Genomic DNA, 71,584 nt, shown 5'->3' with positions numbered 1-71,584 from the left:
CTTGTTAACCTGCAAAGCAAAGTGAGAGCTAGCATGGCTCTGAGGAGATTGGGTGGATAACAGGCTAGAGACATCAGGGCTCTGACACCCAATTAAGCACCAGCAAGTCTCTGTCTTTCTCTCACTGGAGGTAGGAGAGTAACAAGGTGACTCTCAGTCCTGGGAACTCCAAGAAAGTACCACAGAGCCAAAGGATTGTGAGACAGGTTAATGAGATGATTCACTGGGACACAGCCCAAATGTAACTGTACTTATTTTACACATGTATAAACTGTTCATGTCCGTGTCCATGTCCAACCTCACCAGCTATCTGCTGCAGAAGTGGAGACTTGTTTCTGGATCCTTTCAACCCTAGCAATCAATGTATATTTTCTAGGCTATTTTTGTAAGGTAAAGGACTAGACACCTACTCAGTTTAAAAATGAAAGTTGAGATTCACTTTTGCATTTCTAGTTCCTGCAAAGAAGGCAGTCTCGTGGCCCTGGGCCCATAGGCTGGCTTTGATGAAACAATGCCTATTGTGGTCTTATATGAAGCTTCAAACTAAATTATCTTGAAATATATATTATATAAAAAATAAAATAAAATGTGTATAGGCTGCAAAATTTACCCACATGAGTACCAATATGTAGATAAGTGATCCTTTTGAATTTGGTGGGGCTGCTCACATGAGTAAGGATTTATGGGACTGACCTCTATTTTTCTTACACTCAGCTGTAGAATTTTAGAGAGATGTTTGTTAATTAAGATGAATTATTCTGATATTTTCCATAAGCAAAATTTTGCAAAGCAGTTATAACATTATCTTGCATGGTATTTGTCTTGCCTTATAAAAGGTGTTCCATCAATGTCAGAAAATCTCCCTCTGTGAGTCCCAATGAAACCTCACAAACATTTAAATCCCATTAGTGACTCCCCTACTGGAGAGGAAGTAGATTTAATTGGGAGTCAATACACATTTTAAACCTCACTACAAAAAAAAATCATCTCAGGATCTGAGTATGATTAACAGAAAAATCTTTCTACAGCACTACAAGGAATAATTAAGCTGTAAATTTAGTCTTTGTTTGCCAAATGAGAAACAATATTTTTACTGTAGGCTTCCCCCCCCCCCCCCCAGCTTTATCTGTCTGGATAAATATAATTAGGTAATGGATGATGGTTTGTTAGCATTTTATTATATGTGTTTGCAAGGGCATTAAGAGTAATCATAAAATGCACAACAAATATTGTAGGTGTTCAGATTTTCAGCAGTCGAGAACGTGACTTTTTCAAATCAGATGGAACTGGGACATGTATTCTTACAAATTAACTCTTCCTCTATTCAGAACAGGAACTGAGATACTTCTCGCTCAGCTGATTTACATACACTAATTGCTAGTTCCCATTAAGCACTGGGTGGTCACCTACCCAGTAAAATTCATAAATTAATATTTTTACAGAGCTATTATTCACAGATAGCAGGAAACAATCATAATAACTTTACACTTGATTTCTAGCAATGGAACTGAATTATCCTTTCATTTATCAGGCTGTTCAATGCTTTGCTATTCAAACAACTTGATCCAGTTAAGCTGTGTAAAATCTGGAAGTGAGAGTATATGTATACATACATCTATGTATTAGAGTAAAAGTTTCATGTAGACAGTGATGGGAATATTTAACTTCATGTGAGCTATTCAAAAAATAAAGTTTTCTTAGCTAAAGTGACTCACTTATCTGGTTGGGAAATAATTATGTTTATATTTTGCTGCTGAATCTTTAAAGCAGATTGAATTATCCATATATAGAACATACAAGAATAATTCATATTTATGGCTAATGCAGTTCAAAGGAAGATCTGAAACCTGTAATATTTGTAAAATTCCTGCAGCTGAACTTCTCTAAGTAGTCATTTAAGAGCCTAGTTCACTAACATATGGCTTATTTGTATCTGAATCAATGCACAGCTGACAAACCAGGCCCAGATATCAGAGGCACATGCCATGCCAGCCTGTGACAATTGAAAGCCATTTATTTCACAAAAAGAAAAGATGATTGGAAATTGAAGTCATAGCACAATTGACATGATGTGCATACATATTATACCATAAGGTTAGATGTATATTCACATCACTACTTTGGCCCAAACTCAGCAAGGTCTTTAAGAACTAATCTTTAAGCAAGTGAATATTCCTATTGGCTCTAATGGAATTGCTCATGTGCTTAAGTTCTGTGGTGAACAGGGACTTTTATGCAGGACTATTCTATGCCCCCTCTCTCCTGTCATACTAGACTTTATAATGTGCTTGTGCACAGCAGAAGTGAAGACAAAACCTTTTACACTAATGGTTCTCTCTCTCTCTCTCTCAAAAGACACTTATGGCTCATGAAAAGCGCCATCTTGACAGCCCTGGTGACTGAACAGGTTGAGTGGCTGGGCAAACTTCCCGACAGTGCCCTACTAAAGTATTTCAACTGTTCTCTGGAGGGATTATTTCTAGGAGTGAGAGGACAGTTAATTAATTCTATCTTTGGCCTCTGTTAAGATTAACAAGTTTGTGAGGTGATGCAGTGGCATTTTTTGTTATATGGAGAATTCATGTGGGTCAAACCGAAAGGAAGCCTTCATGAGAACCATTTCTACTTAATCTCATCTATCTGGATCCCAGCAAGTTTCATACAGCTCTATAAAAATATCATCATCATATTACAGTTAATGGACCCTCAATGTTTTTTAACAGAAAGTCACCATGAAGGCATTTTTTTAAATGACTGCTGAATTTGGGTGCCTGATTTTTGAGACACTTTGGATGGATTTTCAGATCTGTTGAACAGTAGTGTCTTTCCTTGACTATGACTAGAGCTGATTGGAAACATTTGGAATACACTGTCGATTTTGACCAAATTTTGTTTAAAATGAAACATTTCAATAGTGTAAAAATGCTTCATTTCAACATTTTCAGAGTGGGTTATTTTGATTCTTCAGTTCAAGATGTCTCTGAAATTAAATTGATTTTTATATACATTTTAAGTTTTGGGTTTTTTTTTAAAAAAAAGGTCAAATCAGAAAAAAAAATGTTTCAATTTTATCAAAAGAAAATACTTTCCCTGACTCTGAACTAATTTTTCTGAGTTTTGTTTTGCAGGAAATTTCTAAATGTTGTGTTCATTACATTTCAGAATAGGAAACCATTTTGAAATCTCATAATTTCCTGGCAAATGGATTCTGAGTATTGGAGTATCTTCAATGGCTTTGAATGTTGCAGGTAGAAAGTTGTCTATGGCAAAAAATTGTAATTTTCAGAGGAAGCTAGTGAACAAAAGCAGCAAACAGGAGTTTCACGAGGGAGTTCTACAGGTGAAGGAGTAGTGACTGTGTGACCACTGGGCTGAGTTTGCTGTCTGGGTTTGTTTGTGGTGGTGGTGGCTGTGTGCTTGCTTGCTTCCCATGTGCCTGCTTGATTGAAGTTTATAGTGTGGTCTGTCTGTGGGGCTGTGTGCTGAGCCTAGTGGCCTACTAGGCAAAGCTGAGTGCTTCCCAATGGGGTTCTCTCCTGCCATCCTTTTGATCCCTAATCCCTTTAGGGTCCCCTGACAAGGGAGCAGGATTAATTTAGGGAGAACCAGGGCTTTAAAAAGACAGTCCTAAGGGACCAAAGGACCTAGTGAACAGGAGAGTTTTGTAAGGGAGCAAGAGAGCCAGATGCACCTAACAAACATTCTCTAAACTAAGGCCACTAACACCCCCCCCCACACACACACACACACACCCCTACTCTCAAACAACACACAAATAATAATTAAACAAAAAACTCTGCAAGAGTAAAAATCATGCAGACGTCCAGCAGCAGAGTGGGGACTAGCCAGTGTATTGCACTGAATGCACCTGGTAGACAGATAGCCTCTGTGTGCATTTGGTGCAAGGACCTCATGGCCCTCAGAGACTGAGTATGGGTTCTTGAGACCAGAGTGGCTGAACTGGAGAAGATAAGGAATACAGCGAGATACACAGAAGAGACTTTCTGGGACACAGTAGAGAAGTCCCATCTCCTGTCTTGACAGCCTCTGTGCTGTCCAGGAAGGTGAAAGTCTTGGGCAAGGAGATCATCAAGCCGGAGTGGAGGGAAACAGTCCCATAGTTGGAACCCTCCTTCCAGCTGGTTTTGTGGCATGTAAGATTAAAAAGGTGGTGGTGGAGTTTTGAAACTAAGGGCTGAGGAAAAGCCTACAGATGCAGAGGAACACACAGTTCAGACAAACACGTTCCCTAGGGGATGATTTATTAAAGGGGATACTCTATAGCCTGGTAAAGAAGAGAGGATAGAAATTAATAAAGTGCAGGTTGGAACTGAACAGAAATAGTCAATTACATCACATGAAGGCAGACAACTAAATACTGACAAACTTTATAAGTGCTTGTATACAAATACAACAAGTCTAAATACTGAAGGCCAAAAGTATAACTGGGTTCAAAAATGAATTAGATAAATTTATGGAGGATTGGGCCACCAATAGCTAGTAGCCAAGATGGTCAGGGTTGCAACCCCATGCCCTAGGTGTCCCTAAACCTTTGACTGCCAGAAGCCAGAACCTTTGACAGGATGGCAGTGGATGGATCACTCAAAATTGCCCTGTTCTGTTCATTCCCTCTGAAGCACCTGGCATTGGCCCCTGTCGGTAGACAGGATACTGGGCTAGATGGACCATTGGTCTGACCTAATATTGCTGTTCTTGTGTAGAAAGCTGGTTTGTGTGGGGAAAAAATTGTAATTTTCTGGGGAAGGTGCATCATAGGGAAGTTTATCTGGCTGCCTTTCTCTCTGTATCTCTTTCTCTGAATTTGGAGATAGTGGCAAAAGAGAAACTCCCACAGCATTTGGAGATGGTTTTGAGGATTGGGGTTATCATACTCAGTCTGGAAAATGACATCTTAGAGCACAAGCGTAGGAAATAAGGTTATGTGGGAACAAAGGACAGCCTGAGATCAGCTACAGTGCTGTGCTTGTGGTTAGGGCTTACCTAGTATGCAGCAAGATTCATGGAAATTGCAGGCAGGGCTGCTATGCTCCCATGTCTATAAATTCATGTGTGATGGGTTGCCCCCATCCCTCCGGGGTGCCACCTGATGTACTGGGGTACCACTGAGCCTGCCGGTTCCACCAGTGTGGGTTCCCTTACACTGCCCTGCTGAGCCAGGCCCTCGACCCTCCTCCAGCACACACATAGGTAGGGCCACACCCAGTTGCAGAAAGACACAGACACTGAGATCAGCTCTTTGTGGGAAGACTCAGCGTGGGAATTGCCCAGCACTCAAGTGCACGCCCCCTCTGGAGTGTAAACCCAAAATTGTATTGTCTTGCACTCAGGGGCGGCTCTAGAAATCACGCTGCCCCAAGCAGCGTGGTGCCGTGCGCCGCCCTTCCCCGGTCCTGCGGCGGGTCCCCTCTTCCCGCGGCTCCGGTTGAGCTCCCGCAGGCATGCCTGCGGCAGGTCGACCGGAGCCCGGGACTAGCCCGGGACGAGTGGACCTGCCGCAAGTATGACTGCGGAGGGGGCGCTCGTCCCGCGGCTCGGCTGGACCTCCCGCAGGGAGGTCCAGCCGAGCCGCGGGACGAGCGCCCCCTCCGCAGTCATACCTGCGGCAGGTCCACTCGTCCCGGGCTCCGGTCGACCTGCCGCAGCCTCCCGCCCTCCGAAACGGCAGGGGACGCCCCCTACATTTTGCCGCCCTAGGCACCAGCTTGGTTTGCTGGTGCCTAGAGCCGCCCCTGCTTGCACTGCACAGAAACCTGTACAGCATAAGCTCCTGACATTCGCTCCCTCCCTCAATGTGGAGGAAGATGTGCACAGCTTTTTGCCCTCCAGTTATGAATTGCACACACTGGTTTATAGAAAATAAAAACAAGATTAAAGGATAGATTTTAAATGATTATAAGGGATAGCAAAAAGATCAAAATAGATTACTGAATAAATAAAACAAAATATGCAAACTAAGCATAATACACTGAAGAAACTACCAAAAGTAGTAATTTCTCACCCTAAATGTTGTTTTAAGCAGGTTGCAGAATTCCTGGTAGACAAACTGCTCTTGCAACTTAAAACTTGGGATATTTTTTTCAGAGGCCAGACACCTTCTAGCCTGAGTCCAGTCCTTTCTTCTCCAGGAGATGTTTTTAGCAGTCATCTTGGGCAGGGATTCAGTGAAGAACCAACCAAGATTAACTCACTTCCCTGCCTTAAATAGGATTTACATATGGGGGGAAACCCTTTCTTTCTCAGTTTGGTCCTCACCCCCTATTAGTGGAAAAATACTAGTAGGCCAAGATGGGGTCCAGTACCAGGTGACATGATCACATGACACCGCACTGTTAAAGCAGCATCCCAGGAAGCTTCTCAGGATGGTGGCAGATTAGCATCTTCAAAGTCCTATTGTGCTCCCTAATGGCCCATTGACTAACCAGCCAGACTGATTGCATTTTGTCTGGAGCGCGTTCCCCAGGTGCAAACACTTTTGTAATTGTTACATAGTCAATATTTCTAACTTCAGATACAGAAATGATACATGCATACAGTCAGTAAATCATAACCTTTCCAATGATCTCACATCTCCTATCTTGCATAGAACACATCTTAGTTATGCCATATTCATATCATAACAAGATCTCTATGAAGAATATGGGGCATAGGGTCACAGCATGTTTTCCAATAAACCCTCTGTTTTCAGTTAGCTACAGCCCATCATAAAGACACAATGAAATTGGGTACGAGTTGAAGTTGTTAACCTGTGCATAAAGAGTTCGAAAGCCCTTGCAAACATAGTGAAGATGGAGTAATGCAAACATACAAATTTTTGACAGTTTAATTGCTAGAGAGAGTTAAGCTATAAAGGGTTAGGTCAGCAAACAACACAAAGGGTGAATTTCCTGGCATCTGATTTGCTCAAGCAAAATCAGATCTTTTCAATCTACCATCTTTTTTAAATGTTCATGCTTTAGTGTAAAGGCCATAAATTAGTCATACAAGCTAAAATATTATTCCCTTTGTTAGAAAAAGTTAAAGTCAAGTTAACAATATTACCAATTTGTTGAAACTTGAATGCGCATTCTATGACCAATATTTTTTAATAAGAACTGTAAATAACAGACCATTTTGAAATATAAGAAATGATCCCTTCCAAATTCTAATGATTTCTCATTTTAGTTATAGCAGTGATTCTCAACCTGTTTACCATTGTAGGCCACATATGCAGGTCTCTGTGTTATGTGAGCCGCATCCACACAATATATATATACTACCTGTATGGCCCTGAGGATGTCACATGGGTGGCAGCTGTGTGCTGATTAGGCCATGGGTTGAGAACCACTGAGTTAGGGCAATAGAGAGTTTAAAAAATTCATTCTTACAGTGTATAGATCATTTTAAAGAATTAGAATAAAATTCTGGAGTGAGTCCATTCGTTTAATTTATAGAAGTATGATAGTCCAGCTTTCCTCATCTTATACGGAAGGTTGATTTCCCCCCTCCCCACTCATCTTTTCCTTGGTTTTTGGTTTCCAACCAAAAAAGTTTTCTTTTCACTCATTTAGTCTCCTGGTCCTTCTCTTCAAGTCAGAGTATTGCTGCCCCAACTAATCAGAAATCATTAATCAGGCTCCCCAAAGTCATGAACCTGGCTTAAAATAATGAGATAATTTTAAAATAATAAATGTTGTGTTAAAATTTTTGCCTTCTGGATTTTTTTTACAATGAAAGTAAAAATTCTTACATAATCACATGACTCCAGAAGCTGTAACTTAAAAAAATAATCAAAATATTGCAAGATTCATGACAAAGTCGCAAGAGTTGGAAGCACCATAGTCAAACATTTGCTTTCTTTATATATGGTTACATTAACTGTGGCACTAATATAAAACTTTTTTTTCCAATACACAAAGAGGAACCATCTCTTTTCACACAGAATGAGCTTTAGTTGTTTTTAGAGAACAAAACAAGAAGGAACAAAAGTAAAGTCTTTGCAAAAGAATAAAGTGCTTCTCTGTGTATCTGATTACCCCTGAACGCAAAATGACAGCAGCCTCAGCAGTAGGGATTTAAAAGTCCAGGACACAGAAAGCAGGAAAGTGCCAAGTGGCTAACGTGTTACTTTATTCATGATGAATAGAGCTAAAAAATCTTATGAAAATGAACATGGCATTATAACTTGAAACGTCAAACCTCTGGGAAGAACAAAACAGGTGCTGTTTTCTTTTAAATGTTTTACAACAGCCTGGATCCAATCAAACAGTCTGCCTGTCTGCTCAGATTCCAATAGTACTGACTCCTCTCCATAGTACCTGAGCTCCTTCTATGGAAGTTGCACTCATGTAGGAACTGCAGGATCAGACCCCGTGTTTGTAGAAAATATAACAGAATGGAAAGTTCTTATCCTGAATGTGAGACAGGGTTTTTTTTTGAGTCAGATGCCTAATATGTCTATGAAGGAGGAGATATGTCATATTAATGTCCTCCAGCTCCCTACCCTGGGCTGATGATAAGCTAAGACACTCAGTAGTGCCCTTTTTTAGTGCTATCCTTTGTAAAAAGAGTTTTAGCTTTTTAATTGTCGAAAAGCAGAGATTAGTTTAAATGAACAAAATGTTTATGGAATAAACACTAGCAAAAGCTAGACTGCTCTGCATAGCATAATGGAGTTTTAATGCATTCCTCCTGTCAGCATGGTATATTTGTGTGATAATTTTATTTGACAGTGTAATTAAATTGGAAAACAATTCCCATTTCCTATGTATTTTATCTATTCATCATCATTTATTTCTTTACTTTCTTGCTCTGCAATAAATATTATTGTAAGGAGAGTTAAATAAGTTAAACCAATGCAATTACTTTTACAGATTGAAATTAACTTCATATATCAATTTATACTAGTTTGTATAGAGCACCTACTATTTGCCCTGTACAAATAAATGCATTTGTGGCAGTATATTTATGGTGTCACTATGGTTTCCATGTTTGCATTCCTTTTGAGTAATGATCTGTGTGTTAAAACTTGACATTTTAACAGTATTTTCAAACAATTTCATTCATTATCAAATAACCATTTATTACAGTGTGGCAATTTCAAACCATTTACTGGACCCTTTAGACATTGCTAAACAATGATTTATCAACCAGTGTGCAAATTTTAATGCTTATCACAGCAAATATAGAAAGTAACATTAAACAGTGACTTGACAACAGCTCTGACTAAATTAACTTTTTTTTTTAATCTTGATGAGTCATATTCAGTAATAGCTAGTTTGCCAGTTTATAAATGCACTGGAAATTGAGGGCAGTAGACTACATTGCTTCCTTCTGGAAGGTGTTTTTTTTTTTTTTTTTAAGTTAATTATAAAGTCTGTGTGGCACACTCCGCACATCTTGGTAAGTATTATTTCATTTTCTGATAGTGTTACACTGGATGGCCCAGTGCTAATGTAGTTTGTTCTTTCCTTATACTGATCCTTAATGCTTTTCAGGCTAGATTTAGTCCCAGATTAGAACATCTGCTTTTGCCAGCAGTAGACAGTAGACAGTCTACCCTGCGTGAGCTGTGGTGGTACAAAAGATCTGCAACCTCTGTGCTGCTAAGAGCCCCACAGGCAATAAGCACAGCATGGGTGGGTTCAAGCACATCGGTGGCTCTCTGGCTGCAAGATTCGGTGCACAAATTTCCATACCTCACCTTTCCTAAACTCCTGGGCAACTTTAGATCCTTGAGGCTCAGGGAGAGACGGGTACATATCCAGAATTGATAGGTGAGTTTGTGGAGGGCTTTAGGGGAATACTAGCTAGAGGGCTCTCGGGGAATACTAGATAGAGGGCTCTCTATAAACAGGAGGAGGGGAAACACTGTTATGTAACTCATCCTTCCAGCCTGACAGTTCACCCTTCAGTACGACCCGTTGTAGTCTCCCCTTTAACCAGTTCCTTATCCACCTTTCAATGTTCATATTGATCCCCATCTTTTCCAATTTAACTAATAATTCCCCATGTGGAACCGTGTCAAATGCCTTACTGAAATCGAGGTAAATTAGATCTACTGCATTTCCTTTCTCTAAATAATCTGTTACCTTCTCAAAGAAGGAGATCAGGTTGGTTTGGTACGATCTACCTTTTGTAAAACCATGTTGTAATTTGTCCCAATTACCATTGACCTCAATGTCCTTAACTACTTTTTCCTTCAAAATTTTTTCCAAGACCTTACATACTACAGATGTCAAACTAACAGGCCTATAGTTACTCGGATCACTTTTTTTCCCTTTCTTAAAAATAGGAACTATGTTAGCAATTCTCCAGTCGTACGGTACAACCCCTGAGTTTACCGATTCATTAAAAATTCTTGCTAATGGGCTTGCAATTTCATGTGCCAGTTCCTTTAATATTCTTGGATGAAGATTATCTGGGCCCTCCGATTTTGTCCCATTAAGCTGTTCGAGTTTGGCTTCTACCTCAGATGTGGTAATATCTACCTCCATATCCTCATTCCCATTTGTCATCCGTCCATTATCCCTAAACTCCTCATTAGACTTATTAAAGACTGAGGCAAAGTATTTATTTAGATATTGGGCCATGCCTAGGTTATCATTAACCTCCATTCCATCCTCAGTGTTTAGCGGTCCTACTTCTTCTTTCTTTGTTTTCTTCTTATTTATATGGCTATAGAACCTTTTACTATTGGTTTTAATTCCCTTTGCAAGGTCCAACTCTACATGGCTTTTAGCCTTTCTCACCTCATCCCTACATGTTCTGACCTCAATAAGGTAGCTTTCCTTGCTAATCCCGCCCATCTTCCACTCCTTGTAGGCTTTCTGCTTTTTCTTAATCACCTCTCTGAGATGCTTGCTCATCCAAGTTGGTCTACAACTCCTGCCTATGGTTTTTTTCCCCTTTCTTGGGATGCAGGCTTCTGATAGTTTCTGCAGCTTCGACTTAAAGTAATTCCAGGCCTCCTCCGCCTTTAGAGCCACAAGTTCTTCAGTCCAATCCACTTCCCTAACTAATTTCCTTAATTCTTTAAAGTTAGCCCTTTTGAAGTCAAAAACCCTAGTCCCAGATGTATTTTTGTTTATCCTTCCATCTAGTTTGAACTGAATTAGCTCATGATCACTCAAACCAAGGTTGTCCCCTACAACCATTTCTTCTATGAGGTCCTCACTACTCACCAAAACCAAATCTAAAATGGCATCCCCTCTTGTTGGTTCTTCAACTACTTGGTGAAGAAATCCATCAGCTATCACATCCAGAAAAATCTGAGCCCTATTATTGTTACTAGCACTTGTCCTCCAGTCTATATCTGGGAAGTTAGTCTCCCATGATCACACAATTCCCATTAGTGTTTACTTCATTAAAAACATTAAAGAGGTCTCTATCCATACCCAAATCAGATCCCGGTGGTCTGTAGCACACCCCAAGCACTATCTCAGGGGAGGCTCTAGTAGCTTTCTTTCCCAGTGTGATTTTTGCCCAGACAGACTCTGTCTTATCCATTCCATCACTTCTTATTTCTTTACAGTTAACCTCATCATTGATATACAATGCTACTCCACCACCTTTGCCTTTATTTCTGTCTTTCCTAAACAGCACATAGCCTTCAATACCTGTACTCCAGTCATGACTACTATTCCACCATGTTTCTGTTATTCCTATAATATCTGGTTTCACTTCCTGCACCAGTAGCTCTAGTTCCTCCATTTTGTTACCTAGGCTCCTCGCATTAGTGTACAGACATCTTAATTTTTGCCATTTGGCTTCACTGACATTCTTTACCCGGTTAGGCACAGACATTCTACCACCAGCATCACCTATTAGACTGGTATCTACACTACCCTTCCTCCTTATGTCCATTCTTCTGCCCACGCTGTATCCTTTCTTACTTTGTTTTCTTCCCTCTCAAGGTTAAATTCCGGCGTGGAGATTACCTGGACATCTCCCAACCATCTCCCCCAAATTCCTAGTTTAAAGCTCTCTTAATCAGTTGTGCCAGCCTCCATCCTAGAAGTCTATTTCCCTCCTTACTCAGGTGAAGTCCATCCTGAGAGAACAGTCCTCTGTCCATAAATGCTTCCCAGTGGCCGTACATCCCAAAGCCCTCCTTATAGCACCACTGCCTGAGCCATCTGTTGATCGCCATAATCTTGTCACACCTTTGTTGCCCTTCTCTAGGAACCGGCAGAATCCCACTGAAGATCACCTGAGCTCGATTTCCTTAAGCGTCTTCCCCAGTCTGGCATAGCTCCCTTGATACGTTCCAGCGAGAATCTAGCCGTATCATTCGTTCCCACATGAAGGACAATCAATGGATTCTTTCCCGCTCCCATTAGGATCCTTTTCAGCCTCAGGTCCACATCCCGTATCTTAGCACCCGGCAGACAGCACACCCTTCTGTTCTCCGGATCAGCTCTAGTTACAGGCCTGTCTATTCTTCTCAGTAAGGAGTCCCCAATCACATAGACCTGCCTTTTCCTGGTGACAGTGTGATTCTCCGGTCTATCCCCTGCACCCACTGGCTGCAAGTCCTCTCGATTCCTATTCACCCTTGCAATCCTCCGCAACCCTTCCCGTATCCTCCTGGGGCTCATATTTGGTGTTGTCTCCATTGACTCTTCCCCTCTTCCTGTAAGACTAGCAGCTCTTCTCTTTTTCCTTGCCCTCTCACCTGCTGTGCCCCTTCTTCATTTTCCAACTCTGCAAACCTGTTCCTGAGTTCTATTTCTCCTTCACTGGCCCGTCTTTTCCTCTGCCTGGTTCTCTTAGTCACATGCTTCCACCGTCCACTTTCCTCACCCAGCAGTCTCTCCTCAGAATTCTTTGGTCCTGCTGCCATCTGCAAGTCTGAGCTTATCCCTTCAGCCTCCTCACGTCTTTGCTCCATCATCTGCTCGAACTCCCTTCTAAACTCGACCAGAGTTTCCACCTGCATCTCCAGTCCTCGGATCTTTTCTTCCATCAGCTCTATCAGGCGGCACTTCACGCAGACAAAACTCTTTTCAGGTACCCCCTCCAGGATCATGTACATGCCGCAGCTTCCACATCCAGTCATCCTCATTGTGTCTTTCACTGCTGCCTCTGTATCGGTCATAGCCTTCCCACCTAAAACCTGTTAGTCCAAGAAACACAAAACAAACCAAACCCCCAACAAGCACCAGAACACTGGCAGACCACCACCTACACCCTTCACTAGCCTGTCAGTTCCTCTGCCTAGGTCTCTTAGTCTCCCCTGCAACCTCCCCCTATAAACTCCCTCTGAAACTCCCCTGTTTACAGCTGTTTGCTGGCTGCTGTGCTGCTGCCTGACTGGCTGGCTGCTTTTATAGGACCCCTAAGCAGACAAGCCCCGCCCCCTAAACAGGGCTCATTTTGTTATAAAATGAATTAACTACATGTTAATTAAACATGCCTTAGCTCCTGGTGTGGACAAGTCATGTTTAAAAACATGTTAGCTAGTTGTGGTTAACCATAGGATCCGCTTGTGGAAAAATGGTGTTTAACATCATCCTAGGTTAACAATGCTTTTCTCCAGTATGGAGAGGGCCAAAGAAAGCTTTGTTTTAAATCCTTCAATAGCCCCAATAATACAGGATGTTGTTTTAACCTGGTGAGATGGGTAGAAGTGGGGGGAAGGCTAGCAGGAAGGTGAGTTCTCTGTTCGCTTAAGAAGATATTATACAAAACATTAAACCCAATGAGGGTATCTGTCAAAATGTAACTACCTCTGTATCTCTGCCATTATCTACCTCCCATAATGGATTCATTTGACACTAATTGCAAAAATGATTTAATTTAGCCAATCTACACAGACTACTGTTTGAAAATTAAAATTAATGGATAGAATAAAAACTAAGTATTCCTACGAGATAAAGACTTAGAGATTAAAGACCTTGAGCTGCTGGAGAGGGCCACAGAAGTCTCTTTCCCCAAGAAACTTACTAAGAGTGAGGCTTAGGGAGCACAGTTTATAGATTTTGGTGCAAGAGGAAAAGGTGCTGCTCAGGCTGCAACCCAGCTCTCCAGCAGTTGGGTACTGGGCTTTGTCCCAATCGAAAAGGGCAGCATAGGAGAAAGCCCAGAGACACCAGGTGTGCAATGTAATGGGGAGCCGGTTAAGTGGCTTAGAGGATGTGTGAGAGACATGGTCAGATTAGTAAAGAGGATTTTGATACTGGGCCAGTGTCTCTGCTTTGTCATGTCTCCACAGGACTTGCGAAGCAGAGGTGAGATTTACACCAAGGAACTAGTGCAAGTTCCCTCATACTCTGTCTGGTCCCTTCTTCTGCCAGAGGTTGAAATGGTCTAAGGGCTGCTTTCATCTGCACCAGCTGGTAAGAATCCCCAAGGGACCATCTATCAGCTGAGCCCATTCTAGCCACTTTTCCTCTATGCTCCCTGTACTGAATGGTTCAGTGGGGACAGCTATAGTATCTGTAAGCCCACCAGAGACCCAGAATAGCACAAAGAAAGTGAAATGGGTCAGAGAATCTACCCCTATATCTATACATATAGAAGTATAAGGCCTGACCTACACTAGGAAATTAGGTCAATATAAGTCCATTGCTCAGGGGTGTGAAAAATCCACATCTCTGAATGACCCAAGTAAACTGACCTAACCTCTGGTGTAGACAGCAGTAGGCCAATGTGAAAATTCTCCTTTTGACCTAGCTACCACCTCTCAAGGAGGTGAGAAGCCCCCTTGTTGGAGTAGGTAGTGTCTTCACTGAAGCAGTGCAGTTGCACAGCTGCAGCATTTTAAGGGTAGACAAGCCCTGAAAGACACAATGTTCCTGTAGTTGCAGACTTGAAAATGTCTTTCCAGTGGTCTTATTTTACCCACCCCCCCCCCAAAAAAAAAGAGAAAAAAAAAGAGCATGCCAAAACTACCTGCTTTGTGAAAACTGAACACTTCATCCTTTGATGCAGGAGATAGGAAGGGCAGTACTCACACAGAGTTGTGGATTTTTTTTCCTTATCATATTTGCATTAAATAGATGCCAGTTCCACAACATCAACCCATAGACATCAGAGACTTGCTTTGCTAAATACTACAGTGGGAATCCTAATTGCTCCACCACTGCACTTTTGCCAGCTTCCCTTGTGCTCTTTTGTGCACCAAGCTAATGTAATTAGCCATGTGTTAGGCTTGCAAAGGAGGATGGAGTTGATACTAACACATGGCTAATTATGATATTACAGTTGGTCATTTGGTAGGCTGACTCAGGGGACTTGTAATATGACATAGAATCTTTCATCTTAAGTTCAGCAGATCTCAGCCCCCAAATTCCAAAGTAGGAATCAGTAATTCCTCATTAACTGTGGCACAAAATGAATCGGATTCCACTCAGCCAAGTAGGTGAGATTTGTCCACAATTCTGTCATCATGGAGGGTAAATGTCACTGCTAAGAATGAACAGAGTTGATGCTTCCCTGTGGCATTGCTTTTGTCTTCCCCACCCCCCTCCAAACCCAACAAGCAATCATGTATCAGCAGATACAGATTTAGACTTTCAAGGCTATTATTTGAATGGGGCGCATCAGTGCTATTGTAATACAAATAATAATACTGTCAGAATGGCTGGAAAAATTAATGGGTCTTTAAAATTAAAGTCTAAATTGTAATGGATCTCCAAGAGGACCCTAATTCCATGATCCTACCTGTCTTGCAAAGAATCATTTCTTCTAGATGTCATTCTTTTGCCAAAGGGCAATCACCTTCTCTGGATGCTCTGCCTTAATCACGAGAAGTTGTGTCCCATAAATTTGCATTTATCTCATGGAAGCACAATGTGTTGCCAGCCACCTGAGAGGCCACATCAAAATAATTTCCTAATGGGTGTTTATATGGGCTTTGGCATCTGTGCTGCTTTCACACTGGCTGTTCCCCAAAACAGGGCTGACTCCCCTCTTAAAAAAATGTGTTTTGGGAGGGGATGAACAGAGAAGGAATCAGGATAGTTTTAAGTCCTCCTGACAAAAGGCCTTCCAGACTGATGCACATCTGCAACTCAGCTACAGAAATGAAAACATATGCAAGAAATGTGATCACTCCTATTCTTCTGGGATGTGCATGCTGTGGGTTTGGGGGCGGGGTGTGTGTGTAATGAGTGGCTGCTGCCCCCTCAACTCTCTGGGATGTGGGGGAATGACAGACTCTCCAAGGAATGATTCCTTTGACTGCTTCATTGAGGAAAGGAAACTTGTCACAATGCCAAGAACAAAACTGCTGCTGGGCTTAGTTTTGAATTTTATAAAGTGAATAAGTGAAAAACGTATACACACTCACTTCAGACTTGCGCTATGAATAATTAAAAGAATATATAATTGTATCCAGTTTTCCCCCTCAAGCTCAACCAGCAAAGATCTCTTCTGTCCAAGTAACAGGGTGCTTCATGTTTTTTTTAAAAAACTGTCAGAAGTGAACTGAACCAAACATCACTGAATTTATATGCATGCAAGTAAAAACAACAGCCGGACCGTTAGAACAGACAAGAAAGAAGCGCTCAACAGTTTTATTGGATGGAGGTGTACATTTTTAATTTGACTATGCACAAGGATTTCCCTAATGCTGTAGGTCCTCCCTTCATGCTGGATTCTGATCAGTGATGTGTAGCTGGGGTATAATTTGTATTTCTTGAAGAATTTTTTCACATAATGTACAGTCAATCTGTGGAACTCCTTGCCAGAGGATGTTGTGAAGGCCAAGACTATAACAGAGTTCAAAAATAAATAAATAGATAAATTCATGGGGGATAGGTCCATCAATGGCTATTAGCCAGGATGGGCAGGGATGGTGTCCCTAGCCTCTGTTTGCCACAAGGTGAGAATGAGTGACAGGGGATGGATCACTTGATGATTACCTGTTCTGTTCACTCCTTCTGGGGCACCTGGCATTGGCCACTGTGGGAAGACAGGATACTGGGCTAGATGGACCTCTGGCCTGACCCAGTATGGCTGTTCTGATGTTCTTAATATGCCACTGTACTTGTCCATGTAAGCAAAGCAGCTGACTTTAAACCTCATGGAAAGATGCAGTCATATACGTCAGAGTTGAATTTAGGCTTCTTGGGTATTTTATTACCATTCACACTTGGTTGTAGACAGACTTGGCAAATGGCAGAGATCAGACATCTTTTCTATGTAAAGTAAAATAAAAGGATGTTTACCAAGTTGTGAATTGCTATGCAGAAATATTTTCAAAGAACAGAGAAAAACATTTCCTTTTTTGAGAAGGGAACAAATGCTGGTATATATTTAAAAAGTGTAATATAACAGCAATGAGCCACATTTTGCCTTTTATGATACTGATGCAGCCCAATTGCCCAGTGATTTTATCTGGAAGGGGCACAAGCAAGAGATCTTTATCTTTCATTTTCCACATACTCCTCAGAGAGTTTTACCAACATGCTGTACTCCTTAATTTTTACTTAGGCAAAAATTAGAGTCAATAGCAGTTTTGCATTCTTCTTAAAAATGTATTCACCACTCCTTCCTTAGGCATTTAGCACCTTTCACCTGAGGATCTCAAAATGCTTTACAAATAATAAGACTTGCAATAACTTTTGTGAAATAGGTAAGCATTTCACAAATGGAGAAGCAAAAGTTAAGTGGCCTGCTTAATTCACGCAGCTGGAAGTGGCAGAGGCTGGATATAGGAAACAGGTTTCTTGACTTCCAGTTACTTATTCTAACCACAGGCCCCAGTCTGGCTCACACTACTCTTGCTGTTTGCAGCCAGCAAACTGTTACCTTCTCTAGTAGAGAAAATTTGTTACAGTGGCTACAAATCCTCCTACAGAACAGGCTGAATAGTTTCTCTACTGGATGTGGATAACAGATATTTCCTTGACAGGGTAAGGTTCAATTATTTTCTCTCATCATTTGTATATATTATATATAATTAATATTCTCACTTCTCTAATGTCAAGCATGAGAGCCTGTCAATCATTGATGAGGATGCTGTTCCTTACTTAGGCTAATTCCTGCCTCTCCTTCTCTCTGCAGGTATGTACCAAAAGGTGGAACAGGTGAAGGCCTACTGCAAAGAAAGGGGGAAGATGGTGGTGAGGAGGGCCAATGCTCAGATACTACAGAGATGGGTGCAGTATAAAGGCCTGCAGAGAACAGAATATGTTCACAACCCATGCATGCCATGCTCCTCAGTGATTCCATCTAAAATAGCTCAAAGAGGTTTGGAACAAGGTTAGGGTATGTGGAAACACAGCAACGGCTAGTGACTAGGCACAACCCTCCCCCTGCCTACACAAAAAGTGGATGCAACTCAAAGCAATCTGCTGTCTGGCTGGGAGGATGGCATTCCTTTACCCCCTGCAGAGAAGGTCTATGTAGCAGGATCCAAATGAGAAAGAAGGAACTGGTGATACTCTCCCAAAGTTTGCTCATCACAAGAGCTCCACTCATAACCCAAGCTTTGCCATGATATAGTTCCCACTCATGATGCCATAGTGTGTACCCCATCTTGCCTGAGCCTCTGTATTCCATAACCCACATCTCAAAGTCTTGTACTCCAAATCCTGGCCCCAATTTCCGATCTCCTCTTAAACCCTGCACTTCATAATCCTCTACCCCAGAAGGAAAAAATGGTTCCGAGCATTAAAAAAAGTAAGTGCCAGCTCGGACACTCTCTGCAGTATGGGCTAATCTGATCCCTGCTACACAATGCTCATTTTCTTCAACCTTGTGCAGGGAACGATGATCTAACCCCATTCAGAAATGGCAGTTGTTAGAGCTGTGTTTTCTCTTCCAATACAACAGTGTTTCCCAAACTTGGGACGGTGTTTGTGCAGGGAAAGCCCCTGGTGGGCTAGGCGGGTTTGTTTACCTGCCGCGTCTGCAGGTTTGGCCGATCGCGGCTCTTACTGGCCACGGTTCGATGCTCCGGGCCAGTGGGAGCTGCTGGAAGCAGTGGCCAGTACATCCCTTGGCCCGCGCCGCTTCCAGCAGCTCCCATTGGCCCGGAGCAGCGAACCACGGCCAGTGGGAGCCACAATAGGCCGGACCTGCAAACGCGGCAGGTAAACAAACCAGCCCGGCCCACCAGGGGCTTTCCCTTCACAAGCGGCATCCCAAGTTTGGGAAACACTGCAATACAAGTACCTCTAAATCGATAAGTTCTGGAAATGAATATTGGGTGAGATTTCTCTTTAATATAAAATACAATGAAACTCTGATTATGTAGCAGAAATGCAGGGCTTCAATAAGCTGCTTCTATGCCCTATAGAAATATTACAGGTGGTCAGATTGTAAAGCCCTATCCAGCTCTTACACATCTGAAAATTATTGTATGGTATGTTACACATTTATTCCGTATCACAATAGCACCTAAAATTGGAGTTCATTTATGCCAGGTGCTCTATGTACATATATTAAGAGGCAATCTGTGCCCCCAAAGAACTGACAGTCTAAAAAGACAGGGTAGAAGAAAGGAAGTAATAGTATCCTCACTTCACAGATGGGGAACTGAGGCATAGAGAAATGCGAAGTGACTTGCCCAAGATCATACAAGAAGTTTGTGGCAGAGGCAGGAATTGAACACAAATTCCCTGAATACTAGTTCAGTGCCTCGAACACCAGACTATTTTTCAGTGTTTTGAACTGAAATACTTGTCCTATTCCTATTCAGATAAGAACTCTGAAACAAACAAGAGTATTTCTCCTTGTCCAGCCCAGCAAGCACAGACTTTCAAATGAATACTCCTAAATTCCTAGGTTACTGAGCTATTTACACTAACCATCTCAGAGGCATTTTTTAATCTTCTTTTCTTTGTAAAAGCAACAAAGAATCCTGTGGCACCTTATAGACTAACAGACGTTTTGCAGCATGAGCTTTCGTGGGTGAATACCCACTTCTTCGGATGCAAGAAGTGGGTATTCACCCACGAAAGCTCATGCTGCAAAACGTCTGTTAGTCTATAAGGTGCCACAGGATTCTTTGTTGCTTTTACAGATCCAGACTAACACGGCTACCCCTCTGATACTTTTCTTTGTAACAAAGTATTTAAAAAACAGATTACTGCCATGTTTAAAAGAAAAACACACAAATGTACATATTGTCCCAAGTTGTTGCTTTCAATGGCAATTATCAGTCTAAAGATTCATCATAAATTACTACATGTCCAAACTTGTATAACAGTTGACTTTCCAAACACGCAGGATAAATTTGTGACACAGCATTATTCTTACAAACCAGTTCTCTTTGGTACACCTTTCATGTAAGTATATGCTTGTATTTGCAACTTTCTGATGTTTAAAAATAGAGGTATTCAACGTTTGTTATGCAGTTGGTTCTGACCTCTTCTTTGCTTCTTTTCTAGGGTACGTTTGAACACCCTGATTGATTTCCAGCTATCTTTTGCCACCTTGTGGAGAAGGTGAAACACTGCATGACATAAATGGCAAACTACTAGAACTTGTCAGAAAACAAAATGTTTTCCCCTGTGGAAAATGTCACCAAAAATGAAAAAATAATTTTCATCAAAACTTTCCACTTAAAATTTTGACTTTTCATCAAAAAATTAAAACTTTTGGCCCAAATAATAAAAGTTTTCAATGGAGACTCAAATTTCTGCAGAAAGCAGACACTTTTCATGAAAATATTTGTTTAGAAAACACCCAATTTTCAATTGAAACACTGTTTTGATAGAAAAGTTTTGATTAGTCTTAATGGAGTCCCAAAATGGTATCACAGTGTGGTCATTTATAGGTAGGGCCCTACCAAATTCACAGCCATGAAAAACACATCATGGACCATGAAATCTGATCTCCCCTTATGAAATCTCGTCTTTTGTATGCTTTTACCCTATATTATACAGATCTCACAGGGGCGACCAGTGTTTCTCAAATTGGGGGTCTTGACCCAAAAGGGAATTGCAGAGGGATTGCAAGGTTATTTTAGGGGGGGGTTGCAGTATTGCCACCCTTACTTCTGTGCTGTATTTAGAGCTGGATGGCCAGAAAGCAGTGGTTATTGGCCAGGCACCCAGCTCTGAAGGCAGCATCCCGCCAGAGACAGTGCAGAACGGAAGGGTGGCAATACCATACCGTGCCACCCTTACTTCTGCACTGCTGCCTTCAGAGCAGGGCGGCCAGAGAATAGTGGCTGCTGACTAAGGGCCCAGCTCTGCAGGCAGCAGCTCCGCCTGCAGAGTTGGGCTCCCGGCCTGCAGCCACCACTCTCCAACTGCCCAGTTCTGAAGGCAGCGTTGCCACTAGCAGCAGTACAGAGGTTAAGGGTAGCAGTACCACAGCCCACCCCCCAATAGGCTTGTGACTCCCCACACAATCCCTTTTGGGTCAGGGCCCCTACAATTACAACACTGTGAAATTTTAGATTTAAATAGCTGAAATCATGAAATTTACAATTTTTAAAATCTTATGACTGTGAAATTGACCAAAATGGCCCATGAATTTGGTAGGGCCCTATTTATAGGGGTAAAAAAACCCCAACTTCTTATGTTGTCACATCCATCCATGAAAGTGCAGGGAACAATCTCCATGAGATAATGTATCAGTTATTAATCTGATCTGATACCTTACCTAACATAAACATGGTAGAAAAATAGTGACATGGAAACTTGCAACAGATTTGGGTTTGATTTTTATATTTGCCCACAAGTAAAGATTTTCAAACATAAAACTACTAGACCTATAAGTAGGTCTTGAGCGGTGTTTGGAATTTAACACCCTGAATGATGGATCTCCACTTTCGTTCAGTATAATGTCCCAGCATAACAGGTATAGAGCTCCTTGAACTATAGGGCTCAGCCTCAGAAGACTGGCATAATTCCAACAGTATTCATGGATATTCTACTATAGCAGAGTATATTGTGCTAGGCAGGACTCTTACCTTCCATAAATGGTAATGAGTCTTTTGTTCCAAATAAGCTCACAGTGCCCCAGGCTGGCTGTCTTCAATACTTGGACAAGTGACTCAGTGGAAAATCAGCCTACAGGCAATCTTTTTTTTTTTCAGTTCTGAAGATGCTTCATGCATTGGGCCAATAGGAAGTGATCAAATAACTGAGGTGACCAGATCTTAAGTGTGGAACATTGGGATGACATGGTTGGGGGGATATTTCAAAGTGAGGTGCACCAGCAATGGTTTGACTGGCATTCAAGGAGGTGTATAAAGGGCATGGGGGCAGAGAAATTAAAAAGGTATCCCTGTGCACTTCTCAACCAAGCAATGCCCGTCCAACTTGTTCTTTGATGTCACCTTCCCAGAATAAAAATGGGGCTGTACAGTCAAGGTAAGAGGTGAGTATTTACCATCTGTGTCTCTTTTGCTATTTTTTTTCAAGTCTCAGCCTCTTCTTGCATTTTGCAGCCTGTATCTGCACACCCAGTTCTTCCTTATTTAAACCATCTCGTGCCCTGAGGTATATTATAATTATTATTTGATTACTAAACATATATATGATGGTAGTGCCTGTAGGCCCCAATATATATTAGGGTCCATGGTGCTAACCTCTGTACAAAACACATAAGATAATATGGTCACCGCCCTCAGGACCTTACCTTATTAATTGCTCTTCTTTTGTCTCTGTGCTCTGTCATATTTTTCTTCATCTTTGTCTTTTTTCCTTTTTTCACTTTTCTCTGCTCATTCCTCTTTTCCTCCACACCTTTAAATCCATTCTCCCCTCCTTTTTCTTCCGTATCTCCCCTCATTCTTACTTTATTCCCAGTTCTATATTGACCCTCCTCCTCCTTGCCCTGAAACAGACTTCATTTTTTGCACCCTTCCACCCTTGCCTTGGCAACCTGGGGTGGAGGGTGGAGGTGGGAGAAGTGAAGAGAAACTGGCTGGGTTAGCAGCTGCCTCAATATAGTGGCAATGTGCTGAGCTCCTTATAAATCTAGCCACTCACAGTATAATCATCTGAGTGTATGATTCTGTATTGATCTGAATCTCTGGTTGCACCTGCCCTAGAAAAGTTTGTACCCAACAGTGCAGCTGCACTGTTAGACATGATAAATGCGTTAGTGTAAACAGTGCTCAGGAGCTTTTACGCAACATTATGAAAACCTGGGATTTTCTGTGAAAGGAAGCTAGCTCCTCAGGTTTCATGACATGGTGGTAAATACGCCTGAGCCCATCTACACTAGCGTTTTTATCTTGTTGAGAGCAATGCTGCAGTGCAGTAGCTGCAGACTACAGACAAAATGATTTTCGTGCATGAACAAGACCTGTGTGGGAGGACTACCTCAAAGTCTCTGGTGGGCAAGGTACATGACTTCACTGGGAAGATTTTTTAAAGGGTGGAAGATAGCGTGGGCATAGGTCAGTGTCCTAATGGGAACTATGTGTGTGGTCAGAAAAATGTAGCTTCTGTAAAGGTTTATGATTAATGGCAATGGCATAAGTGTTTTAGCTAGCCATCTAAAATGGTTTAAGTCCAAAGGTCTCAAAGCACCTTCTACATGTGAGTTAACTTTAAGTTAAATTAGCTATGACTTAGTGCTGAGTACCCTCATGTTCCTTTGACTTCAAAAGTATACACTGAGGCTCTGCAGTTCTAAAAAATTAGGCCACTTATTTTCAGACAGGATTTAGGTGCCTAACTTTTGGGACCCAAATTTGATAATTTTGGCAAAAGTGTCACATAATCCCTCTGATGCAGGTAGCCTCTCTATTTTACAAATGGGAAAACTGAACTGACTTGCCCAAGAACACAGAGTCAGCATCAGAAGTGCAATAGAACACAGATATCCTGATTTTCAGACCCAGTTCTAGCCCCCAGCCAATTCAGCACAGTCTTCCTTTTCCTCCCCCATAAGGAAGGAATGTGATAATGATGATGACCTTTTGGCTAACCACCTGTACTTGTATTTCTCCTTTCCTCAGAATGCAATAGCATAACATTTTCATGCAGTAGGAGGACATTTTCGGTGCAACTGCTGATCCACTGAAATATCCTTTTTTATTTTCCAAGTATGTGGCTATTTTAAAAATTATAACCTTGATGTTTCTACATATTGAGACAATTTTCCTTTCCATGGAGAAGAGCCTGTCCTCTTTTGAGAATAATTACACCCATTTCTAAAGCACCCATCAAAATGCTTTATGGATGCATTTATTTAGATTTGTCTAGAATAGTGAATTCCCTGACGGGAGCATGAACCATGACTCTTTTTTCCAGTGGTGAGTTGTTTTGTTTTGTTTTGGGGGGGGGGGGCAGAGGCAGGGACACTTCATCCTTTGGAAAATGCTTTTGTGAACAAGTGGGGCTTGCCCCATGCCTTGAAGGTAGACAGCACTAACCTCAGATGAGCCTCCAGCTTCTAGAGGTGAAGGACTTTATTGTTTTGCTAAACGTTTATAATTTTATTATTAAATTGATGTGCAGTATAGGGAATAATTTCTCACTAGCATGATAAGCACTGAGACTTGTTACTGCTTTTGAGTCACAAACTCCCCTGGGGCTTGGGTAGGTTCTGAGTAGAGCACAAAGACCCAGATCCTCCAAGGTATTTAGGCACCTCATTCTTCCTGATTTTGATGGGAAACAAGTGCCTTCATCCATGTGAGGATTGGAGCCATCCTGACTCGTAGCTACCTGCCCTTGGAACTGCTATGCCCCCTCACCATGCACAGGTGCTGGAACTAGCGGTGCTGCTGCACCTCCTGGCTTGAAGTGGTTTCCAGCAGCTACAGGGGTTACAGATTGCTTCGAGGGCTCTCAGCGCCCCCACTATACAAATGGTTCCAGCACCCCGGCCACCAGGGTGCCTGAGCCCCACCCTCCCCTCCGTGTGGGGTGAAGCGGGGCCCCTTTTACAGACCCCAGCGGCTGAGGCCGAGCACTGCAGTGTGAGTTTGGTGCCTAACAGGGGCGTCAGGTGCCTCAACCCCTGTCAAACGGGCCCCGCGGGGCGCGCCCAGCTCGCACAGGAAGGCTGGGGCGGGGCGGGCTCGCAGCCCAGCCTTCCTCCTCCGGCAGCTCCCCGGCCCCGCTAGAGCACGCAGCGCCGCCCGCCCATGGGCCTCAGCCTGGAGGCAGGCGGCCGATTACGCCCACACTCGACGCCTCGCTTCACAGCAGCGTCTATCCAGCGGCCCGAGGCGGTTCGTTCGGAACTCACTACGCATGCGCCTAATTTGCAACGCCCCGGGCCGTTCCCCCTCCCACGGGGTCGTATGACCCGCCGCTCTCCGGCCTCTGCTTCTGGCTTCTCCCATCCGGTTCCGGGTCAGGGCGGTGGTGGGGCGGGAGGCGTTGGGGTCTCTCCACTGCCCTGGCCGCCTGGGAGGATTCATTCCCCGTTAGGTACGTCCCGCTGCGGGGGGTGGGAGACCCGGCTGTGGCTGAGGAGGGGCTGGCTGGGGGTGTGGAGCGGGGGAGGCCAGTTGCTGGCTCTCTGTGGAGGGAGGGGGCGAGGACTGGAGGGGAGAGGTGCCCCCGGAGGGGTGTGACTGCGTCGGGCGGCGCTGGGGCGGCTGGGGATCCCGTTGCTCATTGCTCGAGGGCGGCTGCGTTCTTTGGTTCTCCCCCGAGCAGCGGGGAAGGGGGGTAGGGGCAGGGCTGGGTGTGTGTTGCTCTGTTTCTGACAGGCAGCTCAGTCGCCTGTGGCCGCGGTTCAGTTGGGCTGCTCAGGCTCTTTGTTGGGAGCCGTCTCGGTAAGAGTTTTGAAGGTGGGCATCGGCCTTCGATGTGCTTTTACAATAACGTAAACGTTAAACTACTGTATGATGGTGCAGTAACAATGTATCTAGCACAAACTCTCAAAAGCAAAGCTGTTATCTGCACTGGAACGTTAGTTAGGTTTAGCCAGTGGTGTGTTGCTTTGCAGATTCAGAAGTCATGTTATCCTGCTCAGTCTTACTCTGTTCTTGTGAGTAGGTTTGATTGAAACGTGCAAAAATCATACTCTGAAATGATGTGGAGTGTGTTCTTTAAATTGCTGTCAATTCAAGGGATAGCAGCTGGCAGAACAGAAGGATATCACAAAGTCTGGAGTCAGCGGTCAGTATTTTACTAGCATATGAACAGACAACTTCGTATTCCCAAAATGTAGCTGTTGAGAGTAGGAACAGCTTCTAGTGGGTACCGTGCAGAAAAGAGGAAACCTGTTAATCATAGAATATCAGGATTGGAAGGGACTTCAGGAGGTCATCTAGTCCAACCCCCTGCTCAAAGCAGGACCAATCCCCAGACATATTTTTGCCCCAGATCACTAAATGGCCCCCTCAAGGATTGAACTCACAACCCTGGGTTTAGCAGGCCAATGCTCAAACCACTGAACTGTTCCTCCCACTTATTTTGAACTTCCTTTTTGCATGCACTCACTCTCTGATTGCTAGTTTAAAATAGGTAAATGTTGGCTGCCTCAATTTTTGTAGTAACTCAGGTTCTGAATATTTGGTGGATACACCACATTAAAGTACAGGAAACAGCAAGGTGGGTTCAGTGTATTTGGCACCCTGAATACTAAATTCACTTGCATTTTTTCAAACTTCAACTGAATGCTTAGGTTGCAGCTTTCTATGCAGAGCAGCAATAGAAGTTGCTCAAAGCCTGAAAGTTATAAACATCAATGGCCTTGTATTAATGTAGGTTTCCCAATTTTTTTCAGAGGCTAGTCTCATGGACCACCTTCTCTTCACTCATGATTTAATGGATTATCCGTCCCATTGTAGATCAGATAACTGTATCCCAGCTAGAACAATTGCATACATCAAATGAAATATGAGGAAAGAAATTAGTGTTAACTTCTAGTGTGTATTAATAGCTGGAAATGAGCCAGCACCATGTATCAATCAAGTCTTGGTGGATCACAGGTGGGGAACTGCTGGCTGAACTCTAAATTTTCCTTTAAATGATCATTGTTTGTGTTCAGTCAGGCTATAGATACAGGGTGACTGCATTATCGCATGTATTTTATAACTGAAACAGACACTTAAGATGTTTTTTAATTATGCACAAGTTTCTTCAGTGGAAACTGCCAGGGTAGGTGAATACATATAACTTGCAATGCTCTCCTCTGTTTTCCAAGTAAAAGTTCTTTGCACTAATGATCTGATAAACACTAATGATCATTATGTTGATCTAAAGTGATTACTACTAATCTTCTAACAGTATTTTCAGCATAAAATTTATAAACAACTCTATCTCTTTCAGCATATCTGTGCTTAATCTGGTGCCAAGTCTGTTAATTGCACAGCTGTGTTCCTGTTAGCCACCTTGAATGATTGGTTTATTAAGCAATAAGACATGCTAGGGTGTATGCTTCAAGATGATTATAACACCTTGGGCTATATTATGAGGCACAAAGCCAAAGTGGCTTTAACCAACTTAAAGCAATAACTGCTGTACCGTGCATTACCTAGAGTTCAGTATTGCTATTATGAAATGGAATTTCCTCATCAACGAAAGCTATTTAGAGTTGCAAGATGCTTATGAAGCAAGACATTTTTATTACTTCTTGAGGGGCAGAAAGGACTTGAAATGTAATCATCTTTATGAAGTACTAACTACCTGTTTCTTTTTTTTTTTTTACCTCATGTCACAAACTTACAAGCAATTCAAACAGGGTTTTGCTCAGGTGCAGTAAAACATACAATGGTATTTTAATCTGGGTACTCTCTAGCCACTTGGTTGAATTTGGAAATGCTATTTTTCTAGTCACAGTTCATATGAAAGTGTTAACACTGAAAATGGTGTCGTCATTACAAAATGTTTCTATATCTATGGGTTTTTTTGTTTTTTTTTAAAAAGCAACTTGAACTGAAATTTCATGCTTAACTGGTAAGACAACTAACTTAATGTTCTCACTTAAATGCTGTGGAAAAATGAAAGCAGTGTTTTCTAGACAGCATTATCAAAAGAAATTGGAACTACAAGTTAACAATTTCTCTAAACTGAGAATAGAACATTTTGTTTGATCATTGGTCCAGGACCAGGACTTAGAAAAACTTACTATACCTGAAGCCACTACTGTTAATCCAGCACACATTCTGTCTTGCTGTGAAGTCACTTTAAAATCACTGGTAGTGTTAGAATGGAATGGATTTACTGTCTCTGAAAGATGAAGTTCAATCTAACTTGGTGCATAATAATCCTTCAGCATCAAGTTGTTGACAAGATAGTGATTAAGTTCATTAGTGTTTGCTAGGGCTAGAAATGAATGCTTTATATATGTGGAAAGATAAGACTGTCTAGTTTGTTATACAATATTTAGTTCTAGCCATATTGGTTCAGAAGATGTATTTTAAAGCTATCACTACTTCCAAGTAATCCTATATTGATCCAGGACTGAATATATAAAGTCCTCTTCCTTGTACCACACAAATATCTGCTGTTTGCTTGTGAATCTTATCACTTCTGATCACCTTTGTTTTTAACTGTAGAACCAATTGTGGTATAGATTCCAAAGAGAGGAAGGACACAATCTCTGTATCAAGGCTTTGTCTTTTAGTACTTGAATAGGTGTCCGACCTCCAGTTCTATTGATTTGAGCTACTTAACCACAAATCAGGTTAAGCAAGGGCAGTAGGAAGGCAAACTTTACTATATTGGTTTGCTAGTGTATTTGCACCCTGATCTAAAGGACCTGCTTCAAACAATGGGATGGTAAGTGATAGGATGTGAAGACTCAATCTATAGTTGATTTGCTGATACTCCAAACAATGGAACAAACTGATAGATTTTTACATTCAGTGGCCAAGTGTTTTTGTCCATGGATTCCGGAAATGGACGTTCTAATAACACAATGTTTCAGAATTAAATATACAATGCTTCTAGCACCTCAAAGAGTAAGAAATTGGATTTTAATGATCCATTCCTGTGCAGAAAATCTGGTTTTGACATCCAAATTTGTGTGCTTTGAGACACCTGGAATATGGAAATCACTGAAAAGCCAAACTTTGGCTCTTGTAAGGGAGCAGAACTGCATACTAGTCGTGTGATGTGAATTTCATCTTTTGGAAGTTAGCTACAGTAATGAAGGACAGACATCTATATAGCAAACTTAGAGATCAAGCTTAAATTAATTATATCCCCCGCCCCCCAGTCTTTCCTTAGAACTTCGACTGACTGAGAGTGAACTGCATTATCAGGGCATACTAAACATAGCTACGTTTAATTTAGTTTGTTCTTCTATTACTAAAATAAAAATATAGGTTGAGGTGCTTTGTTAAGGAAGTATGTTAGGAGATAAAACAACATAGTGGGTCCAATACTGTTAGAGCAGCAAGTTGGGGATCGTGTACTGAGGATTTTTGTTCAGGACCTGCGTAAGCAGAAATTGTAATAGTGGTCTCTTATTCTGCTTTGTAAGCATTTGTGAGCAAAATGTGTCAAATTATTCCATAGCTAATTCGCAAGTCAGCAATATTCTGACTTCCTTCAAACTGATGCTGCTTATTACTCCTGTTATTAGTTTCATGTTCTTGTAGCTTTTGGATGATGGTGCTTTCATGCATGAAGCTTCACTTAGACTGTTTTGTCTATCTTGACTATTTAATCTGAATGAATGTTTAAAGAGATATTGACATTTAGTTGACCCAATATTTGATCTTCCCTTTAATCAGCATATATTTTGCAGACACTCTTATGCAGGGCTTGAAATTCTTCTCGTAAATTACTTACAATTGTGTTATACAGTCCTTAAAAATACCTGCTTCTTAAATATAATATAATATTGCTGATAAGAATCCAGTTGCAATCCTCTCTCTCCTCCTACCTAGTTAATAGATCTGGCAAGTTTTTTTGTACAATAACTTTTAAACTTTACTGCATCTTGAGCAAATACTCAAACCCTATTCATGTTACATACTTAAGTAATATCTTAAGTTTATCTACATGTCTGATAAAATGTACACACACAGGGATTGCTTGGCCACTGAAATGCAGCAATCTCTGAGATTAAGAACAGTTGTCAGATGATACACAGCATACTCCAAACATGTACTGAGAGGAAAACTTGCTCAAGGTATTTGGGATTTTAAATGTCAATGCAGTGTAGCAACTCTCTTAAGAGCACCATCTGAAAGTGCTACATTATGAACTGCATGGACATGAGTTTCTCATTTCCTATTCTCACATGTTCCTTTTAATTTCTAATTATCTTTTATTTTCACATTAAAGCAGTATCTTTCCAGTTTTCTCTCATTACCTTCTTGATTGTTCTTAGTAGCTTTTACTCCACACAAAATATTCCCTGCTGGTTGTTACTCTTACACAACTTTCCCTTTGTATATAATCTTCTGTTCTGCAATCTATATTGAGAAATATTTTGACTGAGTTAGGTTCTCCAAAAGGGAAATACTCTACAGAAAAGGCATGTTCAAAATTTACCTGCCCTTATTGATAGGAATGTCTAGTTCCAATCATGTAACTCTTTCAAACATTTGACATCTGTCTATTAGAAACATTGATCACTTAATTAACAAGATGACACTGATTTGTTAGTGTCCAGTTTCAACATGTAACAGACTAAACCTCATAAGGAAAATCATTTGATGCAAGCACCAGGAGCTATTCTAAATTAAGTACTTGACTTTTTAGAACTGTAGTTGGAAGTTTGTCATGACATGGAGAGGGAATCCTCTGGAGTACACGTTTAAGAAACTAGTGTCTCAGATGTAACTGAACTGTGTTGGTAAAGTTGTAGCCAACACAGCTGAATTTCCAGATGAAAGTGGACTGCTGTCTTCTAAAGAGTTTGCTCATTGGCTAAATGAATCATATAAATATCAGTAATCCTTTGGTCTCACTCTACAGTTTTGTCTACTTGACATTGCTGTGCTACATAAAATCAGTAGCCCTTAAAAATAATTGTAGCAAATGTAGAAATTAGTTTTGTCATGGGGATTGTTTATGATTCAAACAGTATCAATTGTTGTATGCCATTCAGGAATGGAGAAGACTGTACATTTTGTTAATAATTAGATGGTTCTTGTTATCAGTGTAGGAGGGCCATCGCTTCTTGTGTGCCTTTTTAATAAAAATTAACAAAACAGTTTTCTGGTGGTTTAGCCCTTTATATTAGTCTGGCTGCTTTAGGTGCATGATGATAATTAAAGTTTATTCACCATTGTGGTGATATGTAACTCAAAGTGCAGTCCATCTCTGAAGCGACTTTGAAAATGGCACCTTCTTAATCAATAAATTTGACTCTTGTGCATCTCATGCTTTCTTCAGTGATAAGTTCTTACTGCTGCATACCCTTGTAAAATCAACATAGCTATGAGATTCTAGCTAGATTCTTTGTGTGCATCACCAGGATTAAGTTTAAGTCCCAAATATTTGGGACTCCTTGTTACTGGTGATATGTGAGCCTGAAAGAACAACACAGCTTGATTTGAATGTCCCAGAGTGAGATGGCTTTTAAAAAAAAATTAGTTATCTGCAAAAATGTTCTGGTTTTGAGACAATTGTGGAATTCCAATAAACCTTTAAGGCACTCTTCAAAATAGAACTAGACCATAAGACTTTGCTTAATTTTGTCTGAGACAGAAGAGAATAACTTCATTACCATTTCCAGAATTACTGGGAGATTTCTACTGTTTGATAGTTTGTGGCAATAGTGGATTGGTGTAATCCTGTTTACTAAGAGCTATTAATACCTTACAATAATTCTTGACATCTTTTTTCAAAACCTAACTGGTGCACAGTTTCCTCATAAGTATTAACCAGTTATCAGCAGGACAGTTAGGAGACAGCTAGCAAGCAAAATTTGATATAATAATCTTCACAGTTACTAGTACTAATCATTCTCCATTCATATTCTCATTCTCAGGTGAGTCACTTGAGTGCTGTCTGCCATAAAAGTATTTGGCTGGACACTGTGGGTTGACAAACTTGTGACACTTAGCAAAGTGTCTCCCTACAAGGTTCAGCCTGCTAGAGCATCTCTCAGGGGTTTTTAAGCAAATATTTCGGCAACTTGTTAGTAAATTAACTATGTAATATCCAACATCTGGATCAGATCGAAGGAATAGATGCCATATAGATATGTGGCAAAGCAGTAGATGATTGAATCTGTTTGCAAGTGGCAATATTATAGGAGATGCTCATCTGACCCTTTCAGACTCTTAGTTCTTTGCAGAGATTTTTTTTAAAGCACCTCTTGTGCAGGTCCTTTACCTTTGTATTGATAGTATTTTATCTCTCTGGCCTAAATTGCGGAATGACTTTTGTCCAAAGTGGGCACCTGATCTGGACTGATCCTACAAAAATGCTAGGAGCTTATGGAAGCTTCAGTGAGTGTATATTTTTAAATTAATATCTAAGTGATATTTTTCCACATTGAAGCAATGTTTGCATTCCTGTTATGGCTTACAAAACAAGATCAGTTAACATGCGAAAGGAGAGGTAGTTATAAAGATGCAAGAAAATATTCTAAATCAGACATGTTAAATTATTTCTAACTCCTGGCTGTAGTCTACAGTTGATCAACATAGTCATATAATATTTATAACGTTTTATTATATTGTGTATTAGATATAAAGGTTAAAGGCTTCACCAATCAGTGTCATATATGTAAGTCACAGACAAAGGTGAGCACAAATCCTAGAAATAAAGATAATCATTTAGTTCCTTTCTCTCTCTCCAGCATTTGAGAGGAGATAAGCTTAATGTGCTTTAGTATTGATGTCTCCTTTTCTTGTTAACTATCAAGAATAAAATCTCTTGAAAGTTTACTTCCTAACAAATAAAATCTAGTAGTTTTCTTCAGGTAAGACTGAATCCTCTACTGTTTTGATTCACTTAGGAACTTCCCTGTACAAGAGTTCACCGGGGCTCGACCCTCTCCTGGGTGGAGGGGAGCCATGCCGGCTCACTACACAGCGAGGGGTCCAGGAAATAGTCCGGCCGGGGGTCTCCCTCAGTAGCCCTTGCGGTAGTTGGCTGCATGGTGGTTACATCTGGCCCCGGCTCTGGCGGGGCAACAAACACGGAGTCAGAATGCTCAGGCCCTCAGGCAGGGCTGAGCAGTAGTAGTAGGCCTTGGCCTCCTCAGGCCAGGGAGAAGGGGAGTCTGCCAGCCCGGAGTTGGGTGGCAGCGGGGGGATGCAGGCCCTCCCACTCCACTGCATCCCAGCCCAGGGCCCTAGCAGCGGCTGAAGATCCGCTGCTTAGTCAGTGGGGATCCTGGCCGCAACACACTGACATAGGCTCTGGTAATGCTGCAGCCAGACTGGGCTCGGCCGCCCCCGGGCTACTTCCGTACTCCCCCTCGGGCCCTACCTGGGTCCTGACGTCGGCCTCTGCAGGGTCCAGGAGCATGGGTTCGTTGCAGCCGGGGCTGGTTGGCAGCTCCGGCAGCTCCTCCGGGTAGCGGGCACGGGGCAGCTCCTCTGGGTAGCGGGCGCAGGGTAGCTCTGGCCAGTCTGGGCGGCTGCCTTGGGCCACAGGAGCTTCCCAGTCTCGAGCTCCCCTAGGGACGTCTGCTCTCTCTGGCAGCTGGGCTCCTATGGAGCCCTGAGGGCAGGCCTTTATAGTTCCGGGTCGCTGCCTGACCCTTTGAGGGGCGGGCTCAGAGCTCGCTAGCTCCGCCCACTCTGGCCTCTGGCTGGGCTCTTCCTCCTCCGAGGCGGAGGGGAGCTACACTGCCTCACTACATCCCCCTTTATGAAATCAGAATGACAAGAAATCCTTAGATCAGCTATATAAGAACCTCTTATCTTTAACTAGCTTTGACATTAAATTATACAACAGTCAGCTTACTAACATCTGGGAAGAAGTACACAACATTAAAAATGTTGCCCTTGGTTTTCTAAATATGACTTATGATTTATTTACAATCAGTTGTAGAATCTAAAGAAACAGTAGCAAAATAATTAAGAGGCTCTAATGGGGGTGCATAAAAAGCTTAGAAATATTACCAAGAGGACTGAAATTGGTACATGAATTCACTGGGCCAGAACCTTTAGTTCAGTTTGATCTATATTATCAGGAAGGTCCAAAACACATTGTATGGCTTTGCAAAATTACCAAGATTCTCAAGTTTTCAATGTAACATTTTTCCTTCAATTCTCATTTTAGCAATTATCCCTAAAACTGTCAGATCATCACTAAATGCTGAGGTGTATCAGCTTAATATTTGCATTAGTAATTTTTGATGAAATAGCATGTAAACTTGAAGCGTGTAAAGTTAAATGCTGTTTTCAGAGATGGAATTGTGGTAAAGATTCTAGAAAAGTCTTAAAACCAGCAGTAGTTACAGATTTTCAGTTGATTGTACCACCTTTAACAGAGATGAAATGAAAGGCACTGCATAGACTGAAAAAAAAATCGTATCTTCTGTTCGTTTCCCACAGTTGAATAAGTAGTTTTAAAATCTTCTGTATAATGCTTCCCATCCTTTACACCATTGCTGCTTTTTAGGGGGGCATCGTGAGGGTGGTGAAAGTTCATCTTGTAAAGTAAGATGTTGAGATAAAACTGCAGTGATGGCAGTAAGGGGAGAGGAAGGAACAAGAAAAGCAATATTAAAACTTTCAGTGGGCTATGCTGAGCTAATTCCAAGAAATCACCAGCATTACAGGAGATTATGTATTCAATATCAGTTTTCATTTTGCTGAATTAAACCAATAGAATTTCAAAAAGGGGGTGGGGAAGAGCAAGGGAAATGAAATAAAATTAAGTCATGCCTCCAGATTTCCCATGTGGTGCCAGTGTCAGGCATCTTCCCCGGGAGCATTTGATGTGACCAATTGCAAGTATTCCATTCTTTCATATCCCTTTTAATTCCTTCATTCTGCAGTTCTGTAGGCTAAACTCTGCTCTCCCATTTGTGAGGCAGGTCCATGTAGAGATGGCAAGGTGTGATTTGAGAGTTAGATTGTGGCTGTGAGAGCAGAATTTTACTATTATTGAAGACTAGGATAACTTCCAAAATCCAGCAGATAGGATCTTATTTAGATCACCAGAAACTGACACACAGCCCAACAGTGCTTCAGAAGGCTAATTTCTTGCTATATTTTACAACTTGAAACTCAAACTGACAGGCCAAAACAATACTTATGTTCTTCAGATATACTACGGGCCTTTCAAGAATGGGAGATACCATCATGGGCAGGGACATTGAAGAGAACTGGTTTTATCTATCAAAAACATAATTGTCCCCTGATCAGATGTTGTCCCCCTCTTCATATCATTCTTCTCTGGCTTTCCTTCATTTAACAAATCAAGTTTGATGGTCTCATCCTTTCTTTAGTTCTCTGCATAGTGTTGCCCCAGTTTGTGTATCTGCTGATGTCTCTTTTCCCATTGTTCTCCCTACACTCATTGTTTCCTTCATTTCTTATAATGTTGCCCACAATGTTAGGAACAGTGTGCTATGATCTCTGTTTTCAGCCAACTAATTCCTGAAAACACAAACACTAACCCATGACACCATCTCATCTCAACTTAATTTTTTTAAACTATCTCCATTTGATGTATTTATACTATTTATACTACTATTTATACTGATTATTTATACTATTCCATTCCTCTCCGAGTATCTCCCAAAATATCAGATCCTCACAACATCCTTGTGAGATAGACAAGTATATCTCTATTTTAAATATGGGACACTGAGGCAGAGTAGGTTCTTGCCCAACATCATACATGAAGTTTGTGGCAAAACTGAACGCAGAGCTCATGAACTGTAGTCCAGTGTTTTAACCATAATAATGCTGTTCTCCCTCCTAGTGCCTTTCTGTATGATCATTTACTATCTTACTCTTCTAGGATAGACTGTTCTTTATTTGTCATTTGAGTGTCTAGTACACTGTCAGTACTTAAATGCTGTTTTTGGAGGGGGTGAGTGGGAATTGAGAGAACATGACAGTGTTATTAAACATTTTAAAATGTTTAATCCACAGCTCTTCTCATATAACACCCTATATCCAGGAGGTTCTGACTCACCAGGAGTTCATATTAGCAATTGAGGCAAGGCCGAGGATGGAAGGTGTTGAATTTAAGGAAGAGTGGCAAGATGAAGATTTTCCAAGGTGAGAGATTTCTTTTTATTTGTAAAACTTTTTTCCAATAATCTGTTAAACTGAAATCACTCCTCTTCAGAAACAAAGGCTATCAACTGCAGTCTACTTAGCACTTCAACCTGGCCAGCTAGGCATTCATCCTGCCTCTGCAGCATATTTGTGGTGGTATGCTGCTTGGGCAGTATGGCCACTTGCCCTTATGCCTGATGTTAATATGATCTCTTGAACTATTCACTAGCAACATGTTCTTTTAAAACTAATTCTACTAATACAGTACAGCTTAAAGGGTCTCAGAACTTAATGGATGAACTTGCCTTTTAATGAGTAGGGAAGGGCTCTTATTGTTAGCTACATATAAGCAAGGAGGAATATTAGTCTGTGAACTTCCCACATTCATGCAATGAGAACTATACCTTAAAGCTTTAAGGTAACTTTGCATAATTCTGAAGTGCTACATATTCCTACTGATGCTTTCAAAGACTAAAAAGTATCATGTGCTCAAATGCATTGGGTGACAATTAAGTTGAAAATCAATTCTGGGCTGTCTATACTTTCAAGCTTTTTTGAAATTCATTAAAACACTTCCAAAACACCCCAGAAAATTCCATTAACTGTACAAGTAGGGAAAAGACTTAGATATCTATCAGGTCAAATTTTGAGCTTGATCCTTGATATGATGGTACATCTTCAAATTGGAACTTTCAGGCATGTTTCAGAATAGGGCAGTACATTTTCCTGAAATGTGCACTGTGGATAGTTTAAGCTGTTAAGAAGGAAAAATGTATATATACTGTTTGTTATAAATTGTCATCTAAAACTTCATCCAACCTTGCTCTTTTTCTTTTTATTGCTTCATAACAGACTTGGCCCAAGAGTTGAAGAAACCTTATGCTTCACTTTAGCCTCCAATTTTGTGTGGCATGTTGTTTTTAATAGTTGTAATTAAACTATTCAGTTAGATTATATAAAAAGAATATTTTTTCTGCCTTTTTGCTTCATCTTAGTGTATAGGTATCTCTAAGATTGCTTAGATGGAAACTAGGACATTGTGCATTTTTAGCAGGACATAGGATTTCTAAAGCGCCATCTAACTAAATGATTTGCCTCTAAGGCCCCTTCTGTGCTTCATAATAAAATACAAGTTAAGAACTTTTCTGGTCTTGCTTAATTTCTTAAAATATCACATTTTATAATAGCATAGAACAATCCAGTGCTTGCAGTAATAACAGGCAGTAACTACTGGTTTGGTGTGTTTTTGTTTTTGTTAACATTGGTAGGTAAGGCTCACTTGAAAACTGCAAATCACTGTTCAGTCATGGTAATGCTCTGCTTGGCTGATAGCTTGGTTTAGACCACAAACATGTTTAATCTGATTCCAAACCCACAATGTTGTTGTTTTTTTTATAAAGTGTGTATATATGTTGGTCTAAAGATGAATATGGGATTTTTCACTAAATAATTTGCAAGTGTTTCCTGCAACAATTGTCTTTCTTTTTCTGGACCAGGCCCCTACCAGAGGATGATAATGTTGAAGCAGATATACTAGCTGTAACTGGCCAACAAGGCCAGCATGGTAAGAACCTCTTAACATAGTAGAAAGTCTTGGGTAAGCAGTGTTCAAATTAGTATATTTGTGTTTGAATACCACCAAAGTTTGTAGTACAGACAAACTGGGTTTGCCATAATACAGATTGGGCCTAGAAGGTGTTGTCTTCACTTCCGCTGTAAACTCAAAGCTTAATACCCATTGAAAATGAACTATTGCATTAGATTTTCATGATGGCCAGTCTTAAATTCATAGAAGCCAAATAAAGACGAACCATTCTGTCAATTTTAAGAGCTTATCGTGTTCTTTTGCACAATTTAGATGTTTCTTAGTCTCATTTTAATATTGACTTCACTGGATGCTAAATTTTAAAGGTGATGTCAAAGGAGGGAGGAAATACAGCTACTTTGGTTTATGTAGTTTATTTCTTAACATTTTCCTGCTTTTACCTTGGGGTTTCTTGGACTATGACAGTCTGCTTTAGTTTTGGCATTTCCAGTGCTGGATCAGTTGCTTTATTTCATTCCCTGCTTTCAACTGATGTGTCAATTATGCAGGTATATGCCTTGTCCTTTTAAAGCATGTTAAGCATACACCTGCCTAACATCCAGCCTTCCATTTTACTGTAGTTTGTCAGCCATTGCTCATTATATCATGTTCATATGAAGACTTTTCAAAGGCGATAACTAATTTAACTCTTAACTATAGTAACGATTTTATTTAATCTGTAAAAGAAGAGACTAGCAGGAGCTAGTTAACACAACAGGTTACATTAAACTAGTCTTTCACACGTACCCAACTTCAGTACTGTTGTATACTTATGTCGTGTCTTGTGTACTGTTTACTATATACATTCTTATAAGTATCCTGGACTCCCTCGCCAGTTAAGTATGTTGAGTACTGTATATTTTTCTGTCTGTGCTGTGGAAAAAAAAAATATATAGACTAGGTGAGGTAATATCTTTTATTGGAGCAACTCCTGTTGGTAGAAAGTACAAGTTTTCAAGCTACACGCAGCAATTTGAGTGTGCTTCCTTCCCCAGACCTAAAGAAGAGCTCTGTGTAGCTCGAAAATTTGTACCTTCTACCAACAGGAGTTGCTCCGAGAAAAGAGATTACCTCACCTACCTTGTCTCTCTCATATCCTGGGACCAACACAGCTACAGCAACACTGCATAAAACGAAAGACTATCATATGTGTACACCAGTGGGCACAGATAAGGGACGATCTACCACCTTAACTAGAAAATTCTGGAGACTCGAGCACTGATTCTTGCAACCTTAAAATTCTATTGATGTATTTTGGGGGAGGTGTTTGGAATATTGTTGTTTGTGAGGTGATGAACATTAATGAGACTTTTTTTTTTCTAAGCACTGGACTGTGGTTTTTTTTTCCCGATTTGTTATAAACATTTCTACATACTTTGTATTCTGCAAATTAAGTAACCTGCCTTTTCTTTTACTCCAAACCCATTAGAAGTGAATGGAAACAAAGTTAGGAAGAAACTAATGGCTCCAGATATTAGCTTAACACTGGATCACAGCGAGGAATCGGTGTTGTCTGATGACTTAAATGAGAGTGGAGAGGTCGATTTGGATGATTTAGATACTCCATCTGAGAACAGTAATGAGTTTGAATGGGAAGGTAAGGGTTCATTGCTTCTGTCTGGTATTTAAGTAGATGTTTTCTGATGGTTATGATCAGGTACACAGTATTTCATGTGGGTGAGAGAGAGAAGATTTAAAGAATTAGATGTGCATGATGAGAGCTAGCAGGTTCCAAGAATCAGAAGTTTAGAGATGGAAAGTAAACTATTAAGAATCACTAGACACCTAGAGGAAAACTCAATCATGAAGAATAGGCAGCATGGATTTATAAAGACTGTTGGTCAGAATAGCAAACAAGGGACAAAGTTTATTTAGTGTGACTGGATGAAATTAAAACCAATACTTTTTTAGGCTGAATATCATAAGAAGCTATGTGAAAGTCATATTAAGTTACAGAATTGTCACTGATGGAGACTTTGTATTTCCAAAACCGGACTGAACAGAATGCTAGAAAATTAACTGTAGGGCACACTTCTGAATTGGTTAGGAGAATGGACCATATCATTTTAATAGGTGTCATTTTTCAAAGGAGAGAAATTAGTTAGTTTTATAGGATAGTAATTACTACTACACTTACTTTCTTTGACTATTCGGTTGGCCATTATTATTTTTTTTAATCAATCACTAGTTCATATAAGACAAAAAAGGAGCAGCTACTTTTCCCTTTTTGCAAGAATATAAAAAATTGCTGAAAAGATGTAAACTACCATTTTAAAAAATATTTGGACAACATTTGAAAATTGACTAACGTAACACATGATCACTTGGTTCACTAATAAGCAAGACAAATGGTCAATAACTTTTACAGAATTTAATTACGTTTGCTTTTCAGTTTCAGAATAGTGGTCGTGGAAGGGGCACACATACAGCCTCGTGCATCAAAGAACTCTTCTGACTTTGCATTTAAAATCTTTAAGATAATAGGAAATTCATTTCCAGTTGGACTTCTAAAGTTCTATTTAACTGGATATGGTTGCTCTAAAATTGATCCCACAGGCTGATTCATAGATTCTAGGACTGGAAGGGACCTCGAGAGGTCGAGTCCAGTCCCCTGCCCTGATGGCAGGACCAAATACTGTCTAGACCATCCCTGATAGACATTTATCTAACCTACTCTTAAATATCTCCAGAGATGGAGATTCCACAACCTCCTTAGGCAATTTATTCCAGTGTTTAACCACCCTGACAGTTCGGAACTTTTTCCTAATGTCCAACCTAAACTTCCCTTGCTGCAGTTTAAGCCCATTGCTTCTTGTTCTATCCTTAGAGGCTAAGATGAACAAGTTTTCTCCTTCCTCCTAATGACACCCTTTTAGATACCTGAAAACTGCTATCATGTCCCTTCTCAGTCTTCTCTTTTCCAAACTAAACAAACCCAATTATTTCAGCCTTCCTTCAGTGGTCATGTTCTCAAGACCTTTAATCATTCTTGTTGCTCTTCTCTGGACTCTCTCCAGTTTCTCCACATCTTTCTTGAAATGCGGTGCCCAGAACTGGATACAATACTCCAGTTGAGGCCTAACCAGCGCAGAGTAGAGCAGAAGAATGACTTCTCATGTCTTGTTCACAACACACCTGTTAATGCATCCCAGAATCACGTTTGCTTTTTTTGCAACAGCATCACACTGTTGACTCATAGTTAGCTTGTGGTCCACTATAACCCCTAGATCCCTTTCTGCCGTACTCCTTCCTAGACAGTCTCTTCCCATTCTGTATGTGTGAAACTGATTTTTCCTTCCTAAGTGGAGCACTTTGCATTTGTCTTTGTTAAACTTCATCCTGTTTACCTCAGACCATTTCTCCAGTTTGTCCAGATCATTTTGAATTATGACCCTGTCCTCCAAAGCAGTTGCAATTCCTGTAGGTGAACTCTTATGCCTGTACCAAACCTCCGTTAATTCAGTGGGGCTCCTCACAGGTGCAGAAATCCACATGTAAGGATCAGACTGCAGGATTGGGACCTAAATTTAAGTGAATTTTATGTTATTAAAATATGGTTAAATTAAAGGGCATCTTTCAAGAATCCTTCTGTCTGGCATTGGGACTCTTAACAATTTATACAAAAGTTCACAATTATCTATATTTCAGTATTCTGATAATTTCTCTTGCTTTAAGCATGTACCTATTAAAATGTCAAGGGAAATTTTAAATACATAATTCTTTAACATTGCTAAAAGCTTGTTCCTATTAGATGCATCTATTGTACTGTAAGAGATTAATTCATTCTTGCATAAATAGGAATGCTACTGCATTTAAAATAACAGGACAGAGGAGAAAAAATCCTTTGGCAGGGAAGGTAAGACTAACATGAACCAGGAAACATTTTTTAAAAAAGCTTAATTTTTTTAAGCATCTTAAATTAAGTTAAATGTGTTGGAAGTGAGAGTAGGAAATATATGGGTGTAAGCGTGTGGTGGGTTGGCCATATTTTACTGCCTTAGGGAACATGGTTTGGTGTTTATGGATAACTTTATAACATGATTCAGGAAATATTCCAGTTAATTTGTTACAAAAAGTTGCTGAAAAGGGTTTCTGTCTTTTCTTTCTTTAATGCTGCTGTCTTCATTTTCCTGGAAGGATAGTTTCCATTAACAGCTTTGTCTTGGAAACAGACAACTAACATGCAGTAGGTTTTTCTCACTTTTGGTAAGGTCTGTGCAACTAAAATTCAAAGAATCATGATTTTATTAGAAAAATCTTTTCTGAAGATTGCTCTTTTTAGCATAAATTTCAATTATTTTGAACATATGTATTTAGCTTTAATTTCTACAAGATTTATTTGCATGTCTGCTTATCAGCTATTATCAACGTGTTAAATTATGCTTTACCATGTAAATCTCTGATCAAACAAAACATAATAATTGAAGTTAACCACTTCGTATCTAATTTGGCAGCATTTATGGTAACGAATGTTTAAAAGCATATGTACTTACCCAGAAATTTAAGTGGTCAGGCAGCTTCATATAAAATACAGCCAAGAGCCCAATATTTATCAGCATACTGTATAGAGAGACATCTAACACAGTATCTTCTAGTGATGGAACTAAGTCAGGTATTTCTGGCTGGTGGTATAGAAAGTTATAATAATCCAAACAGAATGAAGTGGTTAACTTGCAGTCTGATTGGTACTATCATGTTAAAGATCATCATGCATAATAGGTGTATTTTAATGTTGACAGATGATCTTCCAAAACCAAAAACTACTGAAGTAATGAGAAAAGGATCGCTTCCTGAATACACTGCTGCAGAGGAGAGAGATGACGGGCGACGCTGGCGTATGTTCAGGATTGGGGAACAGGATCACAGGGTGGACATGAAGGCAATTGAACCCTATAAAAAAGTTATCAGCCACGGAGGTAAGGATTAATGACATGGGCTGAGGGGTAGCCCCTATAAATTACGACACCCAACAAAGTGTGTGGGGGTGGGGAGACAGACGTAAGTGGTGGTAAATATTGAGGAATTCCCAGATCTTCCATGTCATGAGCTGCAGTAGCAAGGCATATGGGTATATTAGGGATGTTGGCTTAAAAGAAAGCTACCCTAGTCTTGATGAAGACTAGTGAAACTTTTGAACTTGTTTTTTAAACTTTTTAACTAGTGAAAACCAAAATGGGACCAAAATGAGAGGTGAATGTTAAAATAAATTAAAAGAACAGAATGTGTGGAGTATATTTAACTCTTCCGGACTGAACTTGCTGTACTGACAGACTAGTTATCAGCATTTCAATATGTGGATTGCCAATTTAACCAGTGTGTGTGGTGTTTTTTTAAAATATAGGTTTGGGTGCTATCACAGTCTTTTTGTAGACCCTCATAACAGCTTTTATGGTTTTACAGTCACTGTCCAGTTTAATGTCTGTCTTCCCCTATGGTGTATGTAAAAATCCATTCAGAAGGGAAATTGACTACATGCAAATGCTGTAAAATACATAAACTAAATATGCTAATAGAAATTAGAGAGCATCTTTCATTTATAGTAAAATTTAGCTATCTGAATAACAGTAAATTTAAAAAAAAAAGACGCTTTTTTAAAATGGATGGTGTCTTTTTAGCCTTTTTGTGCCTCTATTATTTCATCTGTAAAGCACTTTTGAAATAGATGATGGAAAAAGCACAACAGTGCAGTGTTTACTACGGTAGAATTTAATCAGTGTAGTTAGACTTCTCCATTACTTTTCTTTACTTGCTATTAATTTTTGTTTTCCCTTTTAGGTTATTATGGTGATGGGTTAAATGCCATTGTTGTGTTTGCTGTTTGCTTTATGCCTGAAAGCAGTCAGCCTAACTACAGATATCTAATGGATAATCTATTTAAGTAAGTAGTCTTTTTGCCATTAAGAATTGTCCACAAATGACGTAAATGATCTCATAGTAGAGTTCCATCAATGCAAAAAGGGCTACCAGCTTCTTCTGTTTTTTACGTGAAATTTTATATTCGGGAAATACCAAAGTAGGCTAAGACATTTAATTTTTTTTCTGTAGCCTTTGAGCCTTTATCAAAATATAAATTCTTTCATTTGCACATTAACTGTCACTCAGTTTTTCATTTTAAAGCTTTTTCCTTACTTGTTGTTACAGATATGTTATTGGCACTTTAGAACTGTTAGTAGCAGAGAACTATATGATAGTTTACTTAAATGGTGCTACAACACGGAGAAAAATGCCAAGTTTAGGCTGGCTCAGGAAATGTTACCAGCAAATTGATAGAAGGTAAGATAAATTATATTACAATAATATCTAGAAATCCTTTATCATTTTTCTTTCATTATCTGTATTTTGTGAAAATTGTTAATTAGCATATTGTAAATTTAAGTCTGCAAGGCTTTGGATAATGCTGAACCCTGCAACAATTGTCCTGTTTCCCACTTGTATGATTTAGCCACTGAAGCTCCAAGGCAGAAATACTGCTGGAGAATTTAATTTAATTTCAAATGAAAATGCTTTTCAAACTGTATTTCCATCAATCGTACAATTGCTTTGTGAAATACCACTGAATAAAGGTTTCACAGTGTACTGTATGGTCTTATTTAAAGTGAGCTTTCTGAATAATTTTGCAGGAAAGTTGTCACACTGTTGAACAGGTCAATGTCAACTGTAAAAGGAAAGACCAGTTAGAATGAAAAGGTACTTGTAACCTCTTGCACAGCTATAGTAAGAGGCAGCAAAAAAAGCTTCTTTCCAGCTGAACTGTTCCCATGAGTGTTTACAGTAAAAGTCTAAGCAGACTCCATTTGCTGAGCTTGCAGTTAGATTACATTTATCGTGTGGGGGTTGCACAAATTGGGGGGTGGCGTTTTATACACCAAATCTGGATTTGAAATTTCTTATTGGCTGAAAAGTCTACTTAAATTTTACTTATCTGACAAGTGGATACGCAACTCTGCAACATTAGATGGGGTGTAAGATGCCAAAATATTGAAGCTCCTGTTAGCAGTCCATTTCCCCCAAAAAACACATTGGTGTTGGTCTCGCATATCATCGTCAAAACAGCCCTTTTCCACTTTCCTCTCTTTATTGCTCTTTATCTCATTCATTATACAGATACCCATTTCTCAAGTGAACCTCACTCTTTCCTCTCTTGGAAAAAGGTTGTGGAAGCATGAGTTGTCTATATTGGTCCTTGAGACATACCACTAACATTTGGTCAAAAAACTCTTCACTGGCTAACTTTTTCTTAGTTCTTTCTCATCACAATCTGATACTCCAACTGTCCGTTCATGACAAATTCAACATAACCTGGTTTTGCTAGTTTTTATTCAACTTTGGTAGACAAGATGATGATGGAGTGTCTGTTCACTAGAAGTTTACTCATTAGATTACATATGACACAGAGAAGTGGCAATTATACAATAACTGAACACTTGTACTTTTTTATATAAAATGCATTGCTTTTTTAATTCATTTTGTTCCTTAACACTGGTGTTCAATACTTGAATTTTTTTAGGTTAAGGAAAAACCTGAAATCGTTAATAATAGTTCATCCTTCTTGGTTTATCAGAACACTTCTGGCCATCACAAAACCTTTTATTAGGTAATATTCTGGAAATTACTTCATTTAAAGAAAGTAGTACTTAATATTTAAAGATGTACTTAACATTTTAATAATTGTTCTTTACATTTGTTCTTCTACAGCTCAAAATTCAGCCAAAAAATTAGGTATGTCTTTACCCTGGCAGAGCTAGCTGAACTCATCCCCATGGAATACGTTGGCATACCAGAATGCATAAAACAGTACGTTTTATTATTCAACCATGCAAAGGTGTGCTTGGTATAGAGCACAAATGTGAAAACTTATTAAATTGTTATATGTAGATTTTTCAACAACATGTCTATAAATTGGCATTAATCTAGAAGAGTGGTACCCTTGCCGTCAAGAGGCAAAGTCTCTCTCTGTGCTAGAGTTGTGAGGGTGTTAAATTTCTACTTTGCATGCAGCAACATAATGGTACCCAGAGCATGGCAATGAAATAATACTTAGCTCTATGGTTTATATAATTGCTATATTATACTGAGTATGAACTAGTCTTGCGGAATCATAAAATCATAATGCACAAAAGACCTCTGTGAAACTCTTCTTTTCCTATGGTATTTAAATTGACTTGCTATTGTGAGAAATGCTGGTCTTGCAGGTGCTTACTACATAAAAGGGGCTTATAATGTATTTAGCCAAAGCATTTGAGGTGTTGCACAGCAGAATAAAAGCAAAACAGTCTAAGCAATCAAATGTATAACTAACAAATAAGGAATCCATTTGACAATGAGAGAGGTGATGGAAAAGACTCTAAACATAAGCCTAACAATAGTGATTCTAAAAATCCTTGAAAGGAGGGGCAGCTTTATGGCTTTTTTTGAAGTGGGGATCAGTGAAATAAGAGCTGTCAAAGGGTGCTTTCCAAACCAATTGGCCCACCACAGAAAAAACACATCTGCCTGCCAGCTTCAGGTATGATGGTGGAATTTTTTAGCACCAGGCTTTGTGTGGGTACTCAACAGCACGATGCTCACAAAGTAGAGCTGATGCATCCAGAGCAACAGTTAGGATCCTAAGAACCCATGGTGGCAATTTGAAGTTGAACTTCTACTTCATAGGCAATTGGCCTAAAGAATCTAGGGTGGTAAGGGTGTGCCTTTCCTTTTAGCTCACTCAAAATGTAATAGCAATGTTGCTTATTACTTTGAACTGAAAGCCACATAAGGAAGGTATTAGAATAATCACCTCATGGTCACAAGGCATGTGTTGCTGTTGACAGGCTGACATAGGCGATGTCTACACTACAGCCGGATTCACACTCTGGCGATCGATGCACCGGGGGTTGATTTAGCGGGTCTAGTGAAGATCCACCAAATCAATCGCAGATTGCTCTCTGGTCGACCCCAGTACTCCACCCCGAACAAGAAGAGTAAGGTCTTGTGTTGACCCAGAGCGGTGGAGACGATGCAGTAAGTCAGCCTAAGCTATGTTGACTCCAGCTATGTTATTCACATAGTTATTCACATAGCTGGATTAGCATAACTTAAGTCAACTTACTGCGGTAGTGTAGACATTGCCAGGGATAAATGTCTAGCTGGTACAAATTGCAAAACTGAACATTTTGTAACACATGGCGAATGTGGCTTTCTGTGGAAAAGGCACAAAATTAACATAAACTTGTAAATCTGAAACTCTGCCTAGAACAAATTCCCTTCAAAAGCACAGGATTTGCAAAATTAACAGATTTATGTCCTCCTAAGGTTTACAAGACAGCCTTGATCATTATCGCAGCTGGTTGCATCAAGCACTGATCTTCCGCAGAGACCAAGCTTGCTGGTCCACAGGGCAAGGCATATACCAGAACATTTTGCCACACTTCTATGTTGGGGAATATGACACTTTGAGCTGTACTTCAGAATTAGGTCATAAGGTCTCTGGATTTTGAGGTAGATCAGAATGGACTAAATAGTGTACGTTACTACTGTTACCACACAGCAACTAAATCTCTGCTAGTTCTGCATTTTATTTAAAACTAGTATATATTCATGATTTTATTCTCTAAATAACTATGCTAGTTTCAAGACTTGATACTGTGTTCCGTGAAGAACATTTAACACTTGTTGTTTTTGAGTTTGGTTGGCCTTCATATCTTGTACTTACTGAAATGAAACTTTTCCCCACTAAGGTATGAAGAAGAAAAGTTTAGAAAGAAACACAAAAGGTATATATGCACACCTTACTTAGGGATGCATCTAGACAAGACCACTTGCACTGCACAAACTAACTCTTTCCCAATTGGTTGGCTTGCAGACATGAACAAGCATTTGTAAATATAAACATGCACTAATGACTAAGCTTGAGTTTTGAAGTAGTTACGGTAAATATAACTTGTAAGAGAGCTCCATATAGAAGTGTAAACCACGGACGGGTTTGTAATCTGTCAATATTTTATCACTTCAGAGATGCTTTTATTAAGGGGATGTATTGACTTTGAGCATCTTCAAAAAGGCAAAAAGTTGTATGTATATTTGAACCTGCTTGAACAAACTAAGTTTGTTGTTAAGAATAGGTAACTGTTTGAATGCTTAGTTAATTTCTAGATGCCAAACTGCTACAATTGTAGAAGTTTCTTGCAAAACAACTTCTTACAAATTTCAGGATTAGAATTTCTATCTTGCTTTATTCAGTATTCACTAATTTCAATTATTTTCAAGATATCTAACTTGCACAGGCCCTAAATTAGTTTCTATTTTACTCAGTGCTGTTTGTATTTGCAGTGCCTAGATTCCTTGCTAATTAATATTGGATTTTCTGTATGCTGAAACTTAAGTGGCCTGCTAACAATTCAAGCAATTCCTGCATTTGTTAAAAATATTTAAAACAAAAGAGTAATCGCCATTCAGTGTGTCTACCAATAACCTCACTAAAACACTCTGCTTCTAACTTTAAACTTTTATTCTGAGCATGTACATAACAACAAACTGTTTAGGGACAAGTCACTTTCTGTAAACCTGTCATTGTAAGTAGGAAGATGGGAAAGAGAAAAGGTATTAAGAACTAAACCTGTCAAAAATAACTTTTCCCTATGGATATTACTAGCTTTCATAAAAAACAAAGTAAAAAGCTAATGGAAAAGCATAAAATGTCAGTCTGTATGAAAAACTGTAAACTTTAATTCTGCAGTATTATAGCTGAGATTATAAAGGTACCAACTACAGAAAATTCAGTTACAGTTCTCACAGCAACTCTAACTTGCTTCACCTTGTTAATGTCTGGTATTTTGACTGTCTATAGACCCAGTTCTACTCGACAGGGAGGGTAGACTGCAGTGGGTATAGAATTGAGCCCTTAAAAGGAATATCCACTTTAAATTTCAGGTCTCAGGTTCAGCATACTCTGAGTCCCTCCCCTCAATATTGCACCTACAATCACTTTTTCCCAAATGTTTCTTTTACGTTACTGTGTGAAAATCTGATTATAGCGGAGTAAAAATGGAACTAACTAGATAGTGTTTATTTTGTATATTTGACAACAAATGTGCTTTTCCCCCCCATAGTCTGTTATAATAATCATGGGAGTTAACTGCAATAACAGTAATTTAAAAATCCTCCAGACATCATTGTGGATTCTTTTGGTTTAAAGTTGCCAGTATCCTGTTATACTTGATGTACATAATTTCCTTTGGGAATTTCTTAACTCACCTTTAAAGACACAATCAGATCACATAAATACATGCTCTACTCTGCTACTGGATTAAGAAGTGTTGCAGAGTAACCTACTGTGCAAGTAAAGAGCAACACTTTCAGATACAGCTGTGCAGTTTTTAAGCCCTATTTCTTCAGATTTTGGTGTTTTACAAATCAGCCAAATCAAAGTCGCCCCTTCCCCCCCCTCCTCCCAATGGCTAGGGGAAAGAGGACTCCTTTTTCCCCCCTTTCATCAGATTATAGTATAAGTGCAGTAAGCATGTACGATAAAAGCCCTTGTGAAAAAGTAATTGCTTTAAGTAAAATTTGAAGCTGTTGAGCCATTAGATTAAGCCAGAAGAGTTAGTCTATGACAAAAGTACAATCATAGTTTTAAATGAAGTCACAGGGTGTTTTTAGGCAATGCATTATGTTCACCATTTCCTTTTGTGGTTTATTTATGGAACCTCTACCTTTATTGCATTCATTTTAGGATGCAGTTTAGTACATGTAAATGAACTTCGGAGAGGTGCTTTTTTTTTTTTGGAAACCTCCATTGCAACAATGTATTTGGTACTATGTAGCTCAGGGATTGGCAACCTTTGGCATGCAGCCTCTGAGGAAAACCCCTGGTGGGCTGGGATGGTTTGTTTACCTGCAGCATCTGCAGGTTCGGCCGATCGCTGCTCCCACTGACCGCGGTTTGCTGCTCCAGGCCAATGGGGGCTGCGTGAAGGACGGCCAGCACATCCCTCAGCCTGCGCCACTTCCCGCAGCCCCCATTGGCCTGGGATGGCGAACCGCGATCAGCCGAACCTGCAGATGCGGCAGGTAAACAAACCGGCCCGACCCACCAGAGGCTTGCCCTGATGGGTCGTGTGCCAAAGGTTGTCGATCCCTTATGTAGCTAGTCGTGCACAGAGATGAAAAACACAAATCTCTCAGAAGTGTTAGGTAACCGTCTTTCTGCACACAAATATTAATTTGAATATTTAAAACACAAAGTTGGCTATAACCTATTCCCTGTTTGTCATTTGTCAACATCCTGATAAATTTTCCCTGGTTGACAATTTGAGTCCCAGAATTGGCTACACACCAGGGTACTACAGATTGGATTGCAGTCCTGCAAAAAAATATTTTATGTACAGAAGTGGTCTCACTGAAGAATTGACTCCTGATATGTAAAGTTAAGCATGTAAGTGTTTGCGGTATTTGGGTCTAGAATTCTAAATCCATTGGTAGGTTCCTCTAAAACGACTAGCCAGGAATGTTGGTAAAATGCACTCATAAATACTGTCACAAACCAAATATTTTCCCCTTCCAATTTAGTTTTTGGATATATCTGATCATAGTATGTGACTTTAATACTGCCTGTCATAATTGTAATTGAAGCATTTAGTGCTTACATGGCACTTTTATTCCATAAAGTTCAAAGGAAAACTCTGTCTGGGCTTGAAAAACTTATTAGATATTTACTAGCCAGGGAACTAAGTGAATCAGGCTTAGGTAGCATGAAAGATGAATGCCCACACACACGACATGTCAGTGGACAATGGCCTGGTGAGAAGCCAGTAACCATGCCCCAGTTGTTGGGAACAGAGGGCACTGGGATTCATAAGCAAGGACAGCACCTTGTTCTCTTTTGTGAGTCTCTGGCTGATGGATTTAAAAACTGTTGTCCCTTTCTAGCTGCTTGGAAGGAGCTTTTTCTCATCCTCCAACTTCAGAGCCTCTTGGCTGATGGAGAGTAAGAAGGGTGTTTGCTACTCTACTCTTTCCCAAGCCTTTTTTAGTCACTTTCCTGTAAGTACTTTCACTGTTGTTCATATCTTTCCCTAGCTGCAACATAGTGAAACTGGCAGTGTTCTTGTCAGTTTCACAACTGCTGTTCAGAATCCTGTAGGCAGAAACTTACCTGAATCTTGTTAACCTCATTCCGCTTTTTGGGAATGTCATAAGAAACAGTGGACTGAAGCTGGCTGCACACTCAGCAGGACAGCATATGTCAGTTCACACTTCAGAGGTTCTCCTAGCAGCCATAAGAGCCAGAAACTTTACTAAAAAGAAATCTTAAATTATGCAGAAATTGTGGATGTAGATTCCTTCACTCACCAGTTGATTAAGCAAAAGGATGCATAATAGGCCTAGAGACTTCCTCCCCTGAAAAACAACAAACCAAAAAACCCCATAACCAATAGTTATCCTCATCTTGCAGAGGGAAAGCTAAAAGGAATGGAGATTAAATGACTTCCCCAAAGAGTCAGTGCTTGGAGCCAGGACTAGAATCCAGGTCTACACAGTACCATGTTCAGTGTGCTAGCCCACACTGCATCCTAGCCGAATAGCACATATGTTTATCTGAGTGACTCTAAAGTGCTATCTAATATCCTGCATACACACAGACTAGATACAAAGAATGCATTACATATTTTAATAAATCTAACTATATATAGTAACTAATTGAATACAGCTTATTTCAAAATAGCAGGGATCAATACAATGCACATTATTTGTACTAATTGTTTAGAAAACAATTATGTGAAACTTTAAAAATGTATGTAGTAAAGGAAACAGTGTTGGCACAACCACACTGTTCTTTCAGCTTAATATTTAATATAGCTGTTTAAAAAAAAAAAAAAAAAAAACACATTGTTTACAGTTTTGACAGGCTCATGTTCTCCAATATAAACTGCATTCTAATCTTAAAACTTTCATTTTATTGCATGTCTTAAAGGCTTACATTCTAGTCACTTTATTGATAAATGGAAGAGCAACCTGCTTCTCTTGCAACATGGCCAAATTTGATATTTAATTTTCCTAATACTTTTCTTCCAAATACCATATCTATTGTTGCTTGAAAACACTTCTTGACCCATCTTTAAAATCTCTCTAATTTTAGGAGGCAATAACAAGGTGGATCTTTAACATTTTGCTGTAACTGAAACAACTTCACTGATGTTTGTTTTTTAACAGTTGAATGATATTTACTAAAAACCTTTTCTATATTAAAAACTTTAATTCTCCTGTTAAGACCAGCTTTTTTGCCTAATATACAAAGTAACAGACTACTGAATTTGTAATTTATATTATAACTTTTTTGTTTTATTAAACAGAATTGACCAAGAGCTTGATGGGAAACAAGAACAGAAAAGTGAACAGTAAGTTTGGAGTCCAGACGAGACGGAAGACTGTGCAGGTGGAATGATCTGTTTTGTTTTTGTTTTTGTTTTTTGCATTTACAATGCATTCATTAGCCTTTATTATGTAACCTGTTATAAAAGGTGCCTTGATATATCTCTGGACTTGTACACAAGGGACTGTTCTCTACAGTATTGGTTTGCAAATCTTGGGTTTAATTCTTGACTTTAATAGCTACTTTACCGTGTAATCATTTTATACTGTTAAATGTCAAAGAACCATATGTTTATAGGAGGCATTCTTGCAATTATCTAAATGATGCATGTTCTTCAGTAAAATATTTATATACCTAAATGTTAAAGGAAAGAGATAATATATTTTTATGACTCTTTGAGCAATATTTTATAATGTTTGCCTGCAGAATGAATTCTTTTGCAAGTAGACAAGGCCATAAATGTGCTGTCATTATTTTGTAAAGTGCATGATGAATGTTTTTTGCTGTAAATAGTTAATACATTTCCTAAGTGATTTAGAAACCTAATGATTTTTAGATGCTGGTGTTCACTTAGTGCAGTTGTCTCATAAATGTGAAGATAATCATTTTTGTTCCTGTATCTAATACAAGTAGAACTCATTTACACTGCCAGAATGATCTTGAGCTTTGATTTCTTTGTTTTTCTTCAAAATACAGATTTGTGGCTCTGTGAATTTCAGCTTATTGGCTACTACCTTTTGGCCTAGTTAAGCCATATTGGGGACTAAATAGTTCAAATGACTAATAGCATAATGAGCTTTTCACCATTAGGTCACTAGTTTAAATTCTGCTCAGGTGTTTAGTAGATAAAAGCTGTCTAGTCAGTGATCAGTGTGAAAGGAGCTCAGTCCTGTTACTCTTGGAAGACTGAAACTGTGTTCAGTCTCAGCAGACACACAAAGAATTGCATGGGCATGGAGCTTGAACTGTCCTTTCAACCCTAAAAGTTATCCATTCAGGTCAAGATTGAAGTACCCTGGAGAGGAGGTGTGGAAAATCTTGCACTGCCTTTACTTTGTAGATGGAGATCTTCCATCTCCAGTGCTATATGGCACTTCTCATAAGCACTAAATTCACTTTAAAGAATGTAATGAGTCTGGTTTTTGCTGTGGTTATTCAAGATGTATCCACAAGTTTTCACTTGGTGTTCTTGGGCACATAAATTGACTTTCATAGGTTCTATTAGCATAGCTAAATTATACTATGTTCTGGGTGAAACATGTAATAAAAATGTCAATCATGCCTATTTTGCCTATTGGTGTGTGCAAATAAATCCATTCAGAAGTTAAACATTTAAGTGACATTGTAACAAGCATTAAATATTTTCACTTTTTTCTGCAGTGCTCACTACTTTTGTCTTAATCATAATCAAAAATCCCCATCTGATATTATTGCACACTTCTAAACTGTATATTCTTGGAAATAGTAGTAGTATCACAGCTCTTACACACAATCAAAATAAATGTGGTATACTTACAAAAGTAAGGTAGGTTTCAACTGGATGGTTACTTATCAGTGAGGTATAACGCTCATAGGGTAATCATACAACCGGGACTTACTAACCTTTGGATCCTTGCAGACTCCTCGATGTCTCTAATCAACTGTGCATAGGTGCAGTACTAGCTAATTCTGATGCCGGATCAGGCCAGTAGTCTGCATCTGAACTTAACAGAGATCTATTTAACACACATGCTTCAGGGGAATCCGTCTCAAGGCATACGTATTTTGGTTAGATCAGCATCTGTCTCCATCAGCAGTTTGTGCAGATTAATATGCTGTGTCTTCTGCCTAAATAGACAACCTTATTCTGAAGTTGCCCTGTATGCATTTTTATAAGGCTTCTATTTTGGTCTGAAAGCAAAGAACCTAAATGAAGATACTTTCTTCAGGAGCTAGGGCCTGATGGACAACCTTGAGCAAGTCCCTTCATTGCCTTATAACTCCATTTCCCCACTTGTAAAATGGATATAATGATACTCACCTTTTTTTGTAAAGCATTTTGAGATCTACAAATGAAAACCGCTACATAAGTGCTAGGTGCTCTCACTTCTATTCCTCATTCTATATATCAAGTTATATCAACTCCAGCTTACTGGCTGAAACCTTCCCCAGCCTGGCAAATAAAATTCCAAGACTGGCCAAGTGCAAGGTGTGTGCATGCATGCATGCAAATCTGGAAATCTTTTATTTCATTTTCAGGCCTTAAAGCTGAATAGATTTAGGTCTCTAAAAGCCTGGAGAATAAGAAGGGGTCACCATCTCACTTCAAATTTTTTCTTCAGATAAAGATGACTTCTACCAAAAGCAGTTCTTCTAGAAATAGGGTCTGACAGTTGACTTGCATTGATATAGTGTGATACAGTTAAATCAATATCTCAGATTACTGAAAGATGTCATTTGTTGTATGTAGTGGAGAACACAATAGCTAAAGATGTTTCAAATGGAAAAACAGTAAAATTTCTACTGGCTATAGACATTCTTTCTACATCTTCCTCATTGCTTCCTTTAACTCCACACTTGCTTCTCCTTTCCTTTTACCTCCTACAAAAGTTGCATGCCAAGAATCTTAAACAGCAGTTCAAACAGTACATATGTTGTGTAGAAAACCTCCTTTATATACTGTATTTTGTACTTGACCAAATGTTCAGTAATTTTAAAGGTGACTTCCAAAGGGTGGGAAGGTTTGTACCTTTCTGCTGCTTTATTGTATGATTAAAGGAAGTCTGATTTTTTTTTCCCCCTGCTTGCTTTTTCACATTTTAAAAAATCAAGTTTTGTCTATGCTATTTTTCTGACCCAATCTCTAAACTGGAGCATTATTTGATTTATGATAGCAGAGATGCAAAGGAATTAAAACGTGATTAGGTGTTGAAAAACGAGTGTTCTGCAATCCAAATAAAATTTTCTCCTCAGTAGAACTTGAAATGCCTAACAAATTACATGAGTGTCTTTTGTTAAGACTCAGACCTCCCTTGCCACAACACGCTTAAGGATTTACCATTCCCAATCTGGGACTTCTCTGAGAATCCCAGCAAAAACCAGGAAGCAAAGACTAGATACAGATTTTTAAAAAATATGCTGCTTGTTAAACTTCATGCACCGGGCATTAGTGAAGGATAATAAACATGCTTCTCTGAAGGCTACATTTTAGACTTCAATTATAGCTGCATGAGGTACCTAACAAGGTTGAATTTTCAACTTCAGCTCTGCATTACCTGACGAATGAGTGCTTGATTCTCAATCTTAATGTTGCGTTAATATTTATTGTAAAATGTATACACACACTGATCCAATCTCTCTATAAGCTTGTGTATAAATAGAAATGGTCATTTTCATATCCTACTGCCTTCTAAAGCAGCACAGTTTGGGATCCAAGTTGGCAACTGCTGTGGAGAATCTTCCCTCCTGGTTTGTCAGTCTCCCCTCCTTCCCTCACCCATCCCTCATATTTTAATGGTGAAGTATTCACGTGCATGTTTTTAAAAAGTTACTTTAAATTAATTCTGGGACTTTCTCAAACATTGTAAATGGGTATTATGCTCAAAACCAAATCCTGCTATGTTGCAATGAGATTCCAAAGGCTACATCTAAAAACAGCTATTAAAAAAAACACATCACATAGTAAGTGCTCTAAAGCTACTATTATGATCGTTTGATGTAGAGAAAATGCAGCTCACTATTGGAACACAAAGGCAGTTTCAAATGAAGAACTTGTTTAATTTCAGTTGCCAAATTTCCTTTAAAATCCAAAGACTTTGCGATCAGTACTTCAAATAAAACACAAAACTTAATGATGCATTTAAGTGGTAAGCTGTAAATACTAGTCTCAACTAATTTCCCAGCAGCTAGATCAGTCTGAAGTGTCAACAAAATGCTGAGACAGCAGCATCAATAACAGGAGGCAGATGTCAAACAATTCTGATGGTTTCAAACTTTTATATATTCTTAATTTGAAAAGAATTATGACATCTCTCAGTGATGGAATTAAGATAATGACAAACTTTATTGGAAAGTCGTCATCTCCTGTTTAAAAACAGGAAAGATTTATAGCTAAGACTTCAACTTTCATTTTGAACCCGCATTCCCATCCACTTGCATTACACTGTCCCAGGCTTTACTGACAGGAGACTTAGATTTGTGTTGTCTTGTGAATTTTACTTTCAGCAGGAGATGCAGGAATACTTTTCTATGGTGCAGTTTCTGAGTTCTGTCGAGGCATTGCAGTCATTATATAACTTGAGCTGACATGCTCAGTGAGTTTCTGGAATATAAAGCATGTGGTAGTAAAATGTCAGCAACTTTATTTTGCTGCCAATATGGTTGAAGTGGAGGCGATCTTATTTGAGCTGATGGCTCAGGCTGGTGGATACAAGATGTTTGTAGATTTGTGTTTACAATAGGTAAAATTTTCAAAAGTGACTTAAGAATGTAGGAGTTCGAGTGTTAAAAATCAATGGGTTTTTGGCTTCTATGTCATCTGGGCCTTTCTGAAAATGTACTCAGTATGGTAAGCAAGGGTTTGTAGCTGATATTCTACTGGAAGTACAGTAGTAATTTTGTATGATTGCTAGGTGTAAAGATGTTGGCTACACTAAGAGTTAGCACTGAGACACTGCCAAAGTTAGTCAATCTGAAACCCCGATCATGAAGCACCAGGGTTTTTAAAATGTTCCTTTTTAAATCTGGAATTTACTGGCTTCCAAACACTTACTTAAATTTTTTTTAAAGTAACACTATAGGTAACTTGTATTCACAGCCTTAAACCTCTTCTTGATATATTTTTCTCGTCTGACTTGCCTTTGTTTTCAGTGATCAAGGGAAAGAGATGATATTGTCTGTGGAATTAACTATTGCAGATTGCAGACTACATTCTAGACAGTAAATCACTGTCCATTGTTTGCTGCGGTTGAACAAATGTCAGCAAACCTGTCTGTGCTGACTGAGCGTCACAGACTTCATAAGATTAGTGATGTGTTGACAAATTTTGAAAATTTTTGCTTTAGACTTTTTAAACTTTTGTAAAGGTTTAGTTTTCATTAGGACTAGGTGAGTAAGATATTTGGAATTAATAGAGCCTCTTTTAGACGATTAGCCAAAAAGCTATCTCCACAAAAGTATAAAAGCTCTCATTTGCCAAATGTTTTGGCCAGTTCATCTCCAATTTGCTGGAAAATTCTCTAGTGAGAAATAGCAAAAGAGATTTAAATAGGATTTCTAGGAAGCAAAAGGGGGGTGGGTGGGAGAAGTGATTTAAACCAGGTCAGTTTAGGCTTTATGGAGTCACAGCAGCAGATTCTTGCTCAAGGATATAACTTTTCTTCAATTTCAGATTAACATTTCTACATTACTTGTGGATGGAACTTCAGCATTTATATTCTGCTGTTAGAAAATGGCTTAACTGCAGTCTGTCAGGAACACATTATTGTTTGTAAAATGCTTTGAAGATTAAAAGTATGAGACTTCCTAATCTGCTTTAGAGGGGTGACCAATAAGCAGCTGGCAGCTAGTATGTTTTTACAGATGTTTTATAAAGTTCCAATGAGAACTCTAGTACTGAATTATCCATGTGGATGCAGGTCATTCTATGGAGGTTTTTAGTTCTATCAACAGATCCTAGGAGCTTTCTGAAGACCTATGCTTCCATCTGTTATATCGCAGTTTTTAAAAGATACTGAACTCATTTTCCTCAGAGGATGAATTTCTCTCAGCATGAATAACAAGATAGGAATTTTGCCCCTTTTTAAAACTTAAGAATTCTAGATTGTGCTAAAAGGTTTCCATTGACATGAATCCTCAGTACAACATAAGCAAACGGCAATACACTTGCTAAAGCTGAGCAAAATTTTGTGTCAACACATTTTGCAAATTTGAGTTGAATTTGACAAAGTGCTTTGGCTAGGAAACAACAAAAAATCTGGAAGTCAATGTGGTGTGTTTTTAGTGTTTAAAAAACACAAAACTGTTCTGAAATTTCCTTCAAGTTTTTTAAAAAGAACAACCTTAACTCAAAATTAAAAAAAATAAATTGGGTTGAATTGCATGAAATACTTTGTTCTACCCAGAATTTTTTTCAGAACTACCAGTGAGCTAAAAATTAATTAGCACAGCAAAATTGCACCTAGAAAATAAGAGTGCAGTATTTTGTAGTGTATATACTCTGTCAAGTTGCTTCCTTTTCTCTCATTGTTGAGAGACAGCATTATGGCCAAAAAGGGAATAGCTTCCACTCCAATGAAATAAAACTCTCTACTTCAAAATCTCATAATTCAGTTAGAGTATTAATGGGTTTTGTGTACCAGTATTATGAGGCATCCTGATTCTTCAATACTGAAACTATTAGTGTGCACTAAGACAGTATTAATGTTGTCTTGTCAGACAGCCTTACCATTACATATTGTATGGTTGGCCTGTATTTTCTATAAATTTTTGGGTAAATATCTAGAGTAAGCATTCATAGAAGAAATTTTGATGTTTCAGCCAATGCTGTTCTGCAGCTAATTAGGAAAGGGAATGACTGAGGAGCTTCTGCTGTATTCTAATCTAAAGCACCTTTTTGAATGAAGAAGCCCAAGAAGTGGGGTTAAACTGGTCTGAACATTAGATATGTTTGAAGTGTGGAGTCATTTCACATTGAGATCCATTTTGTTAAAGGACGGAACATCTGTTACATCTGAGCCTTTTAGGCTTTTCAGTGTAGGGACCATGTGTCTGTATAATGCTTAGTAAAATGAGGATATCATTGGAGCCTCCGGGCACTACTGCAATATAATCATTAAATAACGTTCACCTCTACAAAAGCATATGTGGAAAGTGTCTGACAGTTGAAAGTTTATGCATTGCTCAGATGCTGTAACACTGCCTGAAGTACTGAGTCCCCAATACTTAGCCTAACTTTCTAGATTCTGAATTGGTTACAAAGGCAACACCTTCATCTGGAGTACAAGTCTTAAATGACCACCACTGCTCCTCACAGAAGTAACTGTACTATTTCTCTTCTGCCCCTTTAATTTCAACTGGTTTGAGGAAAGTACTCTTTTCACCTACCTCTGAAGAATGTACTAAGCTCCTTCCTTTTCAAATGAAGCAATGTTCTTCCCTATTTTCTTTAACTTTTCAAGTTGTCATTGTCATGGAGTAATGTGAGAAATACTTGTATTTCTGAACATGTCACCTAGCACTTGTTAGAAACTATGTGAGTCTTGTATTTTTAATTAGCTAAAATAACAGGTTAAATGTGGAAAATTCAATAAATACCTTTTTGAAAAATACTTGTCTAAAAGTTCTCCTGATTTAAGCTCCTGATTTAATAACAGCGTTAGCCTGTTTTCACATCTATATGCAAAGCAAAAGTCCCTACACCAGAAAGCCACTATCTAAAGCAGTGATTCTGAGATTGAGGCTCCCAAGCTGCAAGTAGCTCCTCAATGTGTCTTTCAGCTCTTTGCAGCACATGATAGTAAAATATTATGTAATTTTAATTATTCGTCAGGATACTTTTACTACAGTAACCAATTGTATTTGATAAAATACTTGGTCAGTCATTATATACACACACTACATATTTTCCCATCATACTATTTAAATATGAATGTATAGTAAATGAAACAACGCATTCACACTACTGTGGCTGTTTGGGGTAATGTTAATTGCTAGTTTGGCTCCTGAACCACTGAGTATCCCTGATCTAAAGCCAATGTATAGAGGGCAGAGATCAACATTCACTTGTGCTGATTTTTAATGTTTTGAAGACATCTTGTTAGTATCACTGTAATCAGATTATAATTTGAGGATTTTCAGCCTGGCCTTTTTGGGAGGAGTGCATTTTTCAAAAGGTATTTGGAGGAAAGGGATAGAAATATGATGAAATGGGTTGCTTATGGTTACATCAAAAGGGGCTTGAAGAGGGAAATAAAACTAAGAATGAGTAGTTTCAGATCTCGGGCAGAGCAAAAGTGGTGGAAGGAGGACACAGGAGCAAAGCTGTGCAGGGCCTTAAAGGCCAGACAAGGAGTTTAACTTTGTAGAGTTGGAGGCAGAAGCAGACAAAGCAAAGTATGCATTGTTTTGGCAGCATTTTAGATTAACTGAAGAGCGGGTAAGCCTAGAGCAAAAGCTTGCCATTGTCAAAAAAATATTTAACCTTACATTTATTCCTTTATCACTGAAATTTTTATTAGCTAAAATGAAATGAGCACTTTTTAAATCTGCACCTGTCTTAATCAGGCTAAAATATCTTGTTAGTGCACTTTAGTGAGAGTTTGAGAACTGGTTATCATGAATACATTGTGAGGAACAAATACAAATGTCTGACTGCACAGTGATTATAAAATGCACTGGTACTTGCAGGACAATGCACTACAGAGACTATTAGCAGCAAGAAGGGCATGAAGAACATTGAGCCTTCTTACAAGCCCCGTATTGATCACATTAAAAGAAAATGTGCATACATGTATTTATTCAAGTGGCTCCTCCATCTTTGGGCTGCACTTCCAAATCCTCTTTTTTTTCACCCTGCTATGGTATTCAGTTTGCTAAAGCGTATAGCACACTAACCCTTCAGCTTGAGCGGGGCTGAGACACCTTCAGGCTTGATGATGATGCTGTGCCAGTGCGAATATAGTGTAAAATATCATGTCACAAGGCCTCCCATGGCCTGGGACTACCATGGGCCACCTTCTCTATTACTTGTTTTTAGAGGCCAGGTCTGTCTGATAAGCTCTTGAGGGTCTGTCCGTCCGTCCGTCCCTTCTCCCCCCCTCCCCGCTGACTTACAAGGCTCACTTGTACCCTGTTCAAGTTGGAGCTGGCGGAAGGCGGCCAAAAGCCCAGTACCAACGTTTACAGTTCGCCGCCGCACAGTCCGTCCTTTGCCTGCGAACTTCAACCGAGTTCTACTTCCCTGGGCTGGGCCCCGGCCCGCCCCTCCCCTCCCCTCTCCCATTGGCCCAGCAGGGGCGGGCGCGAGATAACGGGGGCGCTGGCTCTCACAGGCGGCGCAGCGCGGCCCGTTGTGCCTCTTCCCCCTCCCCGCGGGCCCCACGGGAAGGGAACCGGCCCTGCCCGCAGACTCAGGCTCGCCCTACGCTCGGTAACCCCTGGGCCGGGCTCGGGATCACGCACGTCCCTCCGCGCTGGGGCTTAGGCGGAGCCCCGCCCCGCCCCAAGGAGTCGGCCCCGTGGCCCATCCCCCAGCGGTACCCAGCAAGCCGCGGGCTCCGGAAAGGGCCGGTAGGGCCGTGTGACCCGCGGCTTTTTCGAGCTTCCGGTTCCGGTTCACTTCTTCTGTTTCCGGGTGAGAGGTGTGAGGTCGTTCCGCTGTTGTGGACGGTTAGAGCGGGAGAGGCCGGAGCCGCCGCCGCCGCCCTGGGAGGGATTTACCCCCGCAGGTGAAGGGGGGGCGGGTCTGTGAGAGGGGGCTTGGCAGAGCCGAGTCTCGTCCCCTGGGCGCGAGCAGCCCGTGCCCGGGCGGGGCGGGGCGGGGCGCTGTGCTGTGCTTGTGGCCAAGCCCAGGGGAGAGCCCGGGGAAACGTGTTCTCGGGAGAGGTGCGGACCTGGCTTTGGCTAGTCTGGGGAAGAGACGTCTCAATGCGGGGGGGAGGGGCTCATAGTCTTCAGATATGTTAGTCTGGGGGGTCAGTTCTTCTCCATGTCGGCTGAGAGTGGGACCAGAAGTAACGGGCTCAATCTGGAGCAAGGGAGGTTTCTGTTAAATATTAGGGAGACGCTTTCTCACTGTAAGAGTATTTAAGGCAGGGAGGGGCAAACGTTTTGGCCTAAGGGCTGCATCGGGTTTTGTAAATTGTAGGGCTGGTTAGGGGAGGGGGTTGTGGCCCGGCCCCCATCTTCTGTCTCTCCCTCACTCCCCCCGCTTTGGGACTCCGACCCCATCCAACTCCCCCTGGCCCCTGACTGCCCCCCCCCCGCCGCCCCATCCAATCCTCCCTCTTTCCTGACTGCCCCCCCCCCGGGATCCCTGCCCCTATTCAACCATCTGTTCCTTCCCTCCCCTCACTGCCCTGCCCCCTGCCATCTATCCAAACTCGTCTCCTTACTATGCTTCCTGGAGTGCTGGCGGTGCTACAGCGCACTGCTCAGCTGGAGTCACGCCACCGCCACCTCGGGTCAGGCCAGGGTCTGCAGTTGCGCTGCCCTAGGAGCTCACAGTCCTGCTGCCCAGAGCATTGCGCTGGTGGTGGAGTGAGCAAGCTAGCTGAGGCTGTGGGGGAGGAGGGACAGTAGGGAAGGGGCTTGGGGCTAGTCTCCCAGGCCAAGAGCTTGGGGGCCAGGCAGGATGGTCCCACAGGCTGTAGTTTGCCCACCTCTGATTGAAGGTCTGGAGCAGGCTTCCAAGGGAGGCTCTGGAATCCCCATCAGCATTGGGGAACAGGTTGGACAAACACTTGTCAGGATGGGCTAGGTTTACTTGGTCCTGCCTCAACTCAGGGGCTGCATTATCTGACCTCTCAAAGCCCCACATTTTGATGACCTAAGTGCAGTGATTCTTGTGAGGAGGAAGGAATGTGCCTCCAATACTACACCAATCCCTTGACATTAGTCCCTTTTGCCAGATTTTCTCTTTTGTCCTGTGCAATGTCCTGTGTGCTTGGCACTGAGCTTTGCCTAATGAGAGAAACAAAATATACATGATATGTTAAGGTTGTAGCAAGTGGTCGTTGTTACCTTTGTAACCTACATTAATGCTGTTAAATGCTTTCTATTGCTTATAAGGCTAAAAATGGGGGTGAACATAACCCAACAGCTAACTGTTTGCTGTTAGGAAGAACTTTGATTGTCATGGTTGTTATTGGGGTGCTAAATTTTCCTCTGAAGAATCTGGTCCAGGCCAGTACTCTTTTCATCGGTATAAGATTTCAGTCTCTGATGCTGTTCACTGATTCTGTAAGACAATTGTTTGGGTTTTTTGAGTAAAGACTTCTGTATTAAAAATACCTATCATTAATGCCAACAGTAAGCAAATAAAGTATTTCTTAAAATAAAAAAGCAGCATCTTGATATCCTTTGTAGGTAACTCATAAAGTTTTTTCTCAGAGCTGGGCTGGTGATCATGGATGAGGCAAGGTGCTCAAAAACTTGTGGTGATAAATCAGCCATATCAGTTCTGTTGAAAATTTGAAGGTGGTGAGAATTTGAGCAAACAGGTATTGGAAAAAATCTGCATAAAGGAACTGGTGAAATATAATTACTTACCCAAAGTAAGAATTAATAATATTGAAAAACATTCTGAAAGGAAGATATAGAGTAGCATTAAATTCCTAATTTGTCTGCTCAGTCATTGTTTTTTCTTCCATCGTGTAATGCAAAATTTGACAACTTATAGCTTATATTTTTTAAATAGCAAAGAATTAAGCTATATCCAATTTGACATCAAAGGCATTTTGCTTGGTATTAATTGTATGGTCATTTTTTCCTCTATGGTGCTGCTTTTGATTATTTTTTTTTCTGTTCAGAATTCCTCTACATAGCTCAGTAATTGTCATATTGGATTTTTAGGCCTTCAATGAAAGCGTGAGACGTATTGGCTGTTTCATAGCTGTGGATGATCAGTAACACTTCTCTTGTCTTTATAAACCATGGCGTATCAACTGTATAGAAACACCACGTTGGGGAACAGCCTTCAGGAGAGCTTGGATGAGCTCATACAGGTGGGAGACAAATAGCTTAATGTGGAGTGTGATTGAGCAGTAAGCTAATAGTTTAACTAAATTTCCAAACTACTCAGCTAGACAGTGTTAAGTACTAAAAGCACTAAACTTCAAATGCAGGTATGTGACTCATTTCTCTGTAGCTGATTACTTGAAAAGTCAAACTGTCATATGAAGTTAAAAGTAAAAAATAAAACTGCCATTTAGCGTTTCATTGAAATATGAACGCAAGTTTCTCACTTGAGTTGAAGAAAAGCATCTTATGCAGATGAAGTGGCCACCTTGTGTATCCTAGTAAATGAACATCTGACCTACAGCTTGAAACTACCTATTTGATGTTGCTATTCCATTCATTCATAATGAATACTTAGCACAGGTGGTTTTCCCCAGTATCTTTAATGTAACAAAAACCTCTAAAATAGCAAACTTGGAATAGGGAACTATGGCCAATGGGAGCTTCGGGGGAGGTACCCACAGGCAAGAGCAGCGCACAGAGCCCTCTGCCCCCCCCCCCCCCCCCCAGGGGCCGCAGTGACGTGGTGCCAGCTGCTTCCCAGAACGTTGCGGGAGCCAGGGCCAGGGCAGGCAGACAGCCTGCCCTGGCCCCAGTGTGCGCCTCTGCCACCCCAGAGCTGCTCCAGGTAAGCGGGGCCAGGCCAGAGCCTGCACCCCGAACTGCTCCTGCACCCCATAGCCCAACTCCCTGCCCTGAGCTCCCTGCACCCCAACCCCCTTCCCTGAGCCCCCCATACACCCCTCCTCTGCCCCAACCTCTTGCCCTGAGCCCCTTCCTGTACACTGCACCCCCCACACACACCCTGAACTCCCTCCCACACCCCAACCCTCTGCTCCAGCTCTTTGTCAGCTGCAGGGACATGGTGCTGGCCGCTTCTGGGAGAGGTGCAGGACCTGCAGTGCCACAGGGGTGGCAATCCCGTGGGCTGGATCCAAAGCCCTGAGGGGCCAGATCTGGCCCGCGGGCCGTAGTTTTCCCACCTCTGGTCCAGAGTGAATTGACAATTTTGATGTGTTGAAATCTGATGTTAATCCCTAGTCTTGTACGTCGTCGAGGAGGCTGCAGGCCATGGATGCAAAGACAATTCAAATGTGGGAATTACTGCATGTTTTCTGGAAAATTCTCTCTGCATGTTGGTCACATTTGTGTCCCCCCCCTCCCCCACAAAGTTACAAAAACTAACAAATTTCACCTTACTCCATTTTCCTCATTAAATATAAAGTCATAAATATATATTTCCAATAAAGCTACTGGAAAAGCTAGTCTACATCTTGAGGTTTGTTACATGAAAGCTTTGCGCTGATAATCCATTTTCATGCATTTTTGAGTCAGTTATAAAGTCCAATTTTATTTTTTTTTAAACCATAGTCTCAGCAGATCACCCCTCAACTTGCCCTTCAAGTGCTACTTCAGTTTGACAAGGCTATAAATTCAGCATTGGCACAACGGGTTAGGAACAGAGTCAATTTCAGGGTAAGTGCACTAAATACTAAAGACCCCGTCTAACTGGTATTCTCCATCAGTGTTCAGACACTGCATTGAGAACTATAGGCTTGTTATCTCTGTCTGCTATGGATGGAAACAAGTCTTTTAAGGATCCACTTTATTTCTAAAAATAATACGGTTGTGTTACTCCACATGTGCTATCTGTAGCATGTTGAACTAGATTTCTGCTTGTTTACATAGTCATAATAGGTTGCCTATCTGCAGGCTGTTTGAGTTTCCTGTAGTTGTCACAATTTCTTCCGTGGAATCTTCCAAGAAATACAGCAGCCAGAAAGTTGACAGGGATTTAGAAGAAAGGTAGTGGAAAGTGAGATCCTGCCAGCTCTGCATGAAATTAGTTGCTAGTATTCCAAAATGCTCTAAAGATGATAATTCATTCTTCCTAAATCACTACTGTAAAATTGCAATCAGAGGCAAAAATAGCTAGGAAAATATGCATAACGGGATAGGTGACTGCATAACATTTTAATCATTTAAACACTTCATAGAGGAGTGCTCAGTCACCCTCTTCCATGCATCCCTTCTTCCTTAGTTTAATTGTTTTGCACATATGGCTTGAACGACTAGTTAAGGTTACCTATAATGGTAAGGCATTCGGCTGCAAGGTCTGAATTATGAATGCCAAATAGAGATTTTGGGTTTCTATTGTGGTCATTTTCATTTCTGGTTGAGATCAATATTTGGGAGGCAGCCTTGACACAATGCACAGAAATGAGGTGAAATAAAGTAGTTAATTAAACGTGAGTGATTCAGTGAATACCAGAATAGCCTGGTGTTTCAGCAGTGAAATTTGCAAGAATATTTCACTTTCCTGTTACCTGAGAAAACCAGTTAGCAGCAGCAACATATGCTACTCCTGGGGAAATTCTCTGCATGCGCAGAATTTACTCTTCTCCACCCCCACCCCTACCCTGCAGATTTCTTTGCTTTCCTGCAGAAAATGCCTTTCTGACAGGGAAGCAAAGGGAAGCCACAAAAGCGAACATGTGACCTTCCCCAGCAGTATATTTTGGGTGCCAGGGCAGCTGGCAGAGAGGTAAATCAGTGTGGGGCAGGGGGCAGAACTGGGGAAGATCCAGCTGGTGGCTGCTGCCCTGCTCTGGGCTCAGCTGCTAGTCCCGGCTGGGCTGGGGAGGACAGTACTTCCTCTTCCCCTGCATGACATCAGGGCCGGGTCAGACCCTCTCGCCAAGCCTCATCCCCCTGCACTGAGAACCACCCCCTCCCCCCCGATGAGCCCCACCTGGACCACGCCAACAAGCCACCCACACCCAGATCCCTATGCCACTGAGCCCCAACTAGCTGCACCTGAATCCCCACCGCACTGAGCCCCACTCCCCCTGTACCATCCCAATGAGCAACCCAGATCCCCACCCCACTGAGCCCCATTCCTCCAACATCTGGATCCCCCATTGAGTCCCTGACAGCCAGACTCCCCTGCTGAGCTCTATCACACCCAGAGGTGCCCCCCCCAACCACCTTTACCTGGACCCCCTGCGGAGTCCCAACAAGCCCCTGTGCATCCAGCCTTGGAATAAGGGTAACAGTTGACGTCTGATAATACTATAACATGACTCCTACTCTCTTAAGTGCAGAAAACTGTAAACTCATAAGCTATCCAACCACTGTACTTTATCATTTTGATTAGGTCATGTTAAGCTCATAGTACAAATTTTCTATCATCTGCCAAATTAATAAAACTTTGTAATTTTCATAATCTGCCTTTGAGATATTTTTGATATTCATTCTTCTTCTGTTTTGAATACTCTGGAGCAAAGAAATGTTCATGTTTAGTTAAATAGACTTCAGAAGTGAAACAATTTCTCAAATGTCAGTCTGAATTTGATTTTCAGAGAAAGTCCAGCATCATAAATGAACCCATTTAAATCCAGAAACACTGGTTGAATTAACAGGTGTATAGCATGTGTTTTAAATGAAAATAAAAATCTTTCACACACTGGATCTAAATCAGCAAGTAGCCTCAAGTAAAAGTCATCTGAGATGAGCTGTACATGAACTATGTGTTTTTGACTTAGTAAATGACATAAAATATATAGGAATGTACAAAAAAGTAACAAACCCCTGTCATTTATTCAGAAAACAAAAATACACCTCTACCTCGATATAACGCTGTCCTCGGGAGCCAAAAAATCTTACCGCATTATAGGTGAAACCGTGTTATGTCGAACTTGCTTTGATCCGCCGGAGTGCGCAGCCTCTGCACCCGGAGCACTGCTTTACCGTGTTATATTGGGTCATGATATATCGAGGTAGAGGTGTTATCAATCTCCATCTCGGGTCACGTAGCTATACTTCTCTGTGTGTGATTTCCCCTCTCCCGTCGTTCATCCTATCAGCGTTAACACTTTTACCAGAGGTTCTCAACCTTTCCAGACTACTGTTCCCCTTTCAAAAGTCTTTGTCTTGCGTACCTCAAGTGTCACCTCACTTAAAAACTACTTGCTTACAAAATCCGACACAAAAATACAAAAGGGTCAGAGCGCAGTTACTGAAAAATTGCTTACTTTCTCATTTTTACCATATAATTCTAAAATAAGTACAATATTTATATTCCAATTGATTTACATTTCAGTGTATAGTATATAGTGCAGTAGAAACAAGTCATCGTCTGTATGAAATTTTAGTTTGTACTGACTTTGCTAGTGCTTTTTATGTAGCCTGTTGTAAAACTAGGCAAATATCTAGATGAGATGATGTACCCCCTGGAAGACCGCTGCGTACCCCCAGGGATACATGTACCACTAACTTATACTACTGTGGTATTCAGAAAGCCAACAGGAGAACAGTGTGACTGTTTTTATCACACAGAACTTTAATCCTGTTTGAAGGAATCAATAAGTGAAAGGCTTATAAATGACCCATAATCTCCTCTTTACATAAATCTTGCTGATGAAGCCTATGACCTCATTCTTCATGTACTTTGGAAAACTCATAACCGTTTCAGAAGGTTGGCTGTTTTGTACGATATTCTTCCTTACTTTCATAATGTTCTTGTATGAACCTGGTGATTTCTACCACTTGAGGGCACTCAAACTACGATTTTCCTCAGATTTGCTTAAATCTGTGTTTCTTAGATTTTATGCTTGCATGTTCTGGCTCACAGCTTAATAAAAGAAGCACATCCATTCTGGTTATAAATACAAAAGCACCTACTTTAAATTAATGAATATCAGTAAACTTTTTAACTATTTTTAGAAGCAGACAAGATGACAATTTTTCAAATGTTAAGAATTTTTTAGCTATAGCTACAAGAATAACTTTATTTCTGTTACTGTACTGGAGATCTTTTGAAAATAGTTTTTTATGTTACTACTTTCTTTTAAAGGGCTCTCTGAATACATACAGATTCTGTGATAATGTGTGGACTTTTGTACTGAATGATGTTGAATTTAGAGAGGTAACTGAACTCGTGAAAGTGGATAAAGTGAAAATTGTTGCATGTGACGGAAAAAGTAAGTATAGTTCTGAACCATAGTATAAATATTAGGTTAACAGAGATAAGACTTGAACGATATTATGAAATACACTTTGTGCAGCCAGAGTTCTTAAATAGTGTGTGATTGGAGCTATCTTCTACCTCTGGTTACATCCTACATAACTCAGACTAAAACAGGAGTGCACGCCCCTCCTGCACACATGCATAAATTAGATGATTAATTCAGATGAGCAAGTTATAAGTGTGTTCTACATTGCATTGTCTTAGTTAAAGCTGCTATTTTAGTTAAAGCTGACTTGGGACTGGATTTTTAGTGGTGTATGAATAAGCATAAATATGCTTGTGACAAGCCAAAGTATTACCAAAGATAAATGTGACTAGGGCTTAATGGTCATTAGTTACTAAATTATATAAAACAATTACAGTAACAAGATCGGAATGACTTCTTCTGGTTATCAAAATGCCACTATGAAATATTGAAGGTCTAATCTAAAGGATGAAAAGTGCCAGTTTGTTCAGCAGCAATAAGTAACTAATAAGGGCATTGTTGGAAGCCTTTGAAACATCACTTCCGTTCTTAGGGGACTGAGGGATCCCAGGATTTGAGAAATGTTGTCTTTTTAGTATTACAAACCAAGTCCTGTAATTTGCACTCCATGATTTGACAGCCACATATGTACTGTCCATGCAAGGTCATTAGCTCATACATTCTCTCTACTTGTCTGACTTGTTTAGCCAAATGTTCTATTGAAATGCTTTACCAAAGAATGACCTTTTATAGTTTCTAGCTGATGGATTTCAGTTGCTTAAGATTCCTTTCTTAATACATTAAAAGGAGGAAGTGAGAACAGAAAACCCTTTATAGTACTTGCTTTTTAGAAAAAAAAAGTCTTGGTGTATGGAACTGATCCTTTAGGGCTCTCTGGCCTTGGCATGATTATAGTGATGTTTTTAGACTGATTGATTCTCAACAATTGATAAGTCATTCCATACAAGTACCTTGTCTTTAATGTTGGGCATGCATGTCACCTTGATTCACCTGTTTATTTCTTAGGATGTATTTATTGTAGCAGTTAAAGGAAAAGCTAATTTTCCATGTCTGAATAACTTCCATTTATAATATCACAGTATAAGTACTGGATTTGAAGACCACAGTACCATAAAGTTGCTGACAATGTCTTTAGTATTTTTCAGCAAGTAGTAAGCGTCTTAAAATAAGGACTTTCCTATCCATTGTTATCTTGTCTTGTAGTCAATAACTAGATTACTCATTTGTCCCCTGGCACCAGGAGCAAGAGAGAGGTAATAGTAGCAAATATAAGCAATAGCTATATCAGCTGACTGCTTCTTTCTTACAGAATACACTGTTGCTTCCGTGTTTAAGTAATTCAGCTTTATAAAGAACTCTTATGTCTACATGATATTTTTAATCTATGTTAAATGCACCATTGCCCAGTCTCGACAAAAGCCTGTACGTTGTCACTTATTAGACATCTGATGACCTATCTCTTGAACAGACTACATGGCCTTCTAGCACTTGCATGCCCCAAGAGCATATCTTGTGAGCTGGCTGGAATCAAGTGTTTAAGTGTATTACTCTAATTTAGAGCAAACTTACTTCAGTTTTTAAAAATGGGGACTTAATAGCAAACTGTGTATGGGGACAGAGAGAATTTTTGTGTTCAAAGTTTTCATTACTGCTAACCAAGTAAAATAACATAATTACGCCACACTTTCTTCATGGCAGTGAAGGAGGATACATATGGAAACAAAATTATCCAGGTGTGGCGCTGTTTCAGCTTTTATAATACAGACTCTAAATCATTGTATTTTGAGGTCGGCAGGGAAGCATTTACCAACATAGAGAATGTTAATTTTTTGTTAAGACATTGCAAAGTTGAGTACGAGTTATCTGTATTTATTTATACGCGTTCTCTTTCTTTTCTAGATACTGGTTCCAATACTACAGAATGAATAGAAATGTGTTTTCTGTGCAACATTTTCTGTTAATATGCAGCACTTTCTGGAGAGGAGCATGGAAAAGGACTGTTCATAATTTATTCTAGTGATGCAGACATGAGTTAATCCATGCTAGAATGCATCGCAGAAAGGCAGTGAAAAGAAATATCTTTCTGTAGCATTACTTCAATTCACCTAAAAGGGCATGAAGAAAACAATGTTACTTTTTTAAATGACAAAAACAAATATTGTTGCCTTTTTTTGTTCAAAGTAATTTCTCTAATAAACTTTTATTTAAAATTTTCTAGAGAAGTGAGTGATAATTATAAAGGTGTTTAGTGAAAGCAACCTCCCTCACAAAATTACCCTAAGGCTTAGGCAAACTACTCTTGGAGTCACGATGAGAAACACGATGTAGAGGCATACAGCTCTAGCTCACTAATACAAATGTGGCCACATAACTGAAACAAACAGGGATGCTTGGTGGTGGTTAGTGACTAAATAGTCTTGGAGTCTGACATACTGTCACCACTAGAAATGATTGCTATAAATGGGCTGGGGGCACATTAGCAATATGTTGTACACTTGCACTGCAATATGTTGTGTTGTGCCTGTTTCTGGAGTAAAATCTTTCCATTTGTTGCATTGTCGGTTTTGCACCCTTTTAAAAACCCTGCATTAACTCTCATATTAGAAAATGAGTGTCATGGGCTTAACCAATGGAGTGAAAATGATCAAGGCCAGTCCCATGAAAACATTCTAAATTCTCAAATGTTAGGCATCTATAGAAATTCTCACTTATTTTATTCGAGCTCTGGTCTCTTATATTTGACTGAACACTTATTAAACTTCAGTACAGTGCTCTATTGAAATTCTGTTAATGTTCAGCTATGAATTTTTTAAAAATCCTGTTTAATACTCCATCACAAGCTTTGAAATTACTCTTCATGTGATTTGGAAATGACAAACCTAGGGATTTTTTTGTGCGTGAGGCAGGTCTTTTCGGAATCTGAAGTGTCACAATAGAAAAAGCTC

The 71,584-nt window shown here is 40.2% G+C and overlaps 2 protein-coding genes and 2 long non-coding RNA genes across 12 annotated transcripts; 2 read left to right on the top strand and 2 right to left on the bottom strand.

Annotated features, from left to right (window-relative positions):
- Window positions 1–20,346: 20,346 nt before the first annotated feature.
- Window positions 20,347–54,684, top strand: BNIP2 (BCL2 interacting protein 2). 6 transcript variants are annotated; one of them, XM_039490473.1, is made up of 11 exons: window positions 20,347–20,396; window positions 35,843–35,971; window positions 37,468–37,535; window positions 38,986–39,153; window positions 42,296–42,472; window positions 43,332–43,434; window positions 43,698–43,829; window positions 45,064–45,150; window positions 45,252–45,378; window positions 50,466–50,579; window positions 51,890–54,684. In XM_039490473.1, exons 2-11 carry the CDS (start codon window positions 35,922–35,924, stop codon window positions 51,893–51,895), a joined length of 1,032 nt encoding a protein of 343 aa, XP_039346407.1. In that variant the 5' UTR covers window positions 20,347–20,396; window positions 35,843–35,921; the 3' UTR covers window positions 51,896–54,684. The 6 variants fall into 6 exon arrangements, with proteins under 6 accessions (XP_039346407.1, XP_039346411.1, XP_039346413.1 ...); XM_039490477.1 differs by lacking the exon at window positions 20,347–20,396 and adding an exon at window positions 25,013–25,295; XM_039490479.1 differs by lacking the exon at window positions 20,347–20,396 and adding an exon at window positions 25,638–25,660.
- LOC120372932 lies at window positions 32,437–33,291 on the bottom strand. The gene is made up of 2 exons (XR_005585280.1): window positions 33,219–33,291; window positions 32,437–32,908 (listed from the first exon to the last, which is right to left on the bottom strand). It is a non-coding gene; the product is annotated as an uncharacterized LOC120372932 (long non-coding RNA).
- Window positions 54,685–55,927: 1,243 nt separating the features above from the next.
- Window positions 55,928–60,925, bottom strand: LOC120372931. The gene is made up of 2 exons (XR_005585279.1): window positions 60,721–60,925; window positions 55,928–56,209 (listed from the first exon to the last, which is right to left on the bottom strand). It is a non-coding gene; the product is annotated as an uncharacterized LOC120372931 (long non-coding RNA).
- Window positions 60,926–61,032: 107 nt separating this feature from the next.
- Window positions 61,033–70,856, top strand: GTF2A2 (general transcription factor IIA subunit 2). 4 transcript variants are annotated; one of them, XM_039490483.1, is made up of 5 exons: window positions 61,033–61,240; window positions 63,460–63,611; window positions 64,996–65,100; window positions 68,480–68,606; window positions 70,539–70,856. In XM_039490483.1, the coding sequence occupies exons 2-5, from the start codon at window positions 63,540–63,542 to the stop codon at window positions 70,562–70,564; spliced, it is 330 nt and encodes a 109-aa protein (XP_039346417.1). In that variant the 5' UTR covers window positions 61,033–61,240; window positions 63,460–63,539; the 3' UTR covers window positions 70,565–70,856. The 4 variants fall into 4 exon arrangements, with proteins under 4 accessions (XP_039346417.1, XP_039346416.1, XP_039346415.1 ...); XM_039490482.1 differs by having other exon boundaries at window positions 61,033–61,247; XM_039490481.1 differs by having other exon boundaries at window positions 61,183–61,334.
- Window positions 70,857–71,584: the final 728 nt, after the last annotated feature.

Source organism: Mauremys reevesii, linkage group 10 (assembly GCF_016161935.1).
Source record: "Mauremys reevesii isolate NIE-2019 linkage group 10, ASM1616193v1, whole genome shotgun sequence".
In the NCBI taxonomy this organism is placed as follows: Eukaryota; Metazoa; Chordata; order Testudines; family Geoemydidae; genus Mauremys; species Mauremys reevesii.
This window is presented reverse-complemented; position numbering and strand designations above follow the sequence as displayed.

What these genes read in the sequence shown, in the direction of transcription:
- BNIP2 (XM_039490473.1), top strand. Translation starts at nt 35,922, where the DNA reads ATGGAAGGTGTTGAATTTAAGGAAGAGTGGCAAGATGAAGATTTTCCA. An exon ending in AAAAGTTATCAGCCACGGAG is followed by an intron (nt 42,473 to 43,331) that starts GTAAGGATTAAT and finishes TTTCCCTTTTAG; the next exon opens with GTTATTATGGTGATGGGTTA. An exon ending in TATTATTCAACCATGCAAAG is followed by an intron (nt 45,379 to 50,465) that starts GTGTGCTTGGTA and finishes GTCCCTTTCTAG; the next exon opens with CTGCTTGGAAGGAGCTTTTT.
- GTF2A2 (XM_039490483.1), top strand. Translation starts at nt 63,540, where the DNA reads ATGGCGTATCAACTGTATAGAAACACCACGTTGGGGAACAGCCTTCAG. An exon ending in GCTTGGATGAGCTCATACAG is followed by an intron (nt 63,612 to 64,995) that starts GTGGGAGACAAA and finishes TTTAAACCATAG; the next exon opens with TCTCAGCAGATCACCCCTCA. An exon ending in GGAACAGAGTCAATTTCAGG is followed by an intron (nt 65,101 to 68,479) that starts GTAAGTGCACTA and finishes TTTCTTTTAAAG; the next exon opens with GGCTCTCTGAATACATACAG.